This window comes from Lithobates pipiens, unplaced genomic scaffold (assembly GCF_037356315.1).
Source record: "Lithobates pipiens isolate NorthernLeopardFrog02 unplaced genomic scaffold, aLitPip1_a1.2 Scaffold_28, whole genome shotgun sequence".
Lineage (NCBI taxonomy): Eukaryota > Metazoa > Chordata > Amphibia > Anura > Ranidae > Lithobates > Lithobates pipiens.
In genome coordinates, this window is record NW_027507789.1 from 9,281,379 (window position 1) to 9,347,083 (window position 65,705).

The following is a 65,705-nucleotide window of genomic DNA, read 5'->3' on the forward strand; positions in this document are numbered from 1 at the left end:
TGGGTTCCCTGAGCTGTAAACACAGAAACGTGTTATTAAACGCGTTGAACACACCTTCAATTATTGAGTATTTATAGCGTTTTATACTTCGTCTCCGGGAACAGATGTTCCGCTAACAATAGTCGATGCTGCAGATACCGAGAATGGCTTTTTCTGCTCTTCTACCCTCTGGCCCTCCATGGTGTTGCATCCATAATTCATGGCACACCTCCGCTCTTGGCACAATAAAACTCCGGCCAAAAGTTGTGGGCGGAGCCGGCCTTTTAACGTGGGTCTGCATTTTGCCTACAAAGGGAGCAAAGTAAAAAAAAAAACATTTATTACCCCCCCCCATTCCTAATACTTATAATCACTTACCTTGTTTGCCCACCAAAGCTGACCAAAAGACCTCAAATTGGTCTGGTTGTGGATGACACGGGACGCATGACCCTCACCCTCTTTTTTTTTTTTCTTGCACACTTTCGTGCAACATGCATGGCCACTTGAAGACCAGGCCTTTTCTGGCACTTTTAGTAAAAATCTATATTTTTTACATGAAAATGAATAAAATCCCAAACGTGTATTTTTTTTCTTTTTTTCTAGCAAAGACTTCTGCCCTAGACAGGAAGTGACGCACTGACGTCACTCTGGTCCTCCAAGTTCATAGAGGTTATTAGAGACTATCTGGTCTCTGTTCACCTCTGTGGCCATCTATGCGAACCATTGGATTGTTTGACAGGCTTGCCGGTAAGTATGGCAAGCCCAAGCAATACCGGGGAGCGGCTGTGGGGGGGGGGGGGGACACACCCTTCTCTGCTTCTGAAAGCCGTCCAGCGACTGATTAGCCTCTCAGACCTTTCATGAGAAAAAGAATCACCAGCTAAAAACTAAAATACCAGCTTATGGCTTCATCCATAACCCCGGTAAACCACTTGAAAGCCACAACGTATATTTATCTATTGTGGTCGACACGTGGATAGGGCAGCCCATTCATCATCATTGTGCTGCTTCTCGTTTCACTGTCCAGTTACAGTCTGATGGCTAATCCAGGACTTCCATCTCTGTGCTGAGTTCCTGGGTCTGTACACCTGCTGAGCCCATCATGGTGGGTTCCCACCATCCCTGTGCTGAGTTCACAGGTCTGTACACCTGCTGTGCCCATTATGAGGGGTTAATTTTGTTTTATTGAAAATCTTACAAACAACAACTTATATACAATAAAAACATAATAAATAAATAAAAACATATTTACAAAATAATTGAATATAATTATACAAACCAGAAAGAACAAGAACAAAATAAACAGTGCAAAAACAAATTGCGCACAACATAATCCCTATGGGAGAGCCAGACTAAGGAACATCACCGTCACCATGCATGGAGCCTTTTATCAAAATTATATTGGATCTGAAAATCTAAGGGAGTGAAAGAAGAATACAAAGAAAGCCGCACACCCCGAGATCAACAGGCAGCCGCTACAGAGCCCTGATATTCCTCCACGCCTTTATCCAGGCCTCCTGCTGCCACCTGTCTTTCTCAAGACCCCGAATCTTCCCAACCTCACCCAGAATGTTCTGCACCACCACTTCCACAGGGAGGATTTTACCCCGTAAGGATACCTGACACCGTGCACTCCACGTGAAATAACGGACTACTAAACTAACTAAAAAAAGTGTTTCCAAATCATAATCCCGACGAGTCTGGAAAGCCCCATACACCCACTCTGCATAACTCATATGGGGGAGGAAGGGTATACTCAGAGCCCTCCCCACCCTCTTGTACACCTCTATATTAAAAGGGCACTGAAGTAGAAAGTGATCCATGGACTCCACCACTCCTCCACACTCCACTCTCGGGCAGCCCCGATCACTCATGGAAAGAAACTTCAAGTTGCCCTTCACATATAGTTTTCCATGAAAGGCAAGCCAAGCCTGATCCCTAAACTTCATTGGGATTCTCTCCAAATTAATCAACCGCAAACCCACCCCCAAAACCAGGCTTGGGCAATCCCTCAAGGCCAGTGGCTCGCAAAAAACAGAGCTCATGATCCGCTTCTCAAGAAGTTTCCTTGGAAGAGATCTGACTTCTCCTGCCGTTACTTGCCACTGCCGAAGCATTTTCAAACACGGGGCAACATAAGCCGGGAGCTTATCATGCTTGACCCTCAGGCTTTTCACTGGCCCACCATTTTCCCAGTCTCGCAGAAAGGGCCTAAACCAGGACTGGAAAATACCAACCCACCCAGGCGGTCTCTCTGCCAACATGTTACCAAGATTGTACTTCACAAACATCAGAGAGAAAAAGACTACAGGGTTGATCATCCCTAGACCACCCTCCCGCCTAGAAAGGTAAGTCACATTCCTTTTGACAAGGTTTATTCTGTTCCCCCATAACAGCTGGAAGAAACAAGTATAGACCCTGGTATAGAGAGAAGCTGGCAAAACGCAAACAAAACTGACATATAGAAAAATCGGAATCAGGTAAGTCTTGATCAGATCAACCTTTTCCCTCAAGGAAAGCTGCCAACCTTTCCAGCTTGCCACCTTGGCATCGGCATTCTCCAGCCTGTTCACCCAATTTGCATGACCATAGTCACCTGGGCCAAATTCAATGCCTAGAACTCTAATTTTTTGCTGGGGCTCCGGGAAGTCATCCGGGAGAACAAAGCTCTCACCTTCCACGCCCATCCAGAAAGCTTCACACTTGTCCTGGTTGACCTTTGAACCTGATGCCTCTGAATACTGCGTTATCACTGAGACCACCTCCTGCGCCTCCCCAGTCCCAGAGACAAAAACAGAAACATCATCAGCATAGGCCACAACCTTCAAAGGAGGCTCACCAGCGATGCCCAAAGGTACCCCACACAATGGCCCATTCTCCAGCCTTCTGACGAAGGGGTCGATTGCAAATGCATATAACAGAGGACTCAATGGGCACCCCTGACGCACACCTGAGCCAACCACAAAGGGTTGCCCGACCCAACCATTAACTAGCGGAAAGCTTTCAGCCCCTTTGTACAAAATCTTGAGCCAATCAATGAAACCCCCCCCCAGGCCATATCTGCCAAGAAGGAGCCATAAGTACTCATGATTAACCCGATCAAAGGCCTTAGCCTGATCCAATGTCAGCAAAAATTTACCCCAACCAGCAGCCCTACAACGCTCCAAGGCCTCCCGGACGGCTAACACTGCTGAGAAAGTGCTTCTACCTTGGACCGAACAGTGCTGGTGGTGGGATAACAAACTGCCTGCCACTGGCGATAATCGCCAGAAAAAAATCTTTGCCAGTATCTTTCTATCGACATTAAGAAGGCTAATGGGGCGCCAATTCTCAATAATCGAAGGATCTTTACCCTTTGACAGAAGGATCACTGCAGATTGCCTCATGGAGGGAGGGAGAGAACCCTCCTGCAAACAGCTATTAAAAACCTCCGCAAGGTAGGGAGCCAGGATCGTCTTAAAACATTTATAAAACTCAGCTGTCAACCCATCTGGCCCTGGCGTTTTCTTGATGGCCAGTTTATCAATAGCCTGGACTACCTCATCTGCAGTGATTTCATCTGTCAAATTCATCAAAGGAACATTACTCTCCAGTCCTGGTGTAGAGTCCAAAAAACCCAACATCCTTGTCCGATCAAGGTTCCTTCCTCCCAGGAGATCGGCATAGTATGACCTGACCACCTCCAGGATCCCTGACCTAGACTTCGTCAGGGAGCCCGTACTGTCCTTCAGGCCATGGACCGTCTTAACTGCTACGCTCTGTTTACAGTTCTGGTAAGGGTCAGGCGAATGGTATTTCCCGTAATCCCTCTCCTGAACCAAAGAGGCGTGCCGGTCATATTCATGTCTCCTAAGGAGGAGCTTCACCTCAGAGATCGCCCCAGAATCTCCTCCATTCGAAACAAGACGGTCAAGTTTCCTCCGCAAACGCTGGTAGGTGATATACTTATCTCGCTGCTTCTTTCTTCCTATGGCCTTGAAAAGCCTAACAGTCCGCTGTTTTACAAGCTCCCACCATTCTGACTTGCTGTTGCAAAAGTCTAGGATCGTTACCTGTGCTTGAAAAAAGTCCTCAAAGGATTGTCTTACTCTCTCGTCTTCCAGGAGGGCCGAATTCAATCTCCAGATACCCCTCCCCCTAGGTGGCATGTCTGAGGCATTCAGAGTCACAGATAGAATACAGTGATCAGAAAACTCCACTGCCCGGCACACAGGTGCCGAAAAAGCAGAGTCTCCCTTTAAAAAAAACCTATCTATCCTACTCTGACTACTACCTCTCTGAAAAGTGAACCCCGTGCTGTCTGGGCAACGCTTAATGTGCGCATCTACCAGACCTGCTTCCCTAACTATCGCATTGAGAAAAAGGGTGTCATAGCCCAGCTTATCTCTGAAACCTCTCCTGTCTTTAGACCTAGTAATGGTGTTGAAATCACCTCCAAAGATAACCTGCTGGGCCGTAAAAAGAAAAGGCTTAATCTTTGTAAAGAGGCATTTCCTGTCCCACTTCGTCTGGGGACCATAGATGTTAATCAGGCGCAAGTCCTGCCCCCCTACAGAGACGTCCAAGACCATGCATCTCCCAATCTCTACCTCAATTACCCGCCGGCACGTTACCATACCAGAAAAAAGGACTGCAACCCCGCTGTAAGGCTCGGCCGCAAGAGACCAAAATGAGGGACCACGTCTCCACTCCTTCTTTGCCAGATGTATATCAGCCAGACTACTCAGATGGGTCTCTTGTAAAAACAAAATGTCAGCATCAAACTCGCTGAGCAAAAATAAGGCCATATGACGAGCGCTTACTGATCTCAAGCTGGCAACATTAATGGTTGCCACTTTTATCGGAGTGGGAACTGCCATTAGGGTAATTGAGGCAGACGTTTCTTAGCCTGACTACTCCCTCTGCCTGGAGAACCAGCACGCTTTGTTGCGCCCTGGCACTCATCATCCATGGAGGACGCTGAACTGAACGAGTCCCAATCATCATCATCATCATCATCATCATCGTCCGACAGGACCTTAAACTTATTTTCCAAAGGCAAAACTACAGGATTTAAGGGAACTGAACCCCTTTTTTTCCTTCTTTTGCCCCTCCTCCTCCTATCCTCCAACCACTCCATATCATCTTTGGATAAACCACAACCAGCCTCCCCACACCTATCCTCCCCTTCAACCCCCTCCCCCCCACTCTCCCTTCCCTTATCTACCACCAGGCCAGCCTCCCCACTATTTTCCCCACTCCTCTGGCCCCCACGATCTGCAATAGGAACCCTGCAGCGTCGGGGGAGGGGGACTGGCACCACACCTGATGCACCAGCCTCAGCACCTCTTGCTGCCTCTGCAATTTTAGAAGACACAGAAGGATTGGAAACAGAAGGATTGGACACATTCTTGGCAACTGAAACTTTACATACAGGCTGGGCGGACACAGACACATTGGGTACTGGCACAGACTGGGAGGACACAGACACATTGGGTACTGGCACAGACTGGGGAACCACAGACTGGGGAGACACGGACCCATTGGGTATGGGCACAGACTGGGGAGACACAGACACATTGGGTATTGGCACAGACTGGGGAGACACATTGGGTATGGGCACAGACTCCGATGGAATCACAGGCCCTCCAGCTGATGAGCTCTGTGCATCCTCCATGTCCAGACGGAAGAACTCCCTCATGAGCTCAGGCTTATTGTGCATTGCCTCAGGACACTGACTATAAGGATGTCCCACTGCATTGCACAGATTACACCTTATAATATTACAATCCTTTGCCAAATGTCCTATACCCTGACACAGGGAGCACTTCATCACTGGACAGGAGGATGCAAGATGCCCTTTATCTCCACATTTATTGCAGAGCTTTGGCTGGCCCGGGTAGAAGATGGTCAGCCTGTCCCTCCCCAGGAAAGCTGAGGATGGCAGATGCTGGACGACATTATCAATAACCTTTAGTTTCAGCTGCACAGACCATCCCCCTGTCCATATTCCCCGATCGTCCAAAATCTTTCTCAGGGGGCTCAGGACGTCCCCATACCTCCTCAACCATACAGTCAGATCCCCTTGGGGTATAGATTCATTGCGCACAAGTATTGTCACCATCTTAATGAGGGGCTGGCGGGATATAAGTTTGGGGATGAGCCCTTTCCAGTCCGGCAGGCCCCTACACACGTGTTCAAACTTCTCCCAAAATATGTCCAGAGACTCGGGACGGATAAAGGACAAATCATATTCATAGGAACCTGCCGGACTGATCAGGGCGAAGATATCCGCAGGCCTAAACCCCATCTGCAGGATTTTATCCACCACCACCCTCCTATGTGGGGGGTTTCCATCACCTTCCCATTTCAATTGTACAACATTCCTCCTTTTAAACAGGGAGAAAGATAGAACGTCCCCATGCTCCTTCCCTGCTTGTTCCCCCTTCCCAGATCCTGTGGCAGCAACACCAGCATAAGTTTTTCTTCCAGCTTTTGCAGTCTTGTCCTCAGATACATTCAAACCTGCTGGCAGAGAGTCTGAATCAGCTGGGATAGCAGTCTTCTGATTAGCAGGACCCACCCCCTCCCCCGAACACTCAGCTTCAATCCTGGGAGCCATCGCAGTCTTGGCTGCTGCAGACTCCTGGAGAGCTGTAGTACTACTGCACCCAGCATCTCCTCCACCATTCACAGGAACAGCCGCTGTGCCTGGTCCAGGCAAAGTCACTGTATTGTCCATGGACCTCTCTGCAGACTGAAGCTGACAGTTATTAGCAGATGTTATTGCTTGCAGTACATTGTCTATGGGTCTGGGCTGACTGTCTGCAGTACTACAACCCTCAGCAGGCCCATTGTTATTAAAGATCCCACCATCCTGCACACACACAGTACCTGCACTCTCCACAGGTCTTTCTTCCACAGGGCTGGGAACGGTGTCCATCTTCTCCTCACCTTCCTGGGGAGCTGAATCTGGACTGGACTCCAGTTTGTTGATCAGATGCAGCATGTCAGAACCTTCATCCTCCTGCTCAGATGTTCCACATTGCTGGGGAGGGAAGGGGACAGAGGCCTCCGCCATTGAGGGCTCAGCAGGTGTCTGAGATGTTGAAGAGCTGGGCTCATCCTCCGGGCCCACTTTCTCACTCTCTGCTTCCATCTCCTCGCTCTCCATGCAGGAAGAAGCTCCTTTCCTCATTTGATTAAATCGCTCCTCATTTTTATATTTTTCTTTAAAAGCTCCACTATTCTCCTTCAGAGAACTCACCAATTCCTTCTGCTTCCGCAGAGCTTGTTCCAGGTCCTTCAATTCAGGCCTCAGAGCCGGTCTCTTCTTACTGAAGACTTTGGCACAAATCTGCTTCTTCTTTTTAAATTCAGCTTTCAAAGCTCCCAACTTCTCCTCTTCCTTCTCAATCCGCTTCAGCGTTTCCACAATCCTCCGTCTAAAGGCAGACAGAGATTCATCCTTCCTTGGGCCAGGCCCAGAATCTTCCGCAGGTTGAGGCCTATCCAGGGGGCCCCCGCCAGGGTCCTCCCCAGGATCCAGCATCCTTCCTGGGGCAGAGGAGTAACTCTAGCCCCTGGTCTCTGGAAGCACAGGAGCAAAGGAACTAGCAACCTCTCACCTCGCTGTCAAGGAGAGGAATGGCAGTTTCCCACCATCCCTGTGCTGAGTTCCCAGGTCTGTATACCTGCTGTGCCCATTATGAGGGATTCCCACCATCCCTGTGCTGAGTTCCCAGGTATGTACACTAACTTCCTGAGTCTGTACACCTGCTGTGCCCACTATGAGGGGTTCCCACCATCCCTGTGCTGAGTTCCTGGGTCTGTACACCGTCTGTGCCCATTATGAGGGGTTCCCACTATCCATGTGCTGAGTTTCTGGGCCTGTACACCTGCTATACCCATTATGAGGGGTTCCCACCATCCCTGTGCTAACTTCTTGGGTCTGTATGCCTGCTGTGCCCACTATGAGGGGTTCCCACCATCCCTGTGCTGAGTTCCCGGGTCTGTACACCGTCTGTGCCCATTATGAGGGGTTCCCACTATCCCTGTGCTGAGTTTCTGGGCCTGTACACCTGCTATACCCATTATAAGGGGTTCCCACCATCCCTGTGCTAACTTCCTGGGTCTGTATGCCTTCTGTGCCCACTATAAGGGGTTTCCACCATCCCTGTGCTGAGTTCCACCATCCCTGTGCTTTTCTTCTTCTCCTTTCACTGTCCAGTTACTGTCTGATGGCAAATTTAGGACCAGCAGACTGAGGGCATCTACTGGCAGAAAAAGGTACTGCGAGGAAATCATGATTCATTGACCGCCCATTTTTTTGCTTTTCTTTTTTGAATATTTTTGCGACATGAATAGGGCATTTTTTTTGCTCAACTTCTTCCTGTTTGTAAAATTTAATGGCATCGCAGGTGCGATGCTTTAGTTGTTTTGGCACATTTTTCACCCGTTTCAGGGACTTTGCGCAGAAACCTGCGTTTCTGCACGTGTTCCCGAAACGCAAAGGCTTGGAAGGGGCTTTAACATTAAAACATTTTAAAAATAGTCCAGAGTCCTGGGGAATAAACACGAAGGAATGCATTCATTGGCTAAATGGTAGTAAATAGTAATTGAAATTATATTTTTTAATAAGAATAATTATATTATAACACTGATAAAATGCATAAAATGAATTAAAAAAAATACACTAATACAAAATAATAATACTACTAATAATATAATACAGTATTAATAATGATAATATAAAAAAATGAATATTAATATTATAAGAAATAATAATAAATTAATATATATAAATAATAAAATAAGTAGTATAACATGATTGAAAACACTAATACTAACAGTGATATGATAAATAAAATAATAATAATAATAATAATACTAATAATATTATTATGATAAAATAATAATGATAATATAATAATAATAATAATAATAATAATAATAATAATAATAATAATAAATAATAATATAAGAAATAATCATTGAAATGATAATAATAACAATAATAATAATAACAAAATACAAATTATAATAATAGTAATAATAATAATTTAAAAAAATAATAATATTGATGACAATGATAAAATAATAATAATAATAATAATAAAAAAATAATAATACTAATAACAATTAATGGCGCAACACACATTTTTGTATGTTCTGTGAAAGTGTGTGAAAGCACACACTTCTGCATGCGTTCCTGGAACACGCAGATGTGAATGGCACCTTAAAGTAGATGAAACCCCACTTTTTTTTATTAGTGACTCCATTTACACTTTTGCGACTCTAGAGCGCAACTTTGATGCAACTTTGGAAGGGCTCCGACTTGGATGCCACTTTGGGTTTGACCATATAATAATGGACAACTGTTGCAGGTATAACATTCAGAGGCGACTTTAATGCGACTCCTGAGGGTTACATTGCAGTCTATGGCACTCAAGTCACATGACCGTCGGACCAAAGTTGTGCATGAACCTTTTTTAAGTCGCTGTGACTTTAAGTCGCACACATTCCAACAGTTGTCATTGAAAAACATGGGGTGCGATTTGCATTGTGACTTTTGTCCAAAGTCACAAGACAAGTTGCATAAGTGTGATTGGAGCATTAATCCTTTTGCCCATCTCAACGCTGCTGATCTCCTCCAGCCTTTTAAGCCACTTCCTGTATGCATGCACCCAATGCAGAGTCCGCTGCACGTGATTGCCCCAGAGCAGCTCCCAGACAATGGCCCGTGCAATGCGTTTCTGCTCAAAAGGGGCGTCTGCGACACGGTGACAACTGGGGGACAGTTGTCACCACATAAAAGCGAGGAAATTCCTGAACAATGTTTTCATTACATTTTAACTCATGGAAGGTTTTCTTATGAGATTTTAGTAAATGAGATGAGATCTTATAGATCAGTAGATTATAAGATATTATAGATCGGAAGATTAGTAGATCTTATAGATCAGTAGATTTTATAGATCAGTAAATTAATAGATTTTATAGATTAGTAGATCTTATAGATCAGTAGATTTAGTAGATTTTATAGATTAGTAGATTAGTAGATATTATTATAGATTAGTAGATCCTATAGATCAGTAGATCTTATAGATCAGTAGATTAGTAGATTTTATAGATTAGTAAATTTGTAGATCTAATAGATCAGTAGATTCGTAGATCTTAAAGATCAGTAGATTAGTAGATCTAATAGATCAGTAGATTCGTAGATCTTATAGATCAGTAGATTAGTAGATTTTATAGATTAGTAGATATTATAGATTAGTAGATTAGTAGATATTATTATAGATTAGTAGATCCTATAGATCAGTAGATCTTATAGATCAGTAGATTAGTAGATCTTGTAGATCAGTAGATTAGTAGATCTTATAGATTAGTAAATTTGTAGATCTAATAGATCAGTAGATTCATAGATCTTATAGATCAGTAGATTAGTAGATTTTATAGATCAGCAGATTAGTAGATTTTATAGATTAGTAGATTTTGTAGATTAGTAGTTATTATAGATTAGTAGATCTTATAAGATCAGTAGATTAGTAGATTTTATAGATCAGCAGATTAGTAGATTTTATAGATCAGTAGATTCATAGATATTATAGATCATTAGATTAGTAGATTTTATAGATCAGTAGATTAGTAGATCCTATAGATCAGTAGATTAGTAGATTTTATAGATCAGTAGATTAGTAGATTTTATAGATCAGTAGATTAGTAGATCTTATAGATCAGTAGATTAGTAGATCTTATAGATCAGTAGATTAGTAGATCTAATAGATCAGTAGATTCGTAGATCTTATAGATCAGTAGATTAGTAGATTTTATAGATTAGTAGATATTATAGATTAGTAGATCCTATAGATCAGTAGATTAGTAGATTTTATAGATCAGTAGATTAGTAGATCCTATAGATCAGTAGATCTTATAGATAAGTAGATTAGTAGATTTTATAGATCAGTAGATTAGTAAATTTTATAGATTAGTAAATTTGTAGATTTTATAGATCAGTGGATTAGTCGATCTTATAGATCAGTAGATTTGATAGATTAGTTGATCTCATTGATCAGTAGATTTTATAGATCAGTAAATTAGTAAATCTCATAGATCAGTAGATCTTATAATACATCTCAGGTCTCAGGAAATGCTGATGAAGCCACATAAACACAAAAAGAAACATAATAACAAAACAAAATCTCCTCCGGGCCCAATTCACACCTGTGTGTGTGTGTGTGTCAAATTTTTTTTGCCTGCTTTTTTTTTTATATACGTTTGTCACATGACTGTATAAAAGCCTGTTTGCTTGAATCTTGAATGGGCTGCCCTGCGCACGCCAAACGTAGCTCCTGCACTTCTTTTTTTTTTTGTCGGCGAGTCTCACATGCATTTGCAATGTGCGTTTTGTCACTTTTTTTGCACATTTTGTCACGCTTCTGCTTCTTATGTTTGGGGTGCTAATGCAATTTAATGGCACCACAAGCGTTATGCTTTGGTTGTTTTGGCACGTTTTTCACCTGTTTCTGGGAACGTGCGTTTCTGCGTGCGTTCCCAGAACTCGAAGGTGTGAGTGGGGCCTTAACATTCTACATTGGGGAATAAACACATTGCAATGCATTAACTGGCTAAACGGAAGTAAGTAATCATTGAAATGTTAATAAAAATTATTATCATTTAAAATATAACAATGATAAAATGCATAAAAATAATAATAAATGAGTAGAAAATACTACTACTACTAATAATAATAATGATAATAATAAAATAAAACAAGAATAATAATAATAATCATGACAATATAATAATAATAATCAGAATCATATTCATAATATAAGAAATAAAAATAAATTAATATATAGAAATAATAAAATAAGTAATATTAACATGATAAAAAAAAAAAAAACATTATACACTATATACTAACAATAAGATAAATAATAATAATAACCTTAAAATAAATAATAATAATAATAACCTTAAAATAAATAATAATAATCATAAGAATAATACAATAATAATACAATAATACTACTAATTATATAATAAAATAATGATAACAATAATAATAATAGAACATTTTTATTATAAAAAATAGTATTTTTAAAATAATACAAAAATAATAAATAAAATAATACAAAATAATAATAATAATAATAATAAAAATAATATAATAATAATAATAATACTAATAATAATATTAAATACTAATAATCATAATAATATGATAATAAATAATACTACTACTAATAATTATATGATAAAATACTACTACTACTACTATTAATAATAATATAAAAATTAATATTAATAATTATAATAATAATAATAATAATTTAATAATATTAATAATATAATATATAACCATATATATATATATATTATTAAAATAATATATAACCATATATATATATTATTAAAATAAAAATACAATATTTATAATTAACAAATCTGCTTTCTGCCTCTTCATTGCAATTCCCAGCATGATACAATAGTATTTATTTAATTATTTTAATATTACTACTAATAATAAAATAATAATAATAATACTAATCTAAAAATAAATAATAATTTCATAAAAATAATACCAAAAAAACATTACTACTAATTATGTACCAAATCAATACTAATACTAATATAAAAATTATTATTATTATTATTATTAATAATAATAATATAAAAATATTAAAAAAATAGTAATAATATAATACAATAATAACATAAAAATATTAAGAATAATAATAATAATGATAATATAATATAAAAATAATAATAATATAAAAAAATAAAAATCTAATATTAATAACGAACAAATCAGCTTTCTGCCTCTTTATGGCAATTCCCATCTTGATGTGTATTCCATAGAGGTGAGTGATATAGAGGAGATAGAGAAATGCGTTGCACTCAAATTTCTCAACATGATAACCTGTGTTTGTAAACTGAATCATTTTATTGATCATTTTTCATTTATGAGCCTCCTAAATGTGTGTCAGATCTTGATACAATGTTACTGTCACACAGTTGCTCGCAGTATCCTCTGTCTGCGATCCTCCGTTGCCTGGAAGGACCATGGAGCTCGTCACAGTCCTGCCAATGCATGGAAGTAGATAAATTTTTCTTGAATTCTAGATACCCCAAAACCAAAAATCCCTATAAATCCCTATAACAGTATGAAGAGGTAGGAAGGTGACACTGGGATTATATTGGTAGGTTGACCCACATTCTGTGAAGTCCTGAAAATCTGGGACAACGCTGGCCAAGGTGTGACTTGACTTTGTACCATTTCATATGAGCTGATTGCAATGTATAAATCGAATCAATAACAAGAAAAATAATCTTCCATCCTAAACAGAACACTAAAATAATAAAATTGTAAGCTCTAAGGTGCAGGGCCCTCTGATTCCTCCTGTATTAAATTGTATTGTAATTGTACTGCCTGCCCTCATGTTGTAAAGCGCTGCGCAAACTGTTGGTGCTATATAAAGCCTGTTCAATAATAATATTATAATAATAATAATAATAATGTAAATTCTGTATAGTAATAATAATATTTTTTTTAAATAATATAAATCCTATATAATCATAATAATAATAATAATATAAATATCATATAATAGTAATAATAATAATAATAATAATAATAATAATAATATAAATCCTGCATTATAATAATAATAATCCTGTATAATAATAATAATAATAATAATATAAATCCTGTATTATAATAATAACAATAATAATAATAATATAAATCCTGAATAATAATAATAATAATATAAATCCTGTATTATTATAATAATCCTGTATAATAATAATAATAATAATATAAATGCTGTATAATAATAATTATAATATAAATCCTGAATAATAATAATACTAATAATAATAATATTAATGCTGTATTATTATAATAATCCTGTATAATAATAATATAAATGCTGTATAATAATAATAATAATAATAATAATAATATAAATCCTGAATTATGATAATAATAATAATAATAATAATATAAATCCTGTATAATAATAATAATAATCCTGTATTATAATAATAATAATAATAATAATAATAATAATAATAATATAAATAATAATGATAATATAAATCCTGTATTATAATAATAACAGTAATAATAATAATATAAATCCTGAATAATAATAATAATAATAATAATAATAATAATAATTATAATATAAATCCTGTATTATTATAATAATCCTGTATAATAATAATAATATAAATGCTGTATAATAATAATAATAATAATAATAATAATAATAATAATAATATAAATCCTGAATAATAATAATACTAATAATAATAATATAAATGCTGTATAATAATAATAATAATAATAATAATATAAATCCTGAATTATGATAATAATAATAATATAAATGCTGTATAATAATAATAATAATATAAATCCTGCATTATTATAATAATCCTGTATAATAATAATAATATAAATGCTGTATAATAATAATAATAATAATAATAATAATATAAATCCTGAATTATGATAATAATAATAATAATAATAATAATAATATAAATCCTGTATAATAATAATAATAATAATAATAATAATAATAATAATAATATAAATAAATAATAATAATAATAAAACAAATCAGGATCTGACCCAAAAACATTTCAGCTGATCCTAAAAACTGATAATAAAAAATCTCAATTTAAGTCTGTTTTTATGATGAAATCCTGATAGTCATGGTTTTATATTAAAATGCGTAAATGTGCGCAGCATTCATGTGTGTTGACAGCATCTGACCCATAGCAGTCCTCTGATTGGATAAACGAGCGTTAGCGTCCGGTAGCTGAATAAACGTAAAATTCGAAGGTGAATTCTGGATTTTCAATCTTTTTTCTGATTTTCCCAGATCTCCCCTGGATTTGCTGATTACTGGCGAACGTCGACCTGAAATCGCCAACGACATCTCTGCGATTTTCTTCGACGCTGCTGATCGACTCTGCAAACTTCAAAGTAGCGGTTTAATAGGCGTCGATCCTCCGGCAGTAATACGGCGCAAGATGATCCGAAGCATCCCTGGAAGTTCTCTCGATACGTATTTCTGGGAGTTTATTTTTATTGTCAGGGCTCTGGAAAAAAAAAAAAATCAAAAAAAATCAAGCAGCTGTCATAGGAGGAAGCGGGATCCGAGGATGTAACTATTAATGTATGTGTGTGTTATCAATTTCGAGGGCTGTCATTTTTTCCAGCCAGCCTCAACAAGCTTATGGTGCAGAAGGATCGCCTCTCAGAGCCCGGCTGTCCCCCCCCCCCTTTCATCACCACCCCCCCCCCCCACCCACTCCATCTCTTCTCTTCCCCATCTGTACTTTGCACTGAGCTCTCCCTCAATGAGCTGCTGAAAAGCTCCTGAGTCAGTTAGTCCCCCCCCCCACCTTTTTTTTCGCTGTCACTCAGCCCGCCCCCTTGGGCCTCCGATTGGCCCAGAGCCTTGCAGAGGGGCGTGCAGTGCCAGCTAGCTATTTAAAAGCACATGGCTGCTTTCAGATAGGCAGAGGATGTGAATGGGAGCGTGTTGATAGCAGGTCTAAAGGATTAGTGGGAGCTTGACAAAAAAAGAAAAAAAAAAAAAAAAAAAGAAAAAAAAAACCCTTTATTTATTTTTTTATTTTTTTCCTTTTGGATTTGCACTTCGAAACTTCACCTCCAAGCAAATGCCACTGGATCTTATTTCTCCTTTAAATGTTCCTTCAATGTCTCCTAGGTAAGTCCCTGATAATTTTCATTATTATTATTATTATTTTTATTTTATTTTTAATTTTTTTTTACATTTTTATTTTTATTTTATTTTTTTTATTTTTTGCTCTCATGCAATGCAATTCTGCACATGATGATACATTGATCGCTTAAATGTTTTTATTTTAATTTTTTTTATTGATTTTTGTCGTTGTCACTGAGCCCTCCCGGACAATGGTGGCGGTTGGCGGTGGCGGTGGTGGTGGCAGCCTCAGCTAAAAATATATATATAGGCTCAGCCGGTAACAGTTGGTCGGCCGGGGCGGCTCAGCATCTGTTTGTGCTCAGACTCACTTGCAGCAGCTGTTGGAACTTTTTAGGCAAAGAGTCAGGAGTTGGAATGTCTTAAAAGCAACATGAATCTCAATCAGCGTACAGTGTGCGGCGCTGACATCTGCGCTCCCTGCTTCTCTTTCTCTTCCTTTTTGCTTGCAAATGTTTTTTTTTTTTTTTTTTCCATGGATCATTCACCGCTCTGCTTTCCAAAAAAAGCGAGAGAGAGAAAGAGAGAGGAATGGTTGTCATGTCCTCAGCCTGCAGAACTGAAGTCAGGCGGAGACACTTCTGCAGGAAAGTTGCATCATACTCTGACAGTTCAGCCGGCGTCCGGTGCAGCCTCTGTCGGAAGCGCACCGCGGGGTTCATCTACTGCAAAAAAAATAAAAAATCAGGCTCGCTTCTGCAGAGAAAAAACAATCGGCTTTCAGGTTTTACGGCCAAAACTTACTTGAAGAAGCTGAAGTTAAAAGCTGATTGGCTGCACCAGATTCCGGTTCTCTTAAATCGACACAACCGGGTCTTGGTATGTCTGAAGCCCCCACCGTGCCGATGTCTGAACATCGGGGGGTTTTCCTTGGTCCGAATTCCAGCCGTTATTTTGTACACACCTGTAAAATAAATTCTAACTCATGCAACATTTAATCAAGAGGTGTGTTGCGTGCGCATGTGCATGCGCGCATACTCGCTTACGCGCATACGCGGCTTAAAAAAAGGCAAACCGGAGATTTTGTTTTTAAGGCTTAAAAAGGCAACGAAATCCGGAAGATGTACTTCTAGATGACGCTTGGAACTCGCCGCTGGTGTCGGCGGGCTCGTGCTGCAAGGCATCTGCCTCATCCCAGACAGCATGCAGCGCAGATTGCCGAACAGATGTCCTTGTTTTATTTTTAATATCGACCGCCGATTGATTTGTTTTATAATACGTGGGAGACAGAGTTTAAAAAAAAAAATGGAGCCGAGCTTTGCCGTTGTCTAGGGTGACAGTCACACGAGGGGGGGGGGGGGGAGGGGATTTGCATATAGTTCTTGTGCCCTTTAATCTTATCTTTTTGATAAAACTTTGTTTCATCTTTGCAATGGAAAGAGTGCGGAGAAGGCAAAGAGAGAAGTTGGGTGCTTTATAACGTTATAACGCAATGTATCAAATACTTGTACAACATAGTATACCAATTTATTATAAGATAGGATATAAAATAGTTCTATAGCATAGTATAGCAAATAATTATAGTGTAGTATATCAAATGATTGTGTACATAGTATAATAATGTATTATAACATAGTAACAAAGTAACTACGTAACAAAGTATTTTAACATTATATACCAATTGTTATGAAGTCCATCGTAACATTGTATATCAGTTGATATGATGTCCATTGTAACATTGTATATCAGTTGATATCACGTCCATTGTAACATTGTATATCAGTTGATATCACGTCCATTGTAACATTGTATATCAGTTGATATGAGGTCCATTGTAACATTGTATATCAGTTGATATCATGTCCATTGTAACATTGTATATCAGTTGATATCACGTCCATTGTAACATTGTATATCAGTTGATATCACGTCCATTGTAACATTGTATATCAGTTGATATCACGTCCATTGTAACATTGTATATCAGTTGATATGAGGTCCATTGTAACATTGTATATCAGTTGATATGAGGTCCATTGTAACATTGTATATCAGTTGATATGAGGTCCATTGTAACATTGTATATCAGTTGATATCACGTCCATTGTAACATTGTATATCAGTTGATATCACGTCCATTGTAACATTGTATATTAGTTGATATGAGGTCCATTGCAACATTGTATATCAGTTGATATCACGTCAATTGTAACATTGTATATCAGTTGATATGAGGTCCATCGTAACATTGTATATCAGTTGATATGATGTCCATCGTAACATTGTATATCAGTTGATATCACGTCCATTGTAACATTGTATATCAGTTGATATGAGGTCCATTGTAACATTGTATATCAGTTGATATCACGTCCATTGTAACATTGTATATCAGTTGATATGATGCCCATTGTAACATTGTATATCAGTTGATATGAGGTCCATTGTAACATTGTATATCAGTTGATATGAGGTCCATTGTAACATTGTATATCAGTTGATATGAGGTCCATTGTAACATTGTATATCAGTTGATATGAGGTCCATTGTAACATTGTATATCAGTGTATTATAACATAGTATCAGTCAATTAATATCAGGTGCACTTAAAACACAACATATCACAATGTATCACAACGTATCACAACGTATCACAACGTATCACAATGTAGTTCTTTTTGCCCAATTGGTGGCACCTGTAACAGAACGGGGCTGATTTCGGAAGGTGTTTCAGTTTAACTTGTTTTTTAAGTATTTGAGAAACGTCAAGAATTTCTGCTTCTTGAACCTTTATTCCATTTCTCAGCCGAGGGAGTTTTACACCCCGGGGGGCATCTGCTTCTGTTAGGATGAGTTATGAAGTTGTTTTTAAGTGCCAACACTTAGAAGGCACAGAACTGTCCCGGACTTGTAGCTCCTCCAACTTGTCATCGCTTGGCGGGCGAATGAGACATGAGGACGATCGGTCGATGTGCCGTGGCATACGAGTTGTTCTGGCTAGAAACGCACATGTCACTTGTCTCCGACAACAACCAGCGCACTTATTAAAAGTCGTAATTGGCCATTTCCACTTTGGGAGGTCGGGATGAGTTTGGCTCCTCTGACTTGACAGCTTGTGTCCTACAAAGGCTCGGTGTGTGGGCTCCCTCCGAAGACAATGGGTTATATAATATTAATAATAATAATAATAATAATGATGTCATCATGCTTGTGTCCAATAACAGATGTGGTTCTCTTCTCAGGACACAGGAGATAAGACCTTCACATGTGTTCTAGTATGGAGGTCAATGGACACTCATGAACTTTGGCCCTGTGGAAGCTTCTTCTGGGGGTTGATTTACTAAAACTTGAGAGTGCAAAATCTGGTGTAGCTCTGCATGGGAGCCAATCGGCTTCTAACTTCAGTTTGTTCAATGAAGCTTTAGCAAATAAAATCTGGAAGCTGATTGGCTTCTATGTAGAGCTGAACCAGATTTTGCACTCTCCAGTTTGAGTAAATCGACCCCTACTTCCTAGATTGGACGGACGGCTTCCTCAATTCTGTTTTGCATCTTGTAAAAGTTTTGTGTACCCAAAAAGATGATTGAGCTCCAACTAGGATCACCCCACCCCCCTTCCCCCAAAAACTGTAAAGTAATTTTAAGATGACAAACATGTAGCAAGGTGTCAGACCCCCCCCCCCCCATACACATCAAAGCCCTAAAAGTTGATAAACATGAAGGGCAAGAGCCTCCCCGCCCCCATACACTGCAAAGTGCCCATTCCTGCCCGTGATCTGATGGATGTTCTGTATTGGATGGATTGTTGTCTGCTATGTACTCTATGGATTGTATGTGTTGTACATATTGTATGAATTATATTTGTTGTATGGATTGTGAGTGTTGTACATATTGTATGTATTGTATATGTTGTATGGACTGTATGTGTTGTACGTATTGTATGTATTCTATATGTGTATGTGTTGTATATGTTGTATGGATTGTATGGATTGTATATGTTGTATGGATTGTATGGATTGTATATGTTGTATGGATTGTATGGATTGTATATGTTGTATGGATTGTATGTATTGTATATGTTGTATGGATTGTATATGTTGTATGTGAGTGCAGACGGTGTACAGGAGACTGGAGGAAGCAGCACAGTAGCGGTATAGCCCCAGCGTAGCAACATGTAGATGTGTGGCGTCATTTGGGGAATTGTCTCAGCCTCTCCGGAGCTGGCAGGTCTCTGGGATCATGGCTGGTTAGATAGAAGGATCATTATTATCGCTATAGAATCCTGCAAGTGCTGACTGAGCCAGATCTCTATATAATGACACACTGGATCTCTATATAATGACACACTGGATCTCTATATAATGACACACTGGATCTCTATATAATGATACACTGGATCTCTATATAATGACACACTGGATCTCTATATAATGACACACTGGATCTCTATATAATGACACACTGGATCTCTGTATAATGACACACTGGATCTCTATATAATGACACACTGGATCTCTATATAATGACACACTGGATCTCTGTATAATGACACACTGGATCTCTATATAATGACACACTGGATCTCTGTATAATGATACACTGGATCTCTATATAATGACACACTGGATCTCTATATAATGATACACTGGATCTCTATATAATGACACACTGGATCTCTATATAATGACACACTGGATCTCTATATAATGATACACTGGATCTCTATATAATGACACACTGGATCTCTATATAATGATACACTGGATCTCTATATAATGACACACTGGATCTCTATATAATTATACACTGGATCTCTATATAATGACAAACTGGATCTCTATATAATGACACACTGGATCTATTTATAATGACACACTGGATCTCTCTGTATAATGATACAATGGATCTCTTTATAATGATACAATGGTCTCTATATATAATGATACACTGGATCTCTTTATAATGATACACTGGATCTCTTTATAATGATACACTGGATCTCTTTATAATGATACAGTGGATCTCTATACAATTATACAGTGGATCTCTATATAATGATACAGTAGATATCTCTGTATAATGATACACTGAATCTCTTTATAATGATAAAATGGATCTCTATATATAATGTTACAGTGGATCTCTTTATAATGATACACTGGATCTCTATAATAGTTTTAAGGATTTCTGTATAATGATACACTGCATCCTTGTATAGTAATACAAATGATCCCTATATATTGATATGCAAGATATATATATATAGAGAGAGAGAGAGATGCAGGGCCTCTGTATAACGATACACTGTATCTCTATATAATATTACGCAGGATCTTTGTACATTGATATGTGAGATTCCTGTTTATTGATGTGTAACATCTCCATATACTGACATGGAGGATCTCTGTAGGATGATAGACGGGATCTCTCTGGTGGAGAACTTCTTGTAGAATTCCGGGGCAGTGTTGCTGGAATGGTCGCCCTTTAGCCCCTCCCCTCCCCCCCCCCCCCCCCCGACCATCACTTTCATCTCAGACTGACTTTAAGTAATAATTAAAAGTTTGAATACAGTTGAGTGTTTGGGGGTTTGGGAGATCCTGTTGTAGCGCCGACCTGCACCGCACTGGGTGATGGAACTTAATAGAAATAAACATGGAGTAGTGCAGGTTAATGACCAATGGCTGTTTCGGGGAATGGAGTAGTGCAGGTGGATGACCAATGGCTGTTTCGGGGAATGGAGTAGTGCAGGTGGATGACCAATGGCTGTTTCGGGGAATGGAGTAGTGCAGGTGGATGACCAATGGCTGTTTCGGGGAATGGAGTAGTGCAGGTGGATGACCAATGGCTGTTTCGGGGAATGGAGTAGTGCAGGTGGATGACCAATGGCTGTTTCGGGGAATGGAGTAGTGCAGGTGGATGACCAATGGCTGTTTCGGGGAATGGAGTAGTGCAGGTGGATGACCAATGGCTGTTTCGGGGAATGGAGTAGTGCAGGTGGATGACCAATGGCTGTTTCGGGGAATGGAGTAGTGCAGGTGGATGCTGATGATCCAATCAGGGGAGTCTGATTTGCAAAGTGCACAGCGTAGGAATCCGTGCGATCGTGATTCATGAACTGTAAGATTCTCTGTATGAATCCAGCAAGCCAATCAAAAACTGGCAATTTGTGACAGATATTTTCCATTACCGAAACCTTCTTGCAGTTGATCCGTGATATTTATATACCTGTGTGTATATATACATTTATTACCAGCATGCCCAAGGTGGTATAGGGCGATTGCTTTTCTGTCATCTTATGGCGATCTGTAGTTGGTAACATCCCGTAATAACCCAATCTCGTATAGCACTCAATGAACGCAGATTGTAGCTCTTTATCTGGTATGTCTGGACACCTGTGATCCCCAGAAATCACTACATGTGTCCATTCTCTATGTGGTCGCATCAAACGGAAGTATGACATACACTATATTACCTAAAGTATTGGGACGCCTGCCTTTACACACACATGATCTTTAATGACACCCCAGTCTTAGTCTGTAGGGTTCAATATTGAGTTGGCCCTTTGCAGATATAACAGCTTCAACTCTTCTGGGAAGGCCGTCCACAAGGTTTAGGAGGGTGTCTATGGGAATGTTTGACCATTCTTCCATAAAGACATGGATGAGCAAGTTTGGGGTGAAGGAATTTGACTGGCATGCACAGAATCCTGACCTCAACCCAATAGAACACCTTTGGGATGAATTAGAGCGGAGACTGCGAGCCAGGTCTTCTCATCCAACATCAGTGCCTGACCTCACAAATGCTCTTCTGGAAGAATGGTCAAACACTCCCATAGACACCCTCCTAAACCTTGCGGACGGCCTTCCCAGAAGAGGTGAAGCTGTTATAGCTGCAAAGGGCGGGGCCAACTCAATATTGAACCCTACGGACTGAGACTGGGATGTCATTAAAGTTCATGTGCGTGTGAAGGCCGCGTCCCAATACTTTTGGTAATATAGTGTATCATCATCCTGATCTGTAAAGTTCATCTAACAATCCAATTGTACGATTTCCTTCAGATCTTCCAACAACGTTATAGAGTAGGAGGGCCTTCCTGATGACGCATTGATAAGCGCACCTTAATCTGTATTCTTCCAATCCGCTTTAATAAAGAGTACCTTCACTTTTGCTGAGAAAACCCCTCCCCCTCTGGGTGATCTCTGTACATTGCGGGGATTGTAACAAACTTTGTTGCTGATTTCTACCTTTTGTTTTTTTTGAGGAAATAGCTGTGTGTTCCTCTGTGTCCATGTGCAGAGTAAATGTGAATGGGAGTGGCTTTTATTATTATCAACCAGCTGCTGCACCTGCTGGGCTCTAATAAGGAAAGTGGCAGGGTCTGCATCCCGTCAGATGTGATTTCCCTTTGGGAGTATCTCACTGAAAGTTTTTGTTGCAGGCGATGCCTAAAATCGGACTTGTATCTTAGTGCAGACCTCTGGGAAAACCAGTGAGCCAATCACTGCAGGAGATTACAAATCTTGGGGTGGGGGGATGGGAGGCTCTGTGTGCTATATTTTATATATGACATGAGCCCCTTTGCCATGCTTGGTGTGTGTAGGGCACTGAAATGAATGAGATGCGCTCTCCGTTATGTGCGACAGATCCTGACATCCTGGGATCCTGCGACACCGATCGATCGGCGGCTCACTGATCAAGAGACATTCTCGCCGACATTTATTCTTTTTAAAAATGAATTTTAAAACTTGTTTTGTTTTACTTTGTATCATAGTTACTGTTTTTATAATGTTATTTTATGCCTTATAAAAACCATTCGGCCTCAGTCTGGTCAGGATCACCATCAAGAGCAGCCAATCAAATCTGTCATTAGTCTGACAGCTGTAAACTGAGATCCGATTGACCGATAATCGGTTTTATGTAGCAAAGATTTGTTATTGTACTTATAAATAAAACTTTGTGATCTTTTTTTTTTTTTTTTTTTTAAACAATGAGGTCAGGACCAAATTTGAGATATCTGCCCAAAAGGTATTTCACTGTGCTGCCCCCGTGTGGCCGCACAGCTCCTTACACCTTCATCCAGCTGAGATTTTTTGTGGTATTTTTTTCTGATCATTTAAATGTGTCCGCGGCGCGGCTTATCAAATGATACATCGGATCGAATGATACATCTCGTAGGATGATACATCTCGTAGGATGATACATCTCGTAGGATGATAGATCTAATCAAATCATACATCATATCGAATAATATGTCTCATAGGATGATAGATCTGATCGAATGATACATCATATCAAACAACACATCTCATAGGATGATAGACCAAATGATACATCAGATCGAATGATACATATCATGGGCTGATAGATCTCATAGGATGATACATCTGATTAACTGATACATTGGATCGATTGATAGATCTCATAGGATGATACATCTAATCGAATGATACATCGGATCGAATGATAGGTCTCATAGGATGATAGATTTGATTTAAAGGGGCCCAAATATCTGCATTCCTTCTCCCGGGGGGGAAGAAGTGCAGTATGTATGTTGTGATTGTGGTGTCTCTTTTGGGAGACGTATTCTGAGGAATGAGGAAGATTACAATATCACATCGGAGTTTACAATAAACCTGAGAACACAAATGTCATATCGCAGATTTACCCCCCTTAGATGTGTTTTCTCTGTTACCACAGAGAGAAAATAAAACTCTCTCTCTGTGGGCTACAGGGCACCCCCATGTTCTAGAGATAAGGAAGGAAGAGTGTGTGTTGGGGGTGGGGGTGGGGTGGGGGGATGTTACCAGCTCACAGGATTTCTGGCAAGATTAATGTGTATTTTTTTTTCACTTTTTATAAAATGCTTATGAGGAGGAGGGGGGGGGAGAGAGCACAGCCTGCACCTCTTACCGGCTCTTTCCTCCTCTCCTTGCCTCTTCCAGCACTGGGCTGACTAAAGTAGTGATGCCTCTGTCACTACTCCTGTCAGCCTTATAGTAGAAGGAGCTTGCGGCGCCCCCATCCCTACGCTACACGCTTCTCCCAGGGCAGCCGCCCCTTCTGCGACCTTATGAGGGGGAGGGGGGAGAAGACAGCCTGCACCTCCTCCCGGCTCTCTCCTCCTCTCCTTGTCTCTTCCAGCACTGGGCTGACAGAAGTAGTGATGCTGCTATCACAACTCCTGTCAGCCTTATAGTAGAAAGAACCGGCCTTGCTCCACAGACAGCCCTATGCTGGATGTACACTTGGCTTTGATTTCTATCGAATTTCAATCTTTTGGTTGCTCAGATTTGAGGAATGATTTATATGGCGGGTGATGTTTCTGAACTATTTGATCTCTTGTAATTTAGTATTTATTGAATAAAAGTCACCCCAAAGACATGCAGGTAGGTTAATTGGCTTCTGTCCAAAATTGGCCCTAGTGTATGATTGTGGGCTCTTTGAGGGTAGGGACTGATGTGAGTGTGCAATGTACAGGGATAGGGACAATTGTAGACACTCAATCAGGTTGAACTGGATGGACTGGTGTCTTTATTCAACCTAACTAACTATGAAACTAAGTCGAAAGGATCCAGCGAAGGATTTGGGGTAGAGATCGCTTTCCAAGCAATGCACTCCATCCGTGCTAAAGATAAGATATTATTTTATTATTAATATAGAATTTTTTTTATTATTATAGATATTATTTTATTATTATTATTATAGATACTATTTTATTATTATAGATACTATTTTATTATTAATATAGATTTTTTTTATTATTATAGATACTATTTTATTATTATAGATATTATAGTTATTATTATTATTTTTTTGTTTTGTTTTTGTTTAGCTTTTTTATGTTTTTTTGATAGAGCATTTTGGAGCGGCGCCATTCATTTGAACGGGCCTCCCTCCACTCCAAAAAAGTTAATGTACCAAATCTTGCCACAGAGCCAGGAGCGTTTGCGGTTTTGCGATTTTTGCCGTGATTGTAGCAGGATTTATCGCTTGAAAATCACGGCGAAATCACTCCGCATTTGGGGTAGACATGCACGGTTCATTTTCGTTTGGATAAATTTTCATTTTTCGGAATGTATCCAAATTTCCGAATTAGAATAGTACCGAATTTAAACAAATCGAAAATAACAAAAAAAAAAAATTCAGGCGAAATTCTAATTCAAATCGTTCTCCAATTTCCAAAGAGAATAGAATAGAAAATAAAGGAATAGAATAGATTTTTTTTTCTATTCTATTTCTTTATTTTCTATTCTATCTTACTATGTTTGGAAATTGGAAAACGATTCGAATTCGAAAACTATTGTAAATTGATTCTAAAACTTTTCAAATCGATTCGAATTAGAAAAATTTGGATCGATTCAAAAACAAATAAACTAGACAAATTCCAAAAACTAATTACCATATACCCCCAATGACCATGCCCACATTTAGTCATACCCACACAACCACGCCCCCATTTTTAACATGCACTCAAACAATTGGTCACAAACTTTTTGGAACAAGAGTCTGACATTCAAGATATATAGACAAAATAAGCAGATAAGTAGATATGAGGCACCAAGATATGGACGCCTGGTTTGGAGGGACGCCTTAACGATAGCCAGGAGAAAAATTCTGTGCTTCAGTTTGCAGAATGTTCAAATGTCAATAAAGTTTTTGAAGCTAAAGGGCCCAAGAACATCACTGGGGCTCTAATGACGCCATTTTTGAATTTCCACTTGAGCGGTGTGATGGGTTGGAGCCTGAGTACTCCAAACTCCATGGTGTCCAGTTCCTGGGGACAAATCCAGGGACGCTAGTCTGCTGGGAACAGACCCCTCAAAACGTGAACTGTCCCTGAAAAACGGAGACAGGTGGAAACCTTACTATATGTAAACTTAAGTTATTGACCTAAATGTCTCTGTGCCCCCTTTCCCAGAGTGCTCAATACGCAAATTTAAACCTAGAGCTCCAAACACATTCCCTCCCTTGCCCACTCTGTGGGATTCATGAGGCCCAATGATTTGCCTGGTGGGATGGGTAGTGGTGCTATAGCGCTATCTTAAGAGCTTAAAGTTGTGGTCTTCTAATTTCATGCCCTAGGTTAGGAGATCCCATGGCGTTCAGGCAGACAACTTAAGATAATGCAAAGCCACCACTCGATATCTTTTGGCTTAATGGTATCATGAGGCCCATAGATTTTCAGGATGGGATGGGTAGTGCCGCTATAGCTCCATCTTAAGAGCTTAAAGCTGTGGTCTTCTAATTCCGTGTCCAGGGTTGAGGTGATCCCATGGCATTCAGGCAGACAGCCTAAGGCACCACTCAATATCTTTGGGCTCAATGATTTGCCTGGTGGGATAGGTATTTCTGCTATAGCGCCATCTTAAAAATGGGAAATTATGGTCTTCTAATTCCAAGCCCTGGGTTGAGAGATCCCATGGTGTTCAGGCAGACAACTTAAGGAACTGTAATGCAAAGGTACCACTTGATATCTTTGGTCTTAATGGGTTTATGAGGCCCAGTGATTTGCAGGATGGGATGGGTAGTGCCGCTATAGCTCCATCTTAAGAGCTTAAAGCTGTGGTCTTCTAATTCCATGTCCAGGGTTGAGGTGATCCCATGGCATTCAGGCAGACAGCCTAAGGCACCACTCGATATCTTTGGGCTTAATGGTATCATAAGGTCCAATGATTTGCCTGGTGGGATAGGTATTTCTGCTATAGCGCCATCTTAAAAATGGGAAGTTGTGGTCTTCTAATTCCAAGCCCTGGGTGGAGAGATCCCATGGTGTTCAGGCAGACAACTTAAGGAACTGTAATGCAAAGGTACCACTTGATATGTTTTGGCTTCATGGGTTTATGAGGCCCAGTGATTTGCAGGATATGATGGGTAGTGCCGCTATAGCTCCATCTTAAGAGCTTAAAGCTGTGGTCTTCTAATTCCGTGTCCAGGGTTGAGGTGATCCCATGGCATTCAGGGGGACAGCCTAAGGCACCACTCGATATCTTTGGGCTTAATGGTATCATGAGGCCCAATGATTTGCCTGGTGGGATAGGTATTTCTGCTATAGTACCTTCTTAAGAATGTGAAGTTGTGGTCTTCTAATTCCAAGCCCTGGGTGGAGAGATCCCATGGTGTTCAGGCAGACAACTTAAGGAACTGTAATGCAAAGGTACCACTTGATATCTTTGGTCTTAATGGGTTTATGAGGCCCAGTGATTTGCAGGATGGGATGGGTAGTACTGCTATAGCTCCATCTTAAGAGCATAAAGTTGTGGTCTTCTAATTCCGTGTCCAGGGTTGAGGTGATCCCATGGCATTCAGGGGGACAGCCTAAGGCACCACTTGATATCTTTGGGCTTAATGGTATCATGAGGCCCAATGATTTGCCCGGTTAGATAGGTATTTCTGCTATAGCGCCTTCTTAAGAATGTGAAGTTGTGGTCTTCTAATTCCAAGCCCTGGGTTGAGAGATCCCATGGTGTTCAGGCAGACAACTTAAGATAATGCAAAGCCACCACTCGATATCTTTTGGCTTAATGGTATCATGAGGTCCAATGATTTGCCTGGTGGGATAGGTATTTCTGCTATAGCGCCATCTTAAAAATGTGAAGTTGTGGTCTTCTAATTCCAAGCCCTGGGTGGAGAGATCCCATGGTGTTCAGGCAGACAACTTAAGGAACTGTAATGCAAAGGTACCACTTGATATGTTTGGGCTTCATGGGTTTATGAGGCCCAGTGATTTGCAGGATGGGATGGGTAGTGCCGCTATAGCTCCATCTTAAGAGCTTAAAGTTGTGGTCTTCTAATTCCGTGTCCAGGGTTGAGGTGATCCCATGGCATTCAGGCGGACAGCCTAAGGCACCACTTGATATCTTTGGGCTTAATGGTATCATGAGGCCCAATGATTTGCCTGGTTAGATAGGTATTTCTGCTATAGCGCCTTCTTAAGAATGTGAAGTTGTGGTCTTCTAATTCCAAGCCCTGGGTGGAGAGATCCCATGGTGTTCAGGCAGACAACTTAAGATAATGCAAAGCCACCACTCAATATATTTTGGCTTAATGGTATCATGAGGCCCATAGATTTTCAGGATGGGATGGGTAGTGCTGCTATAGCTCCATCTTAAGAGCTTAAAGTTGTGGTCTTCTAATTTCATGCCCTAGGTTAGGAGACCCCATGGCGTTCAGGCAGACAACTTAAGATAATGCAAAGCCACCACTCAATATCTTTTGGCTTAATGGTATCATGAGGCCCATAGATTTTCAGGATGGGATGGGTAGTGCCGCTATAGCTCCATCTTAAGAGCTTAAAGCTGTGGTCTTCTAATTCCATGTCCAGGGTTGAGGTGATCCCATGGAATTCAGGCGGACAGCCTAAGGCACCACTCGATATCTTTGGGCTTAATGGTATCATGAGGCCCAATGATTTGCCTGGTGGGATAGGTATTTCTGCTATAGCGCCATCTTAAAAATGTGAAGTTGTGGTCTTCTAATTCCAAGCCCTGGGTGGAGAGATCCCATGGTGTTCAGGCAGACAACTTAAGGAACTGTAATGCAAAGGTACCACTTGATATGTTTTGGCTTCATGGGTTTATGAGGCCCAGTGATTTGCAGGATGGGATGGGTAGTGCTGCTATAGCTCCATCTTAAGAGCTTAAAGTTGTGGTCTTCTAATTCCGTGTCCAGGGTTGAAGTTATCCCATGGCATTCAGGGGGACAGCCTAAGGCACCACTCGATATCTTTGGGCTTAATGGTATCATGAGGCCCAATGATTTGCCTGGTGGCATAGGTATTTCTGCTATAGCGCCATCTTAAAAATGTGAAGTTGTGGTCTTCTAATTCCAAGCCCTGGGTGGAGAGATCCCATGGTGTTCAGGCAGACAACTTAAGGAACTGTAATGCAAAGGTACCACTTGATATGTTTTGGCTTCATGGGTTTATGAGGCCCAGTGATTTGCAGGATGGGATGGGTAGTGCTGCTATAGCTCCATCTTAAGAGCTTAAAGTTGTGGTCTTCTAATTCCGTGTCCAGGGTTGAAGTTATCCCATGGCATTCAGGGGGACAGCCTAAGGCACCACTCGATATCTTTGGGCTTAATGGTATCATGAGGCCCAATGATTTGCCTGGTGGGATAGGTATTTCTGCTATAGTGCCTTCTTAAGAATGTGAAGTTGTGGTCTTCTAATTCCAAGCCCTGGGTGGAGAGATCCCATGGTGTTCAGGCAGACAACTTAAGGAACTGTAATGCAAAGGTACCACTTGATATCTTTGGTCTTAATGGGTTTATGAGGCCCAGTGATTTGCAGGATGGGATGGGTAGTACTGCTATAGCTCCATCTTAAGAGCATAAAGTTGTGGTCTTCTAATTCCGTGTGCAGGGTTGAGGTGATCCCATGGCATTCAGGGGGACAGCCTAAGGCACCACTTGATATCTTTGGGCTTAATGGTATCATGAGGCCCAATGATTTGCCCGGTTAGATAGGTATTTCTGCTATAGCGCCTTCTTAAGAATGTGAAGTTGTGGTCTTCTAATTCCAAGCCCTGGGTTGAGAGATCCCATGGTGTTCAGGCAGACAACTTAAGATAATGCAAAGCCACCACTCGATATCTTTTGGCTTAATGGTATCATGAGGTCCAATGATTTGCCTGGTGGGATAGGTATTTCTGCTATAGCGCCATCTTAAAAATGTGAAGTTGTGGTCTTCTAATTCCAAGCCCTGGGTGGAGAGATCCCATGGTGTTCAGGCAGACAACTTAAGGAACTGTAATGCAAAGGTACCACTTGATATGTTTGGGCTTCATGGGTTTATGAGGCCCAGTGATTTGCAGGATGGGATGGGTAGTGCCGCTATAGCTCCATCTTAAGAGCTTAAAGTTGTGGTCTTCTAATTCCGTGTCCAGGGTTGAGGTGATCCCATGGCATTCAGGCGGACAGCCTAAGGCACCACTTGATATCTTTGGGCTTAATGGTATCATGAGGCCCAATGATTTGCCTGGTTAGATAGGTATTTCTGCTATAGCGCCTTCTTAAGAATGTGAAGTTGTGGTCTTCTAATTCCAAGCCCTGGGTGGAGAGATCCCATGGTGTTCAGGCAGACAACTTAAGATAATGCAAAGCCACCACTCAATATATTTTGGCTTAATGGTATCATGAGGCCCATAGATTTTCAGGATGGGATGGGCAGTGCTGCTATAGCTCCATCTTAAGAGCTTAAAGTTGTGGTCTTCTAATTTCATGCCCTAGGTTAGGAGACCCCATGGCGTTCAGGCAGACAACTTAAGATAATGCAAAGCCACCACTCAATATCTTTTGGCTTAATGGTATCATGAGGCCCATAGATTTTCAGGATGGGATGGGTAGTGCCGCTATAGCTCCATCTTAAGAGCTTAAAGCTGTGGTCTTCTAATTCCATGTCCAGGGTTGAGGTGATCCCATGGAATTCAGGCGGACAGCCTAAGGCACCACTCGATATCTTTGGGCTTAATGGTATCATGAGGCCCAATGATTTGCCTGGTGGGATAGGTATTTCTGCTATAGCGCCATCTTAAAAATGTGAAGTTGTGGTCTTCTAATTCCAAGCCCTGGGTGGAGAGATCCCATGGTGTTCAGGCAGACAACTTAAGGAACTGTAATGCAAAGGTACCACTTGATATGTTTTGGCTTCATGGGTTTATGAGGCCCAGTGATTTGCAGGATGGGATGGGTAGTGCTGCTATAGCTCCATCTTAAGAGCTTAAAGTTGTGGTCTTCTAATTCCGTGTCCAGGGTTGAAGTTATCCCATGGCATTCAGGGGGACAGCCTAAGGCACCACTCGATATCTTTGGGCTTGATGGTATCATGAGGCCCAATGATTTGCCTGGTGGCATAGGTATTTCTGCTATAGCGCCATCTTAAAAATGTGAAGTTGTGGTCTTCTAATTCCAAGCCCTGGGTGGAGAGATCCCATGGTGTTCAGGCAGACAACTTAAGGAACTGTAATGCAAAGGTACCACTTGATATGTTTTGGCTTCATGGGTTTATGAGGCCCAGTGATTTGCAGGATGGGATGGGTAGTGCTGCTATAGCTCCATCTTAAGAGCTTAAAGTTGTGGTCTTCTAATTCCGTGTCCAGGGTTGAGGTGATCCCATGGCATTCAGGCAGACAGCCTAAGGCACCACTCGATATCTTTGGGCTTAATGGTATCATGAGGCCCAATGATTTGCCTGGTGGCATAGGTATTTCTGCTATAGCGCCTTCTTAAGAATGTAAAGTTGTGGTCTTCTAATTCCAAGCCCTGGTTTAAGAGATCCCATGGTGTTCAGGCAGACAACTTAAGATAATGCAAAGCCACCACTCGATATATTTTGGCTTAATGGTATCATGAGGCCCATAGATTTTCAGGATGGGATGGGTAGTGCTGCTATAGCTCCATCTTAAGAGCTTAAAGTTGTGGTCTTCTAATTCCGTGTCCAGTGTTGAGGTGATCCCATGGCATTCAGGCAGACAGCCTAAGGCACCACCCGATATCTTTGGGCTATTTCTAGTCTGGTAGATTGCCACCTCAAGACTCTTTTTATATTGATATACAGCCAGAATTTGTTGTACAAATAAAATCTGACCGTTGTTCTACTGTTGTGTCGGGACATTAAGGTTAGCACTAGGCTTATTGCTTTGCTAGCTATAAAAGGAGAACAGAAAACAAATGGTAAAAATAAAGCGAACGGTTGGAGCTGAGTCATCTTTACCAGAGTAGATGTCTCAATTTCAGCCTTCAAAAAAAAAAAAAAAAAAAAGGTCTGTGATTTCATTACTTCTCATATGGCGAGTTTTTCCATCGTTTGTCAAAATATTAGTCTATGCCCCCTTTTCCCGATGTCCTTGGTGGACGATCACTCTACACCTACGGAAGACGAGATGAGCTGGCTGGAAGGTTTTGATGTATTTCCAGGTTGAGTTACCAGAGAGCTTAACAAAGTTTTTTTTCTCTAAATGTTCCTTTCAATGGTGAACCTACACTGGAGGCAAAATCATTTATACTTCACCCCCCCGTGGAAACCATGACAGACCCTCTGTGGGGTGTGGGCTGGATGTAGCTCCGGATTTGCTGTTAATGGCGGAAGGGCCAACAAACAGGAGAATTTACTCCTCCCTTATCGCCTAGAACAGTGATGTAGAATATTTTAGAGCCCGAGTGCCCAAACTGCAACATAAAAACCAACTTATTTATTTCAATTTCCTCTCCATCACACATCTGGTCCCCTCTTTGCTACTCACCAACCCCCCCCCCCCTCTGCTGTGGTACAGCAGTGGTGCACTGACACTCTGCCCATACACACCTCTCCTTCTTTCACCATAGCACAGAACATGGTCACGTGGCGCAGCTCATCACCAGCCGCTCCGGCCTCATCTCTGGGCTTTCTCACCAATGGAACAAAGCGGTTGCACACAGGCGACCCCCCCCCCCCAGGTAAGCAAACGCCCCCTTCTTCTTCTTCGCCAGTCAACTGGCTGGTCATTCCCCAGCCAAGGGAGGTGATTGGCCAGTCTGTGAGTCGGTCCAGCAGCACTTTCTCCAAAGAGTCTATTGAGTCAAAGTGCTGTGTGTGATCCGGAAGAGGTAGGCGGTGCCGGCACAGTGCGGGGCACACTGGGCACTTCGTCCTACTAGTGAAGTGTGAGGAGCCTTTGTGTGCCCAGAGCTTCTGCGTGCCCACAGAGAGGGCTCTGCGTGACAGCTGTGGCACGCGCGCCATAGGTTCGCCATCACCGGTCTAGAAGCTGGTGCATTTCTTTTTTTTCTTTATATGTTATTTTTAGGGTGCCCGTTCACTCAGGCTGAAAGTTTCATTAATTTTGCAGCTCAATAAAAAGTACAATAACGGGAGGGAGTTTTCACTGGAGGAAACAGAGGGCAAATATAGAGCCTATGGAAGAGAAGGAAGACGAGGGAGAGAGTGATAGGAAAACAGAAGGGTGATAAGGAGGGGTAGGAAGATAGAAGGAGTGAAGAAGAGGGGTAAGAGGACAAATGGTGTAGTACAGAGGGGTAGGAAGACAGAAGGGGTGATAAAGAGAGGTAGGTGGACAGGAGTGACAAAGAGGGCTAGGAAGACAGACGGGTGATTAAGAGAGGTAAGGGGACAGCTGGGATGATTAGGAGGGATAAGAGGACAGCTGGGGTGATAAAGAGGGGTAGGAAGACAGAAGGGGTGATAAAGAGGTGCAGAAGAACAAATAGGGTGATCTGGAGGGACAAGAAAAAAGAAGGGGTGATAAAGAGGGGTAGGAGGACAGAACAAGTAATGAAAGGGGGTAGAAAGTCAGACGGGGTGATAAAAAGGGGTAAAAAGACAGAAGTGGTAAGTTAAGGGTGTAGGTAGACAGACAAGGTAATAAAGAGGTGTAGGAAGACAGAAGGGGTGATAAAGAGGGGTAGGAAGACAGAAGGGGTGATAACGAGGGGTAGGAAGACAGAAGGGGTGAAAAAGAGGAGTATGAAGACAGATGTGGTAGGTTAAGGGCTTAGGTAGACAGATGGGGTGATAAAGTGGGGTAGCAGGATGGATGGGGTGATAAAGAGGGGTAGAAATACTGATGAGGTGATAAAGAGGGGTAGGTGGACATAAGGGGTGATAAAGAGGGGTTGGAAGGCAGAATATATAGGTGAGGGGCATAGGTAGATAGACAGGGGGATAAGGTAGGGTAGACAGACAGAAGGGGTAGAAAAGAGGGGTAGGAAGACAGACATTAATTTGTCACCTGTTGGGACAAGGACATTGCAACAGGCCGCTTAAGGACATCAAACTTGAACTTAAAGTTGGACATTTTTTTAGGTACTCTGTTTTTCTTCTGAGTTGTATTTTGGATGGACTTATACTTTAAAAATGGTCCTTGGATGGGACATTATTAGACCACCACATGATGTGTGGCTTAATGCACATTGGGTTTCAGTTTAGGTGTCTACATGGGACTGAACTGCAGGTTGGTTGGCACTCACAATGCTAAACTAGGCAAAGAGGTCCAGTCTAGTACATTTCCCTTCTCCTTGTCACCATTTTATCTGCTGCAATTGTCCATACCTGGCACAGTTATCAATGATGCTGAAATGCCTATTATGATCTTTAAATTAGAAAAAGAACCGGGATGAGGAATGTTCAGTACACTAAATGGAATTTCAATATGTAGTTTGACATTTAACGGCATATTATCAACAAGTACATTTAGGTCCCATGATATTCACAATGACCTGGAGATATGTGTAAGGATGGACAGGGAACATACGTGAACAGGTTTGGACAGGGAACATACATGAAAGGGTTGGACAGGGAACGTACATGAAAAGGTTGGACAGGGAACATACATGAAAGGGTTGGACAGGGAACATACATGAAAAGGTTGGACAGGGAACGTACATGAAAAGGTTGGACAGGGAACATACATGAAAGGGTTTGACAGGGAACGTACATGAACAGGTTGCACAGGGAACAAACATGCAACCACTAGCAGTACCCTACTAGTTGTAACACAAGGCACATGAATATTTTTCCATAGACTGGTCTACATTGACACCTGGTTTTGTCTTCAAAGCAATAGAGCGTGTCCCTTCTCATCTGATGGACCTCACAGGAGTGCCACCATGACCAGCCAGAGGTTTCCATATCCAGGGCCTTTTGAACATTCCTCTAGTAATGATGAGGCACTTGAACAATAATTTCAAGACTTACTCATCTCCAGGACAGAGCCTGGTAGATCATGTCCCCATTGGGCTCCATGTGAAACGTTAGGTTATTGCTTTACCATTTACTGGAGAAAAAAGGCCAAAGCGGGCAAAGTTCTCCCATGTAGTTCATTTTCACTAGAAAGTCAATTGCTGCATGTTAGAGAATTATTTGTATTGTATTGCAGTTTAATTGTATATATGGCTGCTTGAAAGCCGAACTCTAGTATGATATAAATAAATAATAAAATCATAAATATTAAAATATTCAATTTATAATAAATATACATATGTTTATATACATTCACATATATATATATATATATATATATATATATATATATATATATATATATATATATATGTATGTATATATGCTTTGCATAATTATTTAAAGTATTCAATGAAGTAATTAAATTGTGTGTGTATGTGTGTGTGTATATATATATATACAGTGGAAAAAATTATTTGACCCCTTGCAGATTTTCAAAGTTTGCCTTATTGCAAAGAAATGAAGGGTATATTCTTTTTTTTTTAAACACGACTTAGTATTTGGTGGAGAAACTCTTGTTGGCAAGCACAGAGGTCAGACGTTTCTTGTAGGTGGTTACTAGGGTTTAACACATCTTTGAAGGGATTTTGGTCCACTCTTCTTTATAGATCTTCTCTAAATCCTTAAGGTTTCTTGGCTGTCTCTTGGCAACTCAAAGTTTCAACTCCCTCCATACATTCTCTATAGGATTAAGATCTATAGACTGGTTAGGCCACTCCATGAACTTAATGTGCTTCTTCCTGAGCCATTCCTTTTGTTGCCTTTTGGGTCATTATCATACTGGAAGACCCATCCACCACCCATCTGCAGTGTTCTGGCTAAAGGGAAGAAGGTTCTCATCCAAGATTTTACAATACATGGGCCCCCGTCCAATTGCCCCTCAATGTGGCAAAGTCGGCCTGTGCCTTTAGCAGAAAAACAGCCCCAAAGCATCGTATTTCCACCTCCGTGTTTTACTGTAGGGATGATGTTCTTAGGGTCATAGTCAGCATTTTTCTACCTCCAAATATGACGAGTCAAGTTAATGTCAAAGAGCTCAATTTTGGTCTCATCTGACCACAGAACTTTCCCCCAATCCTTCTCCGAATCATTTAGATGTTCATTGGCGAACTTCAGACGTTCCTGTACATGTGTCTTCTTCGGGAGGGGGACCTTACAGGCACTGCAGGATTTCAATCCATGGCGGTGTATTGTGTTACCAATGGTTGGTTTGGTGACTGTGGTCCCAACTGCCTTGAGATCGTTCACAAGCTCCTCCCGTGTAGTTCTGGGCGGATCCCTCACTTTTCTCATGACCATCCTCACCCCATGAGGCGAAGTCTTGCATGGAGCTCCAGACCGAGGGCGATTGATGGTTATTTTGTATTTTCTTCCATTTGCGAACAATCGCTCCAACAGTTGTCTCCTTCTCACCAAGCTTCTTGCTGATGGTCTTGTAGCCCATTCCAGCCTTGTGCAGGTCTACAATCTTGTCCCCGATGTCCTCTGACAGCTCTTTGGTCTTCCCCATGATGATGAGGGTTTGGATGGAAGAAAGAGATTCTGTGGACAGGTGTCTTTTATCCATATAACGAGTTGTCGGTTGGAGAACCTTCTTACACTGACAGGACTGATCTGTGTACCACATGAGCACCTACTGTAGTCAGTCTGTGGGGGGCAGAATTATTTTTGGTAGGAGATCAAATACTTATTTTACTCACTGAACTGCAACTTAATTTATAACATTTGTATCGTGTGTTTGTTTTTTTTTTTCTGAATTCTTGGTTGATATTCTGTCTCTTTTATGTAAAATACACCTATGATAAAAATGATAGACCCTTCATGTAAGCCTGGATTCCAGTGCCGGTTTCCGCATCGCATCTCTCCAGCCCTCTGCGAACAGCTGCTGGTGTCAATACCATGTTAATGACACCCCCAGAACAGTTTACAGATCGCAGTGCAAACCGTGGATTCAGTCCAGGGAAAAAAAAAGTACCTGCTCCTTTTTTTTATGCAAATCCAATGCGAGTTCAACCATACAACTGTATGGCCGAACTCGCATTGCACAGACATCGCATTTGATCCTCACCGCAGTGCGGGTGCGCATCACATGCGATGTCTGTGTTCGCAAAAGGTGTGAACCCAAGCTTAGTGGGCAAACTTACAAAATCTGTAGGGGATCAAAATTTTTTTTCCCCCCACTGTGTGTATGTATGTATGTATATATATATATATATATATATATATATATATATATATATATATATATATATATATATATTTATATTTATATATATATATTTATATTTATATATATATATATATATATATATATATATATATATATATATATATTTATCTTTGTTTTATTTAATGTACAGTGGAACCTTGGTTTACGAGTAACGCGGTTAACGAGCGTTTTGAAAGAAGAGCAACTTTTTTTAAATTTTTTTTTATTCTGAATTGTTTTGCGTGTGTTGTCTTGCAACACGTTTGGCCAGAGGTGTGGGGGTCCCAGGGAAATACTCAGAATCACTCGGAAATACTTGGAAACACTCCGAGTGTTTCCGAGCCTTTCCGAGTTCAGCCGAGCTGTCCCCGAGAATTTCCGAGGCTCTCTGGTACCACCCCCCCATCTCTGGCCACATGTGGTATTGCATGTAATAGAAGTCAATGCGGAACAAATTATCTTCATTTCCATTGATTTCTATTGGAGAAATTCGCTTTGATATGCGAGTGCTTTGGATTACAAGCATTCTCCTGGAACGGATTATGCCCGTAATCCAAGGTTCCACTGTGATTATTTAATTTATTAGCATAAAGAATATGTATAAAAATACTTGCAAATAGCAGCTTTGCATTCATTAACACTGCAGAATCTTTGTTTTATTTAATGTACAGTGGAACCTTGGTTTACGAGTAACGCGGTTAACGAGCGTTTTGAAAGAAGAGCAACTTTGTTTTAATTTTTTTTATTCTGAATTGTTTTGCGTGTGTTGTCTTGCAACACGTTTGGCCAGAGGTGTGGGGGTCCCAGGGAAATACTCAGAATCACTCGGAAATACTTGGAAACACTCCGAGTGTTTCCGAGCCTTTCCGAGTTCAGCCGAGCTGTCCCCGAGAATTTCCGAGGCTCTCTGGCACCACCCCCCCATCTCTGGCCACATGTGGTATTGCATGTAATAGAAGTCAATGCGGAACTAATTATCTTCATTTTCATTGATTTCTATTGGAGAAATTCGCTTTGATATGCGAGTGCTTTGGATTACAAGCATTCTCCTGGAACGGATTATGCCCGTAATCCAAGGTTCCACTGTAATTATTTAATTTATTAGCATAAAGAATATGTATAAAAATACTTGCAAATAGCAGCTTTGCATTCATTAACACTGCAGAATCAGCAGAGCTCAGAATGGGAGAAGCTGCACACAGAGCCAATCAGTTGTGCCGCAGTGCTTCATGTGCTAACAAGGAGAAGGCTAATAGGAGAAGAGAGCAGAGTGACAGAGAGGTGATATCATCTGTCTGCTGCTTCTCCCTTCACTGTCCAATCACAGGCTGGGGGGGGGACAAGACCCGTAAGTGTTACTGAACTGCAGCAGAGAGAAGTCAGGTCTCCTGCCCTACCAGGGATGGATGTGCTGGGTAAATCCCAGAACAGAATCCAGAGACGGGCAGAAATATAGTGGAGTCTATTCTAAAGCAGTGATGGCGAACCTTGGCACCCCAGATGTTTTGGAACTGCATTTCCCATGATGTTCCACAACACTGCAAAGTGCCAGAGCATCATGGGAAATGTAGTTCCAAAACATCTGGGGGGTGCCAAGGTTCGCCATCACTGTTGTAAAGCCTCGTACAGACGCTTAGATTTTCAGACGACCGACGTTCGTTTTTTGGGGAAATGCTAGTCTCATGTCGAAAGTGAAGAGCTTACAATACAAAAAAATTTCGTACAACAGAATACAACATCAGAAGTGATGTAATGTGTTGAATAGTTTTGTATGTATTCTTTTGTTTCTGAGCATGCGCAGTCTTGCTCTTGACCTTTTAGTTTCTTAAGAAAACCATACAGATGAAACGGAGATAGGCAGACAGCTCGTCGTACGAAGCTTGAGTTACTTACTTGCATCATATGAGTTAAACTTCTTCTATGAATTCATTTGTAATTCTTCATCGTTAAAGATGCGTGGAAAGAGTCTTTGCAGCGTGCATTTTATAATGAGAACTAGAATTGTTTGGGGCCATTTGCATTATAATCATTTCATTCTAAGCAGGTGCTTTATAGAAAACACAAGTAGGATGCTTTTGTGTCGTAGATAGGCAGACAGCTCGTCGTACGAAGCTTGAGTTACTTACTTGCATCATATGAGTTAAACTTCTTCTATGAATTCATTTGTAATTCTTCATCGTTAAAGATGCGTGGAAAGAGTCTTTGCAGCGTGCATTTTATAATGAGAACTAGAATTGTTTGGGGCCATTTGCATTATAATCATTTCATTCTAAGCAGGTGCTTTATAGAAAACACAAGTAGGATGCTTTTGTGTCGTTGGTGGAGACTGGTGGGCTTGGTTACGTCTGGCTTCTACATCTGGGTGGTCCAGGAGCAGAGTCTCTTGGCCATCGACCTTGGTTGTGTACCTGTTCAGTGTTTTATGTTCCCACACCCCGTCTTACAGGGGTGGACTGACAACTCATGGGGCCCCCGGGCAATAGGAGATTATGGGGCCCCCAAGCAATCCGAGATTACGGGGCCACGAAGTATATACACACACACACAGTATACAATCACACAGTATACACAGACATGTTTCTATTGGCTGAGAAGGTACTGGAGAGGTGGGGCAGCTATAATCTCTGGATTTTTAGACCAAAAGGATGTCGGTAAGGGACATTTCAGAGACAGATGTAAAGAAAGACAGATTTTTACATACTGTCCCTGGTTTTACTGAGGCTGGCAACCCTGATGGGGCCCCCTAGTAGCTCGGGGCCCTCGGGCAGTGCCCGAGTGGCCCAATGGTCAGTCCACCCCTGCCGTCTTATAGAAGACGATGCAGATTGACGGCACAAATTTCCAAATTCACTCTGCTATAAGAGGGGCAAAGTAACCATTGTTAAAAATAGTTTTAATGGTGACCTCTTATGCGTCTATGAACTCGTGGACTAAGTTCTGTGCCCAAAGGGATCTGGTAAAATGTAGCCATTTCCCCTGGGGGGGGGGGGGACTGTAGAGACAAAGAAGTAACCTTGAAATAACCCCGCCCCCTCAGGAAACCCCTGCTAAAAATGTCTATATCTACAACTCATGGTACATTTGTGTGATGGGCATTGGAAAGAATTCCCCTCTCACAGATAGCTAAAAAGATGGATGGTGTCAGTGGGAGCTTAACTGAGAGGAAGAAGTTGCTCACGGCTCAAGGAGTCCCTAGCAACCTCTGGAAGAACCTTAACTGAGAAACCTTGCCCTAAAGGAGCCTTTGAAATAATTCTCAGATCACAGGGAACCTCTGCTAAAAATAATTCTTCAGGGGTCAGGGGGACAAATACCCCTTACATTGGTGATCAGTGGGAAGAATGTTCCTTACATTGGTGATCAGTGGGAAGAATGTTCCTTACATTGGTGATCAGTGGGAAGAACGTTCCTTACATTGGTGATCAGTGAGAAGAACGTTCCTTACATTGGTGGTCAGTGGGAAGAATGTTCCTTACATTGGTGATCAGTGGGAAGAATGTTCCTTACATTGGTGATCAGTGGGAAGAACGTTCCTTACATTGGTGATCAGTGAGAAGAACGTTCCTTACATTGGTGGTCAGTGGGAAGAATGTTCCTTACATTGGTGATCAGTGAGAAGAATGTTCCTTACATTGGTGATCAGTGAGAAGAATGTTCCTTACATTGGTGATCAGTGAGAAGAATGTTCCTTACATTGGTGATCAGTGAGAAGAATGTTCCTTACATTGGTGATCAGTGGGAAGAATGTTCATTATATTGGTGATCAGTGAGAAGAATGTTCCTTACATTGGTGATCAGTGAGAAGAATGTTCCTTACATTGGTGATCAGTGAGAAGAATGTTCCTTACATTGGTGATCAGTGGGAAGAATGTTCATTATATTGGTGATCAGTGAGAAGAATGTTCCTTACATTGGTGATCAGTGGGAAGAATGTCCCTTACATTGGTGATCAGTGAGAAGAATGTTCCTTACATTGGTGATCAGTGAGAAGAATGTTCCTTACATTGGTGATCAGTGAGAAGAATGTTCCTTACATTGGTGATCAGTGAGAAGAATGTTCCTTACATTGGGGATCAGTGAGAAGAATGTTCATTACATTGGTGATCAGTGGGAAGAATGTTCCTTACATTGGTGATCAGTGGGAAGAATGTTCTTTACATTGGTGATCAGTGAGAAGAATGTCCCTTACATTGGTGATCAGTGAGAAGAATGTTCCTTACATTGGTGATCAGTGAGAAGAATGTTCCTTACATTGGTGATCAGTGAGAAGAATGTGATCAGTGGGAAGAATGTTCCTTACATTGGTGATCAGTGAGAAGAATGTTCCTTACATTGGTGATCAGTGGGAAGAATGTTCCTTACATTGGTGATCAGTGGGAAGAATGTTCCTTACATTGGTGATCAGTGGGAAGAATGTTCCTTACATTGGTGATCAGTGGGAAGAATGTTCCTTACATTGGTGATCAGTGAGAAGAATGTTCCTTACATTGGTGATCAGTGAGAAGAATGTTCCTTACATTGGTGATCAGTGAGAAGAATGCCCCTTACATTGGTGATCAGTGAGAAGAATGTTCCTTACATTGGTGATCAGTGAGAAGAATGTTCCTTACATTGGTGATCAGTGGGAAGAATGTTCCTTACATTGGTGATCAGTGAGAAGAATGTTCCTTACATTGGTGATCAGTGGGAAGAATGTTCCTTACATTGGTGATCAGTGAGAAGAATGTTCCTTACATTGGTGATCAGTGAGAAGAATGTTCCTTACATTGGTGATCAGTGAGAAGAATGTTCCTTACATTGGTGATCAGTGAGAAGAATGTTCCTTACATTGGTGATCAGTGGGATGAATGTTCCTTACATTGGTGATCAGTGAGAAGAATGTTCCTTACATTGGTGATCAGTGGGAAGAATGTTCCTTACATTGGTGATCAGTGAGAAGAATGTTCCTTACATTGGTGATCAGTGAGAAGAATGTTCCTTACATTGGTGATCAGTGAGAAGAATGTTCCTTACATTGGTGGTCAGTGGGAAGAATGTTCCATACATTGGTGATCAGTGAGAAGAATGTTCCTTACATTGGTGATCAGTGGGAAGAATGTTCCTTACATTGGTGATCAGTGAGAAGAATGTTCCTTACATTGGTGATCAGTGAGAAGAATGTCCCTTACATTGGTGATCAGTGAGAAGAATGTTCCTTACATTGGTGATCAGTGAGAAGAATGTTCCATACATTGGTGGTCAGTGGGAAGAATGTTCCTTACATTGGTGGTCAGTGGGAGGAATGCCACCCTTAAAATAGCTAAAAAGCATCATAAGTGTCATGCCGCTGGTTCTGCCAAGTGTTGTTGGCCCCAGAACTTTGCAGGCACCAACAGATGGGAGGTCAATCAGCCACTACTCAAGGAACCCCCACTACTTCCAAAATGAAACTAGATAGGTAATAAATAATATTGGCTGAGTTGATTGTTATCCGCCCCGATAGCAGTAAATCATTCCAGAAAGGTGAAGGGTTGCTTTGGTAAAACATGATCCTTTCCATAAAACGTGACCAATGCAGTCAACACACTTTTTAAAGTCAAAATATTCCAATCAGGGCACTACTCCAGTGGCAACTGTCCAACAGACAGGAAGTGAAGGCAAATCTTCCCAACATAGGCAACAAAAACATAAACTCACAAAGGTCTTAACTAGGGAAGGCCCCCAAATTTCGGCTGCCGAAAACGATCAGTTGGAAATGGGGTCATCAGCGTTTTGCCGGTAGAAAAAAGGTGCCGATAATGGCAGCCGAAAACGTGCATGGTTTTTTCCCTGCAAATTTGTCATGATTTTGTCATGGTTATGCGACTCCAAAAACATTGCATTCTTGCTGCGTTTTCAATGGGGAGGTGAGTTTTTGGTGCATTTGACCAAATATGCACCAAAAATGCAGCAAGCAGGATTTTCAACACCGCAACGGAAGCACAAAGGACCAGTGTGAAGATATACATACAAGCATTTTTCTTTGGCTTTTTTTTAATGCAAAAGTGCTTCAAAAACTGATTAGCGTGAAAGCAGCCAAAAAGGTGCTGATGATGGCCAAAAATAAAATTCTATTAATATAAATTCATTAAATTAATGAAAAAGTTGAATATAATACAAGTATATATATAAAAATATATATATATTTTTAAAAAAAACTAAAATTTTGGTTTGCGGCCAAGTGCATCCTGAATTTTCGGCTTTGGTTTTGGTTTCGGCACCAACATTTTTCTTTTGGTGCACCACTAGTTTTAACCCTTTATGTATTTGTTTTACGACCCGGGTAACCACATAGCATCCGGCACCTCATCCCAAAGAGTCAAAAATATATTGGAAGAAGGTTGAGGTGGGATTATAACGGTGCCAACAGATAAAATTAAAACATCAAATTTAATATATAGATGATTAAAATACGATCAGGTGAAATAGAGATTCCGGTTATATGGTGGCTAAGGGTTCATGTGTTACCCACGACAGGTTTTCGCCATTTTTTCCTGTACAGTTTTACATGTTTTCCGATGGTTCTCCATTCCCCCTGATGATGCCAACACCGGTGAAACATGTTGGGATAACACATGAACCCCACACTGGTGAAACATGTTGGGATAATACATGAACCCAACACCGGCGAAACATGTGGGGATAACACATGAACCCAACACCGGCGAAACATGTTGGGATAACACATGAACCCAACACCGGTGAAACATGTTGAGATAACACATGAACCCAACACTGGCGAAACATGTTGGGATAACACATGAACCCAACACCGGCGAAACATGTGGGGATAACACATGAACCCAACACTGGCGAAACATGTTGAGGTAACACATGAACCCAACACCGGCGAAACATGTGGGGATAACACATGAACCCTTAGCCCTTGTACACACGGTCGGAGATTCCGACAACCAAATCCGTCGGATTTTGTCCGAAACTGTTGCATACACACGGTCGGACAAAGTTGTCGGAAAATCCGACGTGATGATGTTATTTCATTACGATGGGACTACGTTCGGGCTAGTAGCCAATAGCTTTGGTGTAGGAATTTGATCTGAGCATGCGTGGCACTTTGTCCGATCGGAATTCTCTACACATGATCGGAGTATGTCCGATCGGAGCATTTTGTCGGGAAAATTTTACCAACAAGTTGGAAAACTTGGTCCGTCGGAAACAGTCCGATGTAGACCACACACAGTCGGAATATCCGACAAAAACGGTCCGATCGGACACATTCCGTCGGAATCTCCGACCGTGTGTACAAGAGCTAAGCCACCAAATAACCGGAATCTCACTTGTTTCAACCACCAAAATGGAGATGTACAATGATCGATTTGACTTGACTGTATTTTTTAATCACGTCTATAATAAATGTGATGTCTTAATTAAAAATACGAACAAATAAAATTAATCATTGTACGTCTTCCATTTTTTGGTGGTCGAACAAATGAGATTCCGGTTATAGGGTGGCTAAGGGTTCATGTGTTATCCCGACATGTTTCGGCGGTGTTGTCTTCATCAGGGGGATTGGAGAACCATCGGAAAACATGTAAAAAAAAATTGGCGAAACCTGTCGGGATAACACATGAACCCTTAGCCACCATATAACCGGAATCTCTAATTTTACTTGATCGTATTTTAATCATGTATATAATAAATGTGATGTTTTAATTACTCTTTGTTTCTATCATTATCTGGTGGCACCATTATAATCCCACCCCAAGCTCCTTCCACCATAGTTTTAACCCTTCTCTAACCCATCCAAAACGGGAAAAAAAAAAATTTTTGGACTATGCCTACATCTAATTGGTGTTCAGAGTCATAATGACCAAATCTAGTTCCACAACATTTTAGGTGCTGTTCATTTTCAATGGCACCCCAATGGACACGTAGAGCAGCCGCCAACTCACCCTGCGCTACAGAGCGCCACAATTCACATACCGCATTGCCAAAAATGCAGTATGTGCCAAAAATGCGGTGTCCTTTTTTTTTCTTTTTTTTTGCATTGAGCTGCCCTGCCAGCCTGTTCAGAATTAATAGGCTGCCGATATGCAGCCAACAGCAACACACAAAAATACTTCCACTAACATCTGCACAAGTGTGAACAGTCTAAAGCATATTATGGGAACAATTTGATCCAGGGAGCTGACTCAACTCTCTTTGTGGGGTCAGCGTTCCTGATCAGAGTTGTGGGTTGTTTATTTGCTTCCCTCTGGACCAGGGCTTTTTTTCCCTCAGAGAATAGGTGCAGGAGCGCCCCATTTCTGGTCTCCACTCACCCACACCCACCTACCTCCGAGCACCGTCCCTTTGTTCCACCATCCCCCCCAACTAGGTGCCGCCACTTTTAGAGAATACAGAGTCAAGTATCATTTTGTGGTGCTAAATAATTTGTATTCAGAGGTGGACTGACAACTCATGGGGCCCCCGGGCAATAGGAGATTATGGGGCCCTCAGGCAATCAGAGATAATGGGGCCACACAGTATACACACACACACAGTATACAATCACACAGTATACACACACACAGTATACACACACACAGTATACACACACACAGTATACACACACACACACAGTATACACACACACAGTATACACACACACAGTATACAATCACACAGTATACAATTACACAGTATATACAATCACACAGTATACACACACACACACACAGTATACAATCACACAGTATACACACACACACACAGTATACACACACACAGTATACAATCACACAGTATACAATTACACAGTATATACAATCACACAGTATACACACACACACACAGTATACAATCACACAGTATACACACACACACACAGTATACACACACACAGTATACACACACACAGTATACAATCACACAGTATACAATCACACAGTATATACAATCACACAGTATACACACACACACAGTATACAATCACACAGTATACACACACACACAGTATACACACACACACACAGTATACACACACACACACAGTATACAATCACACAGTATACAATTACACAGTATATACAATCACACAGTATACACACACACACAGTATACAATCACACAGTATACACACACACACAGTATACACACACACACACAGTATACACACACACACACAGTATACAATCACACAGTATACAATTACACAGTATATACAATCACACAGTATACACACACACACAGTATACAATCACACAGTATACACACACACACACAGTATACACACACACACACACAGTATACACACACACACAGTATACAATCACACAGTATACAATTACACAGTATATACAATCACACAGTATACACACACACAGTATACACACACACACAGTATACACACACACACACACACAGTATACACACACACAGTATACACACAACCACACAGTATACACACACACAGTATACACACACACACAGTATACAATCACACAGTATACACAGACATGTTTCTATTGGCTGAGAAGGTACTGGAGAGGTGGGGCAGCTATAATCTCAGGATTTTTAGACCAAAAGGATGTCGGTAAGGGACATTTCATAAAAAGATGTAAAAGAAAAAAAAAAGATTTTTACATACTGTCCCTGGTTTTTCTGAGGCTGGCAACCCTGATGCGGCCCCCTAGTGGCTCGGGGCCCTCGGGCAGTGCCCGAGTGGCTGAATGGTCAGTCCCCCCCCCTGTTTGTATGGCATTTGTCAACAAGAAAAGCAGTAAAACAGACCCCCCCCTCCCCCTGCATCCAGCAAATGGACCGCCGCAAAAAAATAATACCACCCCAGCAACAATAGATTCCCCAGCAGCAACAAGAGATCTCTCAGCAACTAGCCTCAGTAGTTTCTCCAACAGCCAACAGCAATACAAACCCACCCTCAACAGCAGATCATTGCTAGCCACAACTGATCCCCCCCCAACAACATATGCCCCCGCCCCCAGCAACAATAGACCCCCCACTCAGCAACTATGTAGCCTCGCAACAAAATACCCCTCCAGCAACAACAGATCTCCCAGCAGCCAGCATTAATAGTCTCTCCAACAGCCAGAAACAATAGAACCCACCCTGAACAGTAGTTCTCTTGCAGCCACAATTGACCCCCCCCCAATAAAATAAGCCCTCCCCAGCAACAATAAATACCCCACCAGCAACAATAGACCCCCCCCCCCAGCAACAATGGACCCACGCAATGAATCACTACCCCAGCAACAATAGACCCCCAGCAGCAACAACACATCTCCCTGCAGCCAACATCAATACACTCTCCAGCAGCCAGCAAAAATAGACAGCTCCCTCAACAGTAGACCCCTTCCAGAAACAATTGACCCCCCCCCCCCCCCCCCCAGAAACTTAAGCCCCCCTTAGCAACAATAGATTCCCCACCAGCAATACTAGACTTCCCAAGCAACTATAAACAGCCACGCAAAAATAGACCCACCCCCCAGCAACTATAGGTCACCCAGCAGCCAACATCCATAGACCCTCCAGCACATACATTCAGTGCTAGGGGTGCCGGAACTGGGTTCCCTTGCATTCCCGCTGAAAAAAAAAAAAAGCTTTGCCCTGGACCAAAGTTAATGGGTTTCAGCGGACAATCCGTTCGTCAGTATGCTAGTCCGACTAAGAATGACGCATGCTCAGAAGCAAGTACGAAAAAGGAAGCTATTGGCTACTGGCTACTGAACTTCCTTTTTCTAGTCCCGTGGTACGTGCTGTACGTCATCGTGCTAGCAAACGCCGGACTTTCTGTGTGTCCGTGTGTGGCCAAGTCCGTTCGGTAGAAAGTCGGCCGGACTATCCGCCGGATTGTTTGCCGGACAAAGTACGCCGGACAATTCGCTCGTGTGTACGCAGCATTTAGTCCGCCGGACTTCACGCTGGAAAAGCCCATTCTTAGTCCGCCGGACTAGCATACTGACGAACGTATTGTCCGCTGAAACCCAAGTCCAACGGGAAGATTGGAGTGCAAAAATACTTTCTTAGTCCGCCGGACTTCACACTGGAAAAGTCAGCTGAAGCCCACACACGATCGAATTGTCCGCTGAAATGCGTTTCGGCGGACTAAGTACGCCGGACAATCTGATCGTGTGTACGCGGCATTACACTTGTGGTCATTGGGAAGAATTACCCCCCCTTACAGATAACTGAGAGGATCAAAGTTGGGAACTTATCTGAGAGGCAGAAATTGCTCTGTGCTCGAGGAACCCCTACAACCTCTGGAGGTTCCATGGAACCATGGTTGAGAAACTCTGGTTTAGAAGGTTAAATCTGATAAATTGCATTTAAAAAAAAATCTCTTTATTTATTAAACAAAAAGTATTTTAAAAGTATGATGATGAACATTTTGCATATGTCAATAAGAATGAATCCTCAGTAGTCAATGGAGACTACAATCATCCTTGGTACCAGGTTCCTCCTGGTGGTCAGATGAGCCAGATATCCTCCAGAAATGGAACAGTTTTTTCGAAAGTAATGCTTGAATTTGGCATAAATGCTTGCATGTGTCCGTTCTTTTATGGTCGCCCTGGCTCTCGTAGTTGGTTGAGACTAATGATGATCCCACCTTAGATGGTGATGCCACATTTATTGTTCGCCTCTTTAGAAAAATGTTCATGATATGGGCCGTCGTGCTAAATCAATGGCTTTACAAGCAGGGGCGTAACTATAGGGGGTGCAGCAGTCGCGACCGCATCTGGGCCCTGTGCTGCAGGGGGCCCATGCAGCCCCCTCTACATATGGCCGGCAGCAGCATAGGCAGCTAGGGGTACCAGTGCACCATGCACACGGGTGGCTGGAGGTGGAGGGTGACTAGCAGAGCTCCATGCTCGACTATCGCACTGGCTGCTCTTTAGTTGTGCATTCCCCGCATGACCTGTGTCCTCGGCCGGCTCCTCAGAGTACCCCTCTCCTGCTCCATGCATTGCCGCTCAGTCCGAAGTCTGTTCTCCCCAGCCAGAGTCCTGCTCCCCCGAGTCCGGCCACCGGACTCGGAGGGAAGGGCCCTGGCTGGGGTTCAGGGGGGCCCTTCATGGTTTCTTGCATCGGGGCCCTGAAGGTTCTAGTTACGCCACTGTTTACAAGGATACGGATCGATAGCTTTGACTTCATTCTTCTTTTCTGAATTGCTGGTTTGGCTCAGCTGAGCGACTCTGAAATGTTTAAGGTCAAAGGCAGACACGCAACCAGCATTTTCAGGAGAGAGTTCAGCAATAGCCGTCTTTGTATTTCTTTCAGTACAGGTGCCCCTTTAGCCCCTGTACACACGGGTCGGAACATTCCGACAACCAAATCCGTCGTATTTTGTCTGACGGATTTTGTCCGAAACTGTTGCATACACACGGTCGGACAAAGTTGTTGTAAAATCCGATCGTTCAGAACGTGATGACGTTATTTCATTACGATGGGACTACGTTCAGGCTAGTAGCCAATAGCTTTGGCGTAGGAATTTGATCTGAGCATGCGTGGCACTTTGTCCGATCGGAATTCTCTACACATGATTGGACAAAGTCCGATCGGATCATGTTGTCGGAAAATTTTACCGGCAAGTTGGAAAAATTGGTCCGTCGGATACTCCGACGGAAATAGTCCGATGGAGACCACACACAGTCGGATTATCCGTCAAAACGGTCCGATCGGACACATTCCGTCGGAATCTCTGACCGTGTGTACAAGGGCTAAGAGTGTATGTAAATTCTACCAATGTGGGACACTGTGGTAGCTTCCATCGTGGTGGTAGTAGGGTATTGTACTCTTTTAGCCATTGACTAGTGAAGAGAATTTAGAGGTTTGATCCCCTTTATTAGGTAGGTGACTTTAAGTATAACTAAAGGCAAAACATTTTTTTATTTTTTTTCGTTTTGGAAGGAATGGAGAGGGATTAGAAAACCTATTGGGTTTTTTATTGCTACCTCTGCCCCCCATCAGGGAGATTCAGAGAAAGGAAAAAAAAAAACCTCTAATTTTGGGTTGTCCCCAGAAAAGTAATAGAGGGAAAATGTTCCAAAGGGGACACTAGCTCTGGTGACCTAGGGGTCCCCAAGGAATTCCTTTAATTTGCAGGGATTTTATCTCACTTCCTGTGTTGGCTATGGGACAGGAAGTGAATATATAGTAATACTTGAAGTATACAATGTTGCAAGATTGTGGGATGGCTTAGGTAGGGGTAGGCAACCTTGGCACTCTAAGTATCGTGAAACTACAAATTCCCTGTGGCACTACAAGACTTGACAGCCACAGGCATGACTCCCAAAGGCAGGGGCATGAAAGGATTTGAAGTTTTGCCACAGCTGGAGGGCCAAGGTTGCCTATCCCTGCCTCAGTTTCCTTCTTCAGGCATTACAGGGTATATACAATGTATAAAACCTGAAGAAAGAGTCTAAGGCACCCGCAAAGCCTGCATCTTTCATGGCCATGACATTCTGCTCTAAGTGGATGTCCTCAGCCTTCAGGGTTGAAGAAAGAGGGAGGAATAGTGCCCTATCCTTGGTGTCAGTGGGAGGAATAGTGCCCCATCACTGGTATCAGTGGGAGGAATAGTGACCCATCATTGGTATCGGTGGGAGGAATAGTGACCCATCAATGGTATCAGTGGGAGGAATAGTGCCCCATTAGTTAATGGGAGGAATAGTGCCTTCAGGGTTGAAGAAAGAGGGAGGAATAGTGTCCTATCCTTGGTGTCAGTGGGAGGAATAGTGCCCCATCACTGGTATCAGTGGGAGGATTAGTGCCCCATCATTGGTATTAGTGGGAGGAATAATGACCCCTCAATGGTATCAGTGGGAATATTAGTGCCCCATCATTGGTATCAGTGGGAGGAATAGTGCCCCATCATTGGTATCGGTGGGAGGAATAGTGCCCCATTAGTTAATGGGAGGAATAGTGCCCCATCATTGGTATCAGTGGGAGGAATAGTGCCCCATTAGTTAATGGGAGGAATAGTGCCTTCAGGGTTGAAGAAAGAGGGAGGAATAGTGTCCTATCCTTGGTGTCAGTGGGAGGAATAGTGCCCCATCACTGGTATCAGTGGGAGGATTAGTGCCCCATCATTGGTATTAGTGGGAGGAATAATGACCCCTCAATGGTATCAGTGGGAATATTAGTGCCCCATCATTGGTGTCAGTGGGAGGAATTTCCCCCATCATTGGGAGGAATACTGACCCCTCAATGGTATCAGTGGGAGGAATAGTGCCCCATCATTGGTATCAGTGGGAGGAATAGTGCTTCATCATTGGTATCAGTGGGAGGAATAGTGCCCCATCATTGGTATCAGTGGGAGGAATAATGACCCCTCAATGGTATCAGTGGGAGGAATAGTGCCCCATCATTGGTATCGGTGGGAGGAATAGTGCCCCATTAGTTAATGGGAGGAATAGTGCCCCATCATTGGTATCAGTGGGAGGAATAATGACCCCTCAATGGTATCAGTGGGAGGAATAGTGCCCCATCATTGGTATCAGTGGGAGGAATAGTGCTTCATCATTGGTATCAGTGGGAGGAATAGTGCCCCATCATTGGTATCAGTTGACAGAATGGTGTCTTGTATCGGTGGGAGGAATAGTGACCCATCATTGGTAACAGTGGGAGGAATAGTGTCCCATCATTGGTATCGGTGGGAGGAATAGTGTCCCATCATTGGTATCGGTGGGAGGAATAGTGTCCCATCATTGGTATCGGTGGGAGGAATAGTGTCCCATCATTGGTATCGGTGGGAGGAATAGTGTCCCATCATTGGTATCGGTGGGAGGAATAGTGACCCATCATTGGTAACAGTGGGAGGAATAGTGTCCCATCATTGGTATCGGTGGGAGGAATAGTGTCCCATCATTGGTATCGGTGGGAGGAATAGTGTCCCATCATTGGTATCGGTGGGAGGAATAGTGACCCATCATTGGTATTGGTGGGAGGAATAGTGACCCATCATTGGTATTGGTGGGAGGAATAGTGACCCATCATTGGTATCGGTGGGAGGAATAGAGCTTCATCATTGGTATCGGTGGGAGGAATAGTGCCCTACGGGCCAGATAAATGGCGAGCGAAGGGCTGCATCTGGGTCCTGGGCTGCAGTTCGGAAACCAGTGCCCTAGAACAAGTTTGTTACTGGCAGGATCACAAGTTGAACATAAAGATAAATAGGTCTGCAAAAAAAAACAAATGCAGCCACCACATCTAAAGGCTGGCATGCTGCCATATATTAGATTTTTGTTTTTGAGTTTAGATCTGCATCAAGTAAGGATTGGACACATCCTAGCAGCCAGCGAGCCAGGGGTCCTGAAAAAAAAAATGCAACTTGCATTTAACCTTTAAGACCCTCTTCAGTACAACACCTGCCCCTGACTTCATAGAAGCGCCCTCCATTTTGGCACTTAGAATTCAGGCTTTATTTTTATTTATTTTTTTCTGGGTTCTTGGAAATCAGTGTTTTTTTGACAACAAAGCCCTCACAATGATCAAGCTAGGAATAAAAATCCTCAGAAAATAAACAGGTCTCTGATTTCCTTCCAAGTCTGTGCGTGAGAATGTACTGAATGAATGGAGCTCCAGCAATGTCATGTGAGGGACACGGCCATACTTGGGGTCATCTTCTGGGTAATAACTCCCACAGGAACTAACGTTACAGCTGGTGCGTTGCCAGGGAGGGTTGCTGCGCTACACGGAAACGGCCTCTAATAGTCTAGAATTCATTTCAGGTAATAAGGAGCCAGGTTCATTCGTTTTCCCACGTGAGACGGAGCCGCTGCAACATCATTTCCAACCAGCCGCTCGGCATCTTAGGACGGCGCGTTGCTAAAGTGGTTTTTCGTCGTCACTCAACACCTAACCTAATTTACGATCGAGCTGAAATAAAATTACTTTAGCTAAGGGTGATCAAGTATACAAAAAAAATAATAATATGGTAGACCAAGCAGTGACAGATTTGGGGTAATCAAGCTCAATGTGACCCATTTACACTCTACTTAAGTGGGTCATGCAAACATAGGCATGCTATTGTTGTTGATCGTTTATATAGAGCTATCATGGTCTGGATAAGTAAGCCAAGAAGGTTTGTTCATTGATATAGGCTCCTTCCCTCTTGGAACTTAAAGCGGAGCTCCACCCTAAAGTGGACCTTCCTCTCATCGGAACCCCCCCCCCCCCTCCGGCGCCACAATTGGCACCTTTCAGGGGGGAGGGGGGGTGCAGGTACCTGTATAGTACAGGTATCTGCACCCACTTCCGGGATAGCTCTCTGCGGAAAAGGGGCGTAGATTACGCCCCTTTCCGAAAGTCCCCCCGCTGCCTGCTGGGAAACACACACGGATCCCAGAGACAGCGGGGTCCATCCTTATTGCGCAGCGCATGCGCAGTAGGGAACCGGGAAATGAAGCCGAAAGGCTCCACTTCCTGATTCCCATACCCAAGATGGCGGCGGCAGCGCCCGAGAGACGATCGAGAGATCGGCTTCGGGGTGCCGACATCGCGGGCGCGCTGGACAGGTAAGTGTCACTATTTTAAAAATCAGCAGCTGCAGTATTTGTAGCTGCTGGCTTTTAAAAAAAAAAAAAAAAACGCGGACTCCCGGCGGACTCCCGCTTTAAAGGGGAGGTCCACCCAAAATGGATGGGTTTTGGATGGATAATATGATTATACGCTTACTTTTAGGGCCCAGTGGCGAACGTTCCTTTGTAATCCTAGTTACAACCCAAAAATGTGCCCCCCCCCCCCCCCCCCCGCTGTGAGAATGCATTATGGAGATTATTCTAAGCCCTTGTACACACGGTCGCCTCTAAATTCTCTTCACTAGTCAATGGCTAAAAGAGTACAATACCCTACTACCACCACGATGGAAGCTACCACAGTGTCCCACATTGGTAGAAGTGGTACTATAGCAGAACTTAGTGTAATAGAGGGTTATAAGCCATGTCATTTTCCCCATCTGCGTCCCATTGGGGAGATCTAACTTCACTTCCTGTCCCATAGCCAACACAGGAAGTGAAATAAAATCCCTGCAAATTAAGGGAATTCCTTGGTCACCCCTAGGTCACCAGAACTAGTCTCCCCTTTGGAACATTTTCCCTCTATTACTTTTCTGGGGACAACCCAAAATTAGGGTTTTTTTTTTTTTTCCTTTCTCTGAATCTCCCTGATGGGGGGCAGAGGTAGCAATAAAAAAAAACAATAGGTTTTCTAATCCCTCTCCATTCCTTCCAAAACAAAAAAAAAACAAAAATGTTTTGCCTTTAGTTATACTTAAAGTCACCTACCTAATAAAGGAGATCAAACCTCTAAATTCTTTTCACTAGTCAATGGCTAAAAGAGTACAATACCCTACTACCACCACGATGGAAGCTACCACAGTGTCCCACATTGGTAGAATTTACATACACTCTTAGCCCTTGTACACACGGTCGGAGATTCCGACAGAATGTGTCCGATCGGACCGTTTTGTCGGATAATCCGACTGTGTGTGGTCTCCATCGGACTATTTCCGTCTGAGTATCCGACGGACCAATTTTTCCAACTTGCCGGTAAAATTTTCCGACAAAATGCTCCGATCGGACTTTGTCCAATCATGTGTAGAGAATTCCGATCGGACAAAGTGCCACGCATGCTCAGATCAAATTCCTACACCAAAGCTATTGGCTACTAGCCTGAACGTAGTCCCGTCGTAACGAAATAACGTCATCACGCTCTGAACGATCGGATTTTCTGACAACTTTGTCCGACCGTGTGTATGCAACAGTTTCGGACAAAATCCGACGGATTTGGTTGTCGGAATGTCCGACCCGTGTGTACAAGGGCTTACAGTTCGGGTTGCAGGACCAGCAGTGCCTTGGAGCAGTGTTTCTCAACTCCAGTCCTCAAGGCGCACCAACAGGTCATGTTTTCAGGATTTCCCTCAGATGAAATGGCTGTGGTAATTACTAAGGCAGTGAAACTGATTAAAGCGGGAGTCCGTCGGGAGTCCGCCGTTTTTTTTTTTTTTTTAAAGCCAGCAGCTACAAATACTGCAGCTGCTGACTTTTAAAAAAATGACACTTACCCGCCCAGCGCGCCTGCGATGTCGGCACCTGAAGCCGATCTCTTGATCGTCTCTCGGGTGCTGCCGCCGCCATCTTGGGTATGGGAATCAGGAAGTGGAGCCTTGCGGCTTCATTTCCCGGTTCCCTACTGCACATGCGCGAGTCGCGCTGCGCAATAAGGATGGTCCCCGCTGTCTCTGGGATCCGTGTGTTTCCCAGCAGACAGCGGGGGACCTTCGTAAAGGGGCGTAGATTCTGCGGAAAGGGGCGTACCTTCTACAGATATCTATGCCGGAAGTGGGTGCAGATACCTGTACTGTACAGGTACCTGCACCCCCCTCCCCCCTGAAAGGTGCCAATTGTGGCGCCAGAGGGGGGGGAGGGTTCCAATGAGCGGAAGCTCCACTTTAGGGTGGACCTCCGCTTTAAATCACCTGTGCAAAATAATGGAAAGCCTGAAAACATGACCTGTTGGGGCGCCTTGAGGACTGGAGTTGAGAAACACTGCCTTGGAGCATTCTGTAGGTGGAGAAGAGTTCAAAGCTTTATGATGTGCTTCATCCATATGAATGGGCTGGAGCTGGGCCAGTACAAAGATAATGGATGAGGACTGATCTGCTCATACCAAATCAATCTATTTTGAGTAGATCTAGAATTTAACCTTTTATGTGTTGGATTTCAACAACAGGAAATCAGAGCTGAAGTTTTTGATACAGAGAGGTGACTTACATCTAGCACCAACGCCATTAACACCACCAACACTGCCAACACAACCAACATTAACAGCATCCTCACCACCACCAACGCCATTAACACCACCAACACTGCCAACACAACCAACACTAACAGCATCCTCACCACCACCAACGCCATTAACACCACCAACACAACCAACACTAACAGCATTCTCACCACCACCACCAATGCCATTAACACCACCAACACTGCCAACACAACCAACACTAACAGCATCCTCACCACCACCAACGCCATTAACACCACCAACACTGCCAACACAACCAACACTAACAGCATCCTCACCACCACCAACGCCATTAACACCACCAACACTGCCAACACAACCAACACTAACAGCATCCTCACCACCACCAAGACCATCACCACCAAGACCACCATCAAGACTGCCACCATCATCAACACCAAGCCCAAGCCTAAAATGAATTCTTCCCAAAAAACATAACCCTTCATTTTCATACTCAACCCTCTTGCATAATTCTCAAACACCAACACTATACTGTGCCAAAAGTGGTGTCAAGGTCCCAGCACAGAAATCTACTATCAATATGACAAAAATTTGAGCAACACCCATTCAAAGTAAAAAAATAAATAAAGTAAAAAGAGAACAAGAAATATATATGACGATTATTGTTTGGAAAAGAAAAAAACATGACAAGAGATGTTTATATACTCAAAAAGAGTTTTGGTTATGAAAGTTTGCCTATAGCGGTTACGCTAATCAGCTGCCCTTCTCAGCATGAAGTTCAGTAGAGTGTGAATTTCGGATGAGTTATTTTAAAGTATTTAAAGGCTTTGTATTGTTGTGGGTCAATATCGTGCATGGTATGCCAGTATATAGATGTAGAAAATGACAATTGTCTGCAGTTGATCTTAAACAGGAAGAAACAAAGAAAACCTTTTTATTGCCACTTCCTTATGTTTTGACACAAACTCTGTTTTTGTTGCAGGATATGACATCAACATGACTGTGCAAGCTCACTGATACCCCTTCAAATGAGAGAAGACTTTCCTTGGTAGCACCAACGCCATCTAGAGACAGAAATCTCTTCATCATTTCTTCCCCTTGAGCGTCCCCTGTGAGCCTTCAAAACTGTTTCTCCAAAGAGTTTTGCAAAAATTAAGACTGTTTTCAAAAGCAGAAGCACCGCAGTCCACAACTGAAGTGATGGGCAGCGTGCGCACCAACCGTTACAGCGTTGTATCTTCAGAAGAGGACGGAATGAAGTTGGCCACCATGGCAGTTGCCAACGGGTATGGCAACGGTAAGAGCAAAATACATACCAGGCAACAGTGCCGGAGCCGCTTCGTCAAGAAGGACGGCCACTGCAACGTTCAGTTCATCAACGTCAGTGAGAAGGGACAGCGTTACTTATCCGACATCTTCACAACCTGCGTGGACATTCGTTGGCGATGGATGCTGGTCATCTTTTGCTTAGCCTTTATCCTGTCTTGGCTTTTCTTTGGCTGTGTCTTCTGGTTAATCGCTTTACTTCACAATGACTTGGGCGCCGGAGACAATCACAAATCTTGCGTGACTGAAGTCAGAAGCTTCACGGCAGCTTTCCTGTTCTCCATCGAAACGCAGACAACTATCGGCTATGGGTTCCGATGCGTCACAGATGAGTGCCCAGTGGCTGTTTTCATGGTGGTGTTCCAGTCTATCGTGGGTTGCATAATTGACGCCTTCATCATAGGTGCTGTTATGGCTAAGATGGCCAAGCCAAAAAAGAGAAATGAGACTTTGGTTTTTAGCGACACTGCGGTCATAGCCATGAGAGATGGAAAGCTGTGCTTGATGTGGAGAGTGGGCAACCTCCGCAAGAGCCATCTGGTGGAAGCTCACGTTCGAGCTCAGCTGCTTAAGTCTCGCATTACTTCGGAAGGGGAGTACATCCCCCTGGATCAAATAGATATTAACGTTGGCTTTGACAGTGGCATAGACCGAATCTTCTTGGTCTCACCCATTACAATAGTTCACGAAATGGATGAAGACAGTCCACTCTACGATCTTAGCAAACAGGACCTTGAGAACTCTGACTTTGAAATCGTGGTGATACTGGAAGGTATGGTGGAGGCTACAGCAATGACCACGCAATGTCGGAGCTCCTACCTTGCTAATGAAATATACTGGGGCCATCGATACGAGCCCGTTCTCTTTGAAGAAAAGAGTTACTACAAAGTAGACTACTCCAGGTTCCACAAAACATACGAAGTGCCCAACACGCCGGTATGTAGCGCCAGGGACTTGGCTGAAAAGAAATATATCCTTTCCACCGCGAACACTTTTTGCTACGAGAACGAAGTGTCCCTCACAAGCAGAGAGGAAGAAGGCAGCGACAACGGGCTGCCAGATAGCATGAGCACGGACATGCATCCCGAAATGGACAATCACAACCAGGTTTCTCTCGATCCTAGACCTCTAAGGCGAGAATCTGAAATATGACTGAAAAACTACAGCTGCTCAAAATAGCTGGTCAGCAGCACCCGTTGCTAAGCAGGGGGCCCAATGCAGTTTTCAGATGTCGGTACTGTTGGACAGAGGCGAAAACGGAAAAACGGATCCAGCTTCACACAGCTGACGGGAAGCTATTGCAAAAGTTTGGCAAGGGTAGGGTGTGGTGGTCTAAACTGGAACTTCTAGACTTGTGTTCCACGTCACTGGACATGCCCCCCCCCCCCCCCCCCCACCATGCACTGTTCTTTGTGACAACAGGCTGTGCAGGGACACTACAGAAAACATTGCAAGCAGACAAGACGTTGTAGAACCTTTTCTCAACCTCTTGGTCACATTCATAACTTTAAGACCTTGTTCCACCAGTTTGTTCCTGGTGAGCTATACAACAAAAAACAAAAAAACGATAGGCAGCTGGGAACTTGAGACAAAGCACTAAACCTTTTTCAAGTGTAACCCAAAAGGCACATAATGTAAAGGAAAAAAAAATAAATAAATTATGTATATTTTTATTTTGACAAAACTTGAACTTGCAGATAAAGCTTTTTGAGTTTTCAAACTTCTCTCTCAAATATTGGGAACAAGTCCATTTTTAATGGCATAACAATAGGCAACTATTTGCCTTAAACCATAAGCTGCTGCTACTTACACCCTACCAGTTCTGTTGTGGTGTTTCTTTTTATTTTTGTTTCAGTGTTCCAGTCATGTACAGGAAAAAAAAAAAACGGTCAGACCCCCGTAAAGAGCTATTGGCCAAAAACCCCCGAAAAATTTAAGAAAAAAACAAAAATTTCTGTGAGAAAGCTATAAGTAGCCACAGACGTATCTCTACACACATTTGCTAATTTTAGGTAAAGGAATTTGTGACTAATGCTTTTTAGAAAGAGCTGCAATGCAGTCCTCCTATAGCAAAGATAGAATATATTTTTATAGTGAGAAAAGGAAAGAAAAAAAAAAAAACAGACGTAAAGACAATGTAATTGTATACCAAAGATAATACAATTGTATTATTTAAAAAAACCTGCTGGTTATATTTTTTTTTTTCAGAAACGAGTAGTAAAGATGGCTAAAAAAAAAGAGAGAAAAAAAGACAATGAAACCTCCTGCTGCTAATTATTAGTCCTATTTTGGATTTCAATAAAATTTTTTTTTTTTTTTTGCGTAGTCAGAATAAAAAATAGTTTTCCCCAGGCGCAACCACATAAAAAAAAAAAAAAAAAAAAAAAAAGTCCACTTTCCTGTTAGTCAAGGTAAGGTCAGGGTGCAAGATCAAGTGTGCTGGGGACATTCCAAATTTGTGGGAGTTGATTCAGCATTTTTTGTTAAGCCCTTGAAATGACCTTTTCTGAAAGTTCTACCTGGTCCAAATTCCAAGGGGTATAGGGTGTAGCCTTTTTTTTTTTGGCACATTGAGAAACAAAGATATGACTGCAATGTGTGAATGTTCGCAGAGCACAGAGTTTATTTCCGGGATAAGGGGGGAGGAGATCAGTTGATTGATCTCGTATCAAATAATATGAGTTGTAAAAAAAAAAGAACCTCATTTGGAACCAAAGGAAGGCCTTGGAAAAATGATTATTTGGAGCAGATGACACTGTAAAGGAATTTCTAAATAATTGTAAACACGGGAAAGTGAAATCTTTTATTCATTCCTTTAGTTTGGCTGGGAATACTTGGTATGAAGGGCCATGTGTGAGCCATATTGACATTTTTCTCACTTGTGTTAGCTGCGAAAAAGGTAGCGCGGTTGCAGACTTTGCCTTGCCGTAATCTTCCCTTTTTTAAATCGGGCAGAAATGGTTTTGTGCTGGACTGGACTGTGACCTTTTGAGAGCCATGGTTCCAAATGAGGTCCTTGAGGGGGGGGGAAAGAACATAGTGCTGGCTCCGTTTTACCTACAAACTTCCCTTAACTCTCCCAACCAAATATTTTGGAACTAACAGACTCAAGGATTTATATTTTTATTATAAATGGATCACAGATCTTTACTAAAACCTCATCAAGAACCACTATAAGTAGAAGTTTACCTCTGTTGAAGACAGGTGAAATAAGTAACGTGATTCTTTGCGATTAGGAGAACACGTCTTCTTTTTTTTGAAGGCCAGAGTTGGGTTAGCATTGGCCTGAGCAGAAGATGCAACTTTTAAGGGTGTGTGAGCTCCAAGCTTTAACAAATATCTGTTTCAACGTATGCCATTAAAAATACCCTTGTCCGTAACTGTGGTCTTTTGGGCATGTGAAGGAACCTTTGACTGGTGAGAGGGGTTCTACCATGACGAGGTAAATCAGATACTGTAGAACATGGGCGAACAATTGTCTGATGGAAGAATTGTTCTTGTTGGCCAGAGTACCCAGATTGTCCTTTTTATTGCTTCTACCGTTGGATTGGGGGAAGGAAAAGGAGCAATTTAATTGCTATGGCCAACAGAGCCCATGGAGTAGTAAATCCAGTTTTGTAATGCTAACAAGTCATAATAGCCAGAGACCACCTGTTTTTAGCAAACCTGCGTAGCAAGCAGAGCTGTCTTTAAAAAATATGACCTGTTCAAAGCTACACAGGTGGATTGCATGAAACAACCAGTGAGCTTGAACAATTACTTTTTCCTGCAGCATGTAAACAAATAGACGTTGGTTAGACTTGGGAGTTGACTAGGCTTTTTTTTATCTGAATAGGTGGTCTACCATTTGAGGACTTAAAGAGAACCTGTCAGGATGGAAATTACGGGAATGGGCGTTGAGAGGGAAACCAATTGCTGGCCAGATTACTGTTATGCCTAACACGCCATCCCCTAGCCTCTAAGCTTGCAGTGCTTGAGTTGCCAAGCAGCCATTGTTGGGTTTAAGGCGAACCCTGCTAAAGCATTAGACTCAGTAAAGCTAAATAAGATGGGAATCCAAATTCTTTCCTTCAGTAAGGACAGTTTTTATCATATATTTAGGTTCCTGCTTAATTCCATTAGTGATGGGTTCTCTTTAATGTGTGTTGGTATGGACCTCACTGTGCATAGGAAGAGGCGTTATGGGTCAACGAAGCTTGGTTCAAATAACCTTCAAGCTGTGAGCTTTACAATTTGGATTGTACAATCTCCTTCAGGTCTACCAGAACCTATGTAGTACAAGGGCCAGCCTGATTACCTTGTTTCAGCAGGCCCTTACGTTTTATAGTTTTGGCCAATCTAAAGGAAAGCCCTACAATCCCCTGGTAAGCCATGCCAACTTTACACGTAAAGGCGTCAAAGTCAAACTTATTGAGCAATAAAACTCTGGAAATGTTTTGTTTGAAGAATTATACCAGGATTTAACCGTTTTAGTGCTGGAAAATGTCTGATGTTTGGCCCCCTAAGGACAGGAGAAACGTTTGTGGAAGAGCCAACTGGCCAGTTGGTAAAAACTGGAGTAAGAAAGCCTTGGGAAGGCAAAGCCATTTCCAAATAACCACGAACTGGCATCCAATTTCCACCAGGTTTCTTGCTCCAGTTTTCATATATCAGGTCACTCAACTGGCCAAGTTGGTAAAAACTGGAGTAAGAAAGCCTTGGGAAAGCAAAGCCATTTCCAATAACCATGAATTGGCATCCAATTTCCACCAGGTTTCTTTCTCCAGTTTTCATATATCAGGTCACTCATGAGTCCAGAATGCAAAAAAATGTTCAATTGAAACATTTGTGGAAGAGCCAACTGGCCAAGATGGTAAAAACTGGAGTAAGAAAGCCTTGGAAGGCAAAGCCATTTCCAATAACCATGAATTGGCATCCAATTTCCACCAGGTTTCTTGCTCCAGTTTTCATACATCAGGTCACTCATGAGTCCAGAATGCAAAAAAAAATGTTCGTTGAAACATTTGTGGAAGAGCCAACTGGCCAACTTGGTAAAAACTGGAGTAAGAAAGCCTTGGGAAGGCAAAGCCATTTCCAATAACCATGAATTGGCATCCAATTTCCACCAGGTTTCTTGCTCCAGTTTTCATATATCAGGTCACTCAACTGGCCAAGTTGGTAAAAACTGGAATAAGAAAGCCTTGGGAAAGCAAAGCCATTTCCAATAACCATGAATTGGCATCCAATTTCCACCGGTTTCTTTCTCCAGTTTTCATATATCAGGTCACTCATGAGTCCAGAATGCAAAAAAATGTTCAATTGAAACATTTGTGGAAGAGCCAACTGGCCAAGATGGTAAAAACTGGAGTAAGAAAGCCTTGGGAAGGCAAAGCCATTTCCAATAACCATGAATTGGCATCCAATTTCCACCAGGTTTCTTGCTCCAGTTTTCATACATCAGGTCACTCATGAGTCCAGAATGCAAAAAAAAATGTTCCGTTGAAACATTTGTGGAAGAGCCAACTGGCCAACTTGGTAAAAACTGGAGTAAGAAAGCCTTGGGAAGGCAAAGCCATTTCCAATAACCATGAATTGGCATCCAATTTCCACCAGGTTTCTTGCTCCAGTTTTCATATATCAGGTCACTCAACTGGCCAAGTTGGTAAAAACTGGAATAAGAAAGCCTTGGGAAAGCAAAGCCATTTCCAATAACCATGAATTGGCATCCAATTTCCACCAGGTTTCTTTCTCCAGTTTTCATATATCAGGTCACTCATGAGTCCAGAATGCAAAAAAATGTTCAATTGAAACATTTGTGGAAGAGCCAACTGGCCAAGATGGTAAAAACTGGAGTAAGAAAGCCTTGGGAAGGCAAAGCCATTTCCAATAACCATGAATTGGCATCCAATTTCCACCAGGTTTCTTTCTCCAGTTTTCATACATCAGGTCACTCATGAGTCCAGAATGCAAAAAAAAATGTTCCGTTGAAACATTTGTGGAAGAGCCAACTGGCCAACTTGGTAAAAACTGGAGTAAGAAAGCCTTGGGAAGGCAAAGCCATTTCCAATAACCACGAATTGGCATCCAATTTCCACCAGGTTTCTTGCTCCAGTTTTCATATATCAGGTCACTCGTTAGTCCAGAATGCAAAAAAAAAGTTCAGTTGTTGCGTATGTGGTTGGACGGCAATGCAAATGTGAGACTTTGTGTTGGATCAGACGACAGATCTGCCCATGTTTGGCCATTTTTAAGACCATTCATTGCCAGATAACCAAGCTAGAGAGGACCTAGGCCTCATTCAAGAACTCTTGCACCTGGCAACCAGTTAAGATTCCCGCTGCCATGTCATCAAACGATAGAGAAGAGACTCTGGTTGCTACAGCGACCCTGCGTCCTTCGCTTTCAGTCACGAGCCCCACTATTCCCAGAACAAAGTCCGGTCTCTTCTTCACCAGTTATTGAGTTTCTACGTAACCTGCTGCTAAAATTCATTGTTTAAAATTTTTTTTTTTTTTAAAAAGGGAAGATGGCAAAAAACCAAAGAGTATTTTGGGAAAAGACAAGTATCCTTGTGCATCCCTCCTCTGTGATGGACCTTTTGGCCACCCTCTGCCGTTCATCACCACCATTGCGATTTTCCTCCCCCTGATTCCTCCAGGCTTCGTTTCAGACCTAAAATTAGAAAGTTTGTACACCCCCCCCCCCCATCGCATCTAATTAAAAAACTAAGCTAAATTTAGCGCGGACATTGCCGTGGCAACCAGATTGCAGGCATCGGGCCTACGGCATCAAGCTCAAGTACACGCGCTCTCAATCAAAGCAAGACTGTCTCTTTCGTAGTCAAGCCGAGAGACCCTTGCGTGCTAAAAAAAAAAAAAAAAAGCGATGTGGTAATCCATAGCAACCAATCAGGATCAGCTTTTTTAATGCAAGGTATCATTTAGTTGCTACGGATTACTATAATTAATTTAGCTGACAATTCGTGCTTCTTATGCATGAAAAAAATAAAATAAAAATCAGCCCTAGGGTGTCTTGACCCAGAGAGGGGGGGGTATCGGTCTCTGTATTTTATTATGTCTGCAACGGCGTCAATCCTCATTTAAAAAAAACAAAAAAACAAAAGAGAGGTTTGTTGCCCCTAGCAACCAGCCTCCGCTGCTGCTGAACCTTCCCTGGCCCCCTCGTTTTTGTAAAGGAGGCCCCCGGGATTTCTCTCCAAAGCATTTTAGGGACTACATGCGGGCTGACGTTCAAAGTAACCCATAGTAACCAATAAGAATGCTTCCTCTTGGTTGCTAGGGGTGACGGAACTTCTAACATTACATTATTGCCCCTCGACCTTATAGGCCGGCCTACAGAGTCTTATCGATTTACAAGAATCCCTTTTTCGTATTTACAACTTGAATCAGACTTGCTATGCACTTTGACTTTTTAATCTTTATTTCTATGAACAGGCAATCTGTGACGATGTCAAGGGAACCACAAGTCCCAGGATTCCATCAGCAAGGCATGCTGGGACTTGCTGTCCTTTAGCGTCTACAGAATGCTAATAATGGATTTCATTAATACCCGCTCCGATCGCACAGAATTGGTCGAATCCATAATATCCTGGATATTATATTATCTATGAAAGGATACATTGTAATAAAAAAATAAATAAAAAAATCCCTTTTTCTGTATTTAAAGCCAAATGTATATATATATAAGAATTATGTCCTGAAAACACGATATGCCAATAGCGGTATGATGACGCAGAGAATTCTGGGAGAAGGGCGCCTAGAATTTTAGATCTAGAACCTCAGATGTCCCCGATCTTTTGGGCGGATGTTATTTATTAAAGCATGGTCTTCAAAGTTGAAAGTGTTTTTATCGTTTCTACAGTTGTTTTTTTTTTTTTTTTTTAAGCGGTTTAGTAGCTTTTCGAATTTTTACATGTTTTGTCCTTTTTTTTTTTTTTTTACTTCTATACATAAACCCTTTGTCTTCACCACCATACAGAGAGGGAAATCGCGTAAACTGAATTAATGCAGAATAATTCTGCGCTG

The 65,705-nt window shown here is 42.0% G+C and overlaps 1 protein-coding gene across 1 annotated transcript; it reads left to right on the forward strand.

Moving 5' to 3' along the window:
• The first annotated feature begins 15,514 nt into the window (after positions 1 to 15,514).
• Positions 15,515 to 60,380, forward strand: KCNJ2 (potassium inwardly rectifying channel subfamily J member 2). The gene is made up of 2 exons (XM_077458674.1): positions 15,515 to 15,713; positions 57,338 to 60,380. Exon 2 carries the CDS (start codon positions 57,556 to 57,558, stop codon positions 58,831 to 58,833), a length of 1,278 nt encoding a protein of 425 aa, XP_077314800.1. The 5' UTR covers positions 15,515 to 15,713; positions 57,338 to 57,555; the 3' UTR covers positions 58,834 to 60,380.
• The last annotated feature ends 5,325 nt before the right edge of the window (positions 60,381 to 65,705 follow it).

Coding starts and splice junctions, on each gene's coding strand:
- KCNJ2 (XM_077458674.1), top strand. CDS start 57,556: ATGGGCAGCGTGCGCACCAACCGTTACAGCGTTGTATCTTCAGAAGAG.